This window comes from Spinacia oleracea, chromosome 1 (genome assembly GCF_020520425.1).
Source record: "Spinacia oleracea cultivar Varoflay chromosome 1, BTI_SOV_V1, whole genome shotgun sequence".
In the NCBI taxonomy this organism is placed as follows: Eukaryota; Viridiplantae; Streptophyta; class Magnoliopsida; order Caryophyllales; family Amaranthaceae; genus Spinacia; species Spinacia oleracea.
Genome location: NC_079487.1, coordinates 127,044,425 through 127,108,228, shown reverse-complemented (window position 1 = coordinate 127,108,228; position 63,804 = coordinate 127,044,425). Strand labels below are relative to the sequence as shown.

Genomic DNA, 63,804 nt, shown 5'->3' with positions numbered 1-63,804 from the left:
TTTAAGATCTTAGAAATAAAAGTGGGACCTTAGATAAGTGAGAGAAATAATATAAAATTAGTAAAATATGTCATTTATAAAAACAATGCAAGTATTCTGGGACGACTTTATAAGGAAAGCGCTACTAGTATTAGTTACGACTTACGAGTATTATAGTATGAGGCTACACAAATATGGATCATTTAATTTATTATATAATTTTTTTATTTATTTCTTTTGTTAAAAAAATTCTTTCGTTCTTTCAAACACTAATCTCTTCAATTGCGGATAAGAAAAAATTATAAAAAGTTGATATTTAAAAAATATTTATTGAAACGAATCTAATAAGACATTAAGATCCCACTCCACCAGACATTTATGTGTTTTCGTAAGTATAAATCACAAAATATAGTCAAAGTAGGTTGTATGAATAGTTTCCACAACCCAATTGTGTCATGTAAATAGGAACACAGGAAGTACAATATACTGAATTTATAATATTACATTCTTATTTACGAGCTGATCGTGGTGTATATAAAATATAGTACAACAGAGTAAAAATTAAATCAAAATGTTTAATTAACATTTTATATATGTACAAGTTATCTATTTCTTAATGATAAAAATTTCCGTTTTAGCAAAAAAAATATTTTTTCAAAATCACTAATATAGTGTATAAAATTATCATTTAACCGTTTACCCTGTTTATCTATCAATTTTCTTTTTATATATACTTCCTCCGTTCCTAAAGAAAAGTAATAAAGAAATGGAGAGAGAGGATATTTTTAATAAAGTAATAAAAAATCATAAAAGTGGGGTTGGGTGGTTGAATAGGGAAATGTGAATGAATTAAATAAGGGATGCTGGAGAATTTTATGCTAAAAAGGTATGTCCAAAAAGGAAATAGGAAGAAAATATAGGAACGCCCGAAATAGAAACAGGAAGAACTAAAAGGAATGGAGGGAGTATTACGTAGTTGGGAACAACAACAAAAAAACGAATGCATTCCGAATTACAAACTACCTAGTGAGACTTGGGGTGCAACGCATGACACACACTACGTTTTATATGCAAAGAAGTGATCGAATGAAACAATGAAGTATGACATAAATGGTTCAAGTTGAGATTCAGGTTTTGCGCTATGTGTTGCATACATGTAGTTTATGAAAACTGATTCAACACACCGATCAGCTTATATACACAGCATGGAAAGATGTGTCTTACAATAACATGTCATAATCAAAATTTTAATACAAATATCTCTAAAACTTCCAGGATTATGGTCAATAAAGGCAGGAAGGGATTCGAGATACAAAAGGTCTTGCGTGCGCAAGGTGTACAATAAATTTATCGTACACCAAGATAACTTTTACCCATTTATAAGTAACTTTAACCTAGTTTGATTAACTTTTATATTAGTAAAAAAAATTTATAGATAAACATTTTAAAGGGTTAAATGATTAATTTTATACATTATTAGTGATTTAGAAGAAATAAATTTTACTAAAATGAAAAAATATCACTAAAAAATAGATAACTTTTACATATAAAAGAGCGTAACTTTTAAACATTTTGAGTTAACTTTTACTTCGGTGTACAATATTTATTGTACACCCATTGTAAATAAGAATTTGTGTTCGCGATAACCATTCCTACATGCTTTAATCCAAGCTAAGGGTGCTCTACCAAGGGCAGACGGATACTCTTTCAAGACAGCTTGTATAAACCAAGTAGCACCAACACCAGACGCTACATCCAAAGGACTCGCAGAATGCACGATATTCAAATTCGCACATGTATAATTGAATTGTAAATCAATATGGACCAGCTAGACCAGCTGTATACTAAAAACTACTCCGTAAAAAGAAATCAATTGTTTTTTGTTTGTGTCTTTTTTTGCATAATACATTGGATTTAAAATATCTATATGGATTATTCGACAATGAATAGCCATTTCCACGTGATATTGAGAAAATGATTAAAAATATTTTTGTTTCATATATATTACACCATCTTGTTTTTTACATTACTAGTTGTTGGACTGTGCGCTAGCGCGCACAGTCCCCCAAGGTATACAAAATCATCTCGTAAAAATGTTACATAAAACATAAGCACTTGTTAATTTATGTAAATTCTCCTATATAAATTATGTTTAGCAAAAGTATTGCTTGTATAAAAATCTAATTGTATCGCAAATCTACGCAATAGAGCCACTTGAAATGAGATATAAAGCTTTATAAAAGATGTTTGAGTAGCTCATCAAGTATATGTGCTTGAGTGTTTTTATATTCCTCTACAATGTCCTTAACTCATGAGTTGTAAATTTAGTACCTAAATATCTAAATAGCCGCATAAAATGCACTCTTTGCAAAAAGCATAAGGACATTTTTGCTAGGAAAATATAGCCATTGATACTTGTTATTTTCAAAAGCCATAATATTTTACAAATAATGGTTTAGAGAACAATTATCATTCAAAAAATTGATGGTACAATTTTATAAAAACAAAAGGGGGTTGAATAACTACTGCAAAGGCATGTTAGTGATTTATGTCAATCTTCTCCTTTAAATATTGTAGTGTTTCCCATATCAATCCTTCTCCTTTAACTGTTATCATCTTGAATAGAATAGCCAATAAGTTGACAGAATTTTGATGAATACGATTTATATTAGATCATTGATCATCTTTTATGATTCGTACATAAGGAAAATTGTAGTCATGCGGCATCTTGTTAGATTTGTACAGATACTTCCTCCGTCCCTTAATAATCGACCCGGTTTGACATTTTGCGCTATTCACAAATTCACTTTAACCCTATTTTATTTCTAGTATATGAAAATAAATGTTAGTATAAAATATATTGTTGGCTTCATCTTAATATATATTTTAAAAATATTAATATTTTTATGAGTTTTTATAATATGTAGTTAAAGAAATTGGTGGTCAAAGTTATGCATTGACAAACGTATCCTGTCAAAACAGGTTGAGTATTAAGGAACGAAGGGAGTATATATATTTTCTAAATATCAGTTTTTTATAATTTTTATTTATACATAATTCGATTATATTAAAATCAACTATAGTGCAATATTTAGGGAACCTAAGAAAATGTGGGATTAGCGGTAAGAAAACAATGATGGCCGATTACAAAACTTTGAATTTTCCTCTTTTCATTTGCCGTAGCTCATTATTTTGCAACCTTTGTATATTATAAATACCGTTTAAGGTTTACACAATACTCCCACCTCAACAACAAATATCTTAACCCTCTAGCTAGTAGCTAGTTGCAAAATGGCAACTCTCTCTTCTCCGACCATTATCACCACTACTTCCATCCTCCTCAACAACCCTTTTCTCCCCAAAACACCCCAACTTTCCGCTCATCACCACCGTGGTGTTCGATCTGTAAACGGAAAAGTCTCGTGCCAAACAAAAAACAACAATGGTAACGATGACAATAACCAATTTCAACTCATTCAAAACCCTAACACAAACACACCGTATTTATTAGATAGGAGAAATATACTCCTTGGTTTAGGTGGCATGTATGCTGCCTTAGGGAGTGAGGGAGCTAATTACTATAATACCCTAGCTGCCCCCATTCTCCCTGACGTGGAAAAATGTACCCTGAGTGACGCCCTATGGGACGGGTCAGTTGGTGATCATTGCTGCCCTCCACCCTTCGATCTCAACATAACGAAAGATTTCGAGTTTAAGAACTATCATAACCACGTGAAGAAGGTTCGGCGTCCAGCACACAAAGCCTACGAGGACCAAGAATGGCTAAATGATTATAAAAGAGCAATTGCCATAATGAAGTCACTCCCAATGAGCGACCCTCGCAGCCACATGCAACAAGCTAGGGTACATTGTGCTTATTGTGATGGATCTTATCCGGTACTCGGTCACAATGATACTCGACTTGAGGTCCACGCTAGTTGGTTATTCCCTTCTTTCCATAGATGGTATCTCTATTTCTACGAGAGGATCCTTGGGAAGTTGATCAACAAACCTGATTTCGCCTTGCCTTACTGGAATTGGGATCATCGTGATGGGATGCGTATCCCTGAGATATTCAAAGAAATGGATTCTCCCCTCTTTGATCCTAACCGGAATACAAACCACCTTGACAAGATGATGAATTTGTCGTTTGTATCCGACGAGGAAGGTTCCGATGTCAATGAAGATGATCAATACGAAGAAAACATATTGCTTATGCGTAAGGCGATGGTGTACCCGAGTGTTTCCGACGATCCAAACAAGGCTGAGCTCTTCTTAGGGAGTCCGTACCGTGCAGGAGACAAAATGGAGGGGGATGTAAGTGGTGCTGGGATTCTTGAGCGTATGCCTCACAACTCGGTCCATGTATGGACCGGAAGTAATACTATTAAGGGTAATCAAGACATGGGTGCCTTCTGGTCTGCTGGACGTGACCCTTTGTTTTATTGTCATCACTCTAATGTAGATAGAATGTGGAGTCTTTGGACTGACGTTCTCCATGGGGGTAACTTCCCTAAGACGCCTGAATACGATGATTATCGAAATGCGTATTTCTACTTCTACGATGAAAACGCTAACCCTGTAAGGGTTTATGTCAGGGATAGTTTCGACACGGAGAGACTCGGGTACAAGTACGAAGATCAGGAACTGCCATGGATGTCAATTACTCAACAACAACAACAACAACAACGACAACAACAACGACAACCGCTGCTGGGGGGACGACTCAAGACGAGAACGTTTTCTCTAGTTAAAAAGGTTTTAACGGAATTAAAGGTGATGCTCCCTTTGCCCTTAAAGTACTCGGTCATAAAAACGAAGGTCGATAGGCCTAAAAAGTCTAGAACAAAGGAAGACAAGCTGGAACATGAGGAGGTTCTTGTTATAAATTTCAAATTAGGAAAGTCAAAGGATTTTATCAAGTTTGATGTTTATATCAATGATGGAACTGATTATAAACCCGAGGATAAGACTAAAATCAATCTTGAGTATGCTGGAAGTTTCACCAGCTTAACCCATGGTGGAGGTGGAGGTGGAGGTGACATGAGCCACATGGCAGAGGAGGATATGGGTAAGAACACTGTCCTCAAGTTGGCATTGAACCAGCTCCTTGAAGACCTTGATGCCACCGACGACGACTCTATTCAGGTCACTATTGTCCCTAAATCAGGAACGGACTCCATAGTTATCACTGGTATCGACATCGAGTGAAGTATTTTATTTCTTAATTGGGTCAACGTATTAATAATACTACTTCCGTAATACGGATCGAGTATTAGCAAGTAATGTGCTTCATTTTATGTGTATGGTTTTCTTGCATTATTTATGATCAACATGTTACAAATTTCCCTTTTATATTACTGATTGATTTCATAAATAACTACTTGAATTGTACCTTTTAAGTATTATCTTTATTTTTAATGAGGGAACATTCAATCGATGAAGCTACACTTTGAATTTTTCATTGAATTCATCCTCCAATTACAAACCTGCTTGATATCCTTGTGTGTGTAGTCATACTCATGGAGTCATGGTCCAAAAGTGGGACCCAAAATTTTGGCCATGTCTCTTCTTATTACTATTCTTATATTTATATGCATACGATGCGTGCGAATATAAGAAATATATTTGTGTTATTATATTTAACCTGAAATAACATGTAAAAAATATTATATAAATGTGATGAGTGTAAATATAAGAAACATACTGTATAAGTTAGATAGAGCTGAACGCATATAAACATATTGATTAAAATGATAAGAATTTATTTAAGGTGTTAGATTGATTAAAATGCTTCTTTGGGCTTTTTCTGTTAGGTAGATTGTCATTATATTCTCTATTCTATTCTATAAGTGTGGAGGGCATTTTAGTAATTCAAGGAGGACACCAAAAGTGGATTTAATAAAATAATCTCACATATTCACTTATATAATACTCATTCCATCCCAGATTATTTGTTACACTTTCCTTTTTCGCCCGTTCCAGATTTGTTGTTACACTTTTAAATTAGGAATGACCACACAATTATTATATTGTCTATCTCTTCCCACTAAATATTTTTTTGTCCCCACCCCATCTCTCATTCTATTTAAAAAATATCTCACTAACTCCCATCACATCTACTTTTTCAATAAAATAACAATTGATAACCAAACAACCACTATCATCTAAAATTATATGCATAGGTAAGTTTAAAGAGTAATTTAGGATGGTGAGAGTAGAGATTAATAACAACAAGTACAAAGTAATAAGATGAGCATTCAATAATGTGGGGGATGATATTGATCATCGATGTCTTTTTCTTAATTTCCTTTTCATTTTATATATGTTATTTGATTTGTTGATATATATAACAAATGTGGCAAATGGCAATTTAATCAACCATAGACTTATTCCTTAGTCTCAAATCTTTGTGCGATATCCGTATATTACCCTATACATATTGATAATGACATAAATATGATTATATTTCATATGAAAGTCTTTTATCTTCTGATCTAGTGATCGTAGTGCAATCATATCATGGCCGTTCGAATTATTAAACTTTAATTATCCATATTATGTCATGTATTATTCGTTTTTGTGGTCAATTTATATCATTGATCGAAGGGAAACAACCACTCATGTATATATGAGTGGTTTGACTAAGCGGTCAAAATACTAAGTTACTGATCGAAGCTTGATAACCCTAGTATAGGGTATGCCTTTAGAGTTTGTTGCTATACAATGGTCAGTGGTATTATAGGTATTAAAATATTTGATCAAGTGGATAACAAGGGTTATACTTTGTACGTAGTATATATTTCAGTAAGTTATTGACTTATTGTGTTGAAACTTAAGATATCACACGAATTATTAATCAAACGGAATTATATCGATCTGTATAAGAGAATCGTGGTCTCATACAATAATTGGTACAAGTATATAAAGTGAAACTCTTTTAAAAACTAAAGGAAAGTGAGGAATTTGGATTGCAATGTTAAGAAGCCCATGTCAACATACCTAATAAATAAAGGAAATTTTGTGAAACACTATCTTTGAATTGCTACCTTATAGAAACTTATTAAATTTTAACTACCTTATAAGTTTATTTGACGTTCTTCGTCAATGTTTTCCGTCGTATATTTATTCTATTCTTTTAAATATCTCTGTTCATTTGTTGTTTTTTCTCATTTGCCATATTAAATAACCGTTGTAGTGGAGTTCAAAGACGGAAAACATTAACGAAAAACTTGAAATGGTAGTGTTAGTCAAACAAACCAAACTTATAAGGTAGTTAAAATTTAAAATGTTTTTATAAGATAGAAATTCACAAAATCACTAAACTTAAAAATAGTGTTTCACCAAATTTCCATAAATAAATGAATGAAAACTTTCTTAGATTTTCTTAAAGCTTTAATTTATATACATAATAGATTGGTGATTAAAGTCACTATCTATCTGTCACAAAATGTCACCCAAATTTCATGAAAACCACCTTTCACGTAAAATTCAGTAATTCAACCCACAAATACTCCCTTGTATAGTTGTATCATCTTATGATTTTGGCGCAATTTAAAAAGGTAGATCATGGTACATAGCTAGTGAACATAACACACCTTAAAGAATACAAGTACATGCATAGCTAAAAGAACATTACCTTATCGTCCTTATGTAAAAAGAACATGAATTAATATACTTATATTTATAATTATAAATTTAATAAAAAGTAAAATAATATATTATTTTATAACAAAAAAATGTAAAAAATGTATCGCATGTTCTTTTGTCGCAAGGTCGTGTTTTTTTTGCTTGTACACATAATTCTTTTTACACTATACTTATTGTGCACTATTGTCCACAATCCACTAATAAATGTAGTACCTTGACAATGGTCCACGAATTACTGGAGTAGTGGACAGTGGCGGTGCCAGAAAATCTGTATTAAGGGTTCGAAAAATTTAAAAACATGTCATATTTTGGTGCAAAACGTACATTAGCAAATTTTACTGATTTATTGTGTACAAATAACAGGTTTTATACGTACTGTAGTACTCCGTACATAAGATAAATAATTTTTTTAAAAAAAAATCAAAGAAAATGAATAAAACAAAAGCCATTTATAATTTTCAAAGTTTGAAAGAAGTATAGTAATAGGAATTTATAAAAATATGTATTTGTAAAAGTTTAAAACTATTGCTAAAGGGGTGAGAAACAAAGTAAACAAGAAAGGAAGAAAAATAAATAAAATAAATCAAAAAGTCCATCTCACTGGAATCGAACCTGCGTCCATTCTCTGTGAGTTTGCTTCTCTAACCAATGATTCAGAATTAATTTTTTGAGTAATACTAGCGCTAAAATATAGATAACATATTTCCTAGTTTCAGAAACTAGTTAATATTTTTTTTTCCAGTATGGGTTCAGTTGAACCCACTGAACCCATACTGGAGCCGCCACTGGTAGTGGAGTACCTTCAAAAAAAAAAAAAAAAATCCTGGAGCAGTGGAGTACTCCATCTCTATTTATTTAAGGGATGCACTTGCCTTTTTCGGCCGTATTTATTTAAGAGATACACTCTCTCCACCATTTAGACGGTACGTTTTGGTGTATACTCCCTCCGTTCCGGAATACTTAAAACGGTTTGACCGGCACAGAGTTTAATGCAGAGTAATTGACTTATTATTTAATTACATGGTACTCCCCCCGTCTCTTTTTGTTTTTTACGTTTGGTATTTTTCACGCGTTTTAACGAATAACTAATCTGCATTGAAATTCCTCAATTTTTTTTATTTAAACGAGATAAATTACGTTTATTTATAATGTTTTCACTTTTATCAAAATTCTGATGTTGGGAAATGAGAAAAATTTAATGTCAAAATGGAAAAGTGTGAGAAATTAAATGACCCAATGAATTTGATTGGTTAAAATAATAATTGGACACAAATTTTGATAGAATACTAAGTTATTTATGTGATGGTATAAAAAGAAATGTAAAGAACATTTTGAAATACCCAAAAAGGAAAACGTAAAAAACAAAAAGAGACGGAGGGAGTAGTTGATAGTGAGTTATTTTTAAATATAGATAGAGATACGTATAAACTTTTTAAAGGGGGTAAGGGAGTAGGGGAGGGTGCATGAGACCACAAAATGACATGTGAAGGGGTAGTTGGAGTAATATTTACTCCGTATAAAAATTTACCATTTATATAAGAGCATCTTTAACGGTAAGCTAATTTCTAAATTAGCTGTCATGCCACATAATATTTCAAGCTAATTCCCTTTCTAGCTATTTAGTATTTTAGTGGTTAGCTACTAGCTTGATATTTATACTCATATTTGTCAATCAATATTTAAATTTAATTTAAGTTAATATCATTTCATTGGCCAAGTTTTTTCAAGCAAATTAGCTTATTTAAGCTAATTTGCTTGGCCAATCTATTTTATCATTTCAACTCCAATGATCAAGCTAGTAGCTTGGAATTTCTATAAATTGCAAGACTTTATAAGAAAGGCAGTGAAATTATTCCGGGATGGAGGGAGTATTTCAGTAATTGTGTCACAATTGTTTTTTTTTTTTTTTTGTGTTAGCATCCGGTTCACCGTTAGGGCTAATCCGGATTCGTGACGAGTTTTGGGTGGTTAGGTTCCAATCCCCTCCCAATTATTATTACGGAGGACCGAACACGGTTCTCCTTACTAAGTTCAGCCCCAATCACACAAGCAATTGGTTGTGTTACAATTGTTTAACACTCGTTCCTTTATCCGTAGACGTGCAAGTACATATTATCTCCGGCGACCCAGTGTTTCTAATGCTAAATTAAATTTCCCTCTGCTAGATTTTCCCCTCAATCAAATTACACTATTACAGTGTTCGGAGACAATTTGGGGAAACTCATCATTCAATTGAAGATTGTCTCTCTTGTCTTGCAAATTGGGGAAAATAATCATTCAATTGAAAATTATCTATCTTGTCTTGCAAATTGGGGGAAATCATCATTTATCGGTCTGATGCGTTGCCAAATTTACTGAATAACATAAGAAACAATGAGCGGAAACGAGTTCAGATTCTTCCTGTCTTGCGATATCAACCTCCCTGTTACTTTCCGAATTGATCGTTTGGAGGGCACTTTGCCCCATCTCAAATCTCCTATTTCAGGTACGAGTAACCTTGCCATTTGTCTTAGTTGTTAATTTGTTTTTTTTTTTTGTTAATTTTCGGAAATCAGTTGCTCAATTTTAGTCAAACGAGTCCATTTTCTAGTTTTCTGATGGAAATTAGTTTACAAGTCGATGGGAACTAGCTTAGTTGGGTAAAAGTCTTAGGTGGTCGAACAAGAACTTGGATTGAATTCCATGTACATCAGTGCCTTATGATATCTAAAAAATCATTGGAGGGGACCTAAAAAATCATCATAAATTTGATATTTCAAAGTCTTAATTTCCTCCTGCTGCTAAGTTGCAAGACAATTTTGTTAATTATGATACAATTTTGAACTTAGATTTGTGATAAGAGTTAGGGAATTTTTTCTGAAGCAAGTAGAATTTGTTTGATAAGAGATTTTGCTGAAGTTATAATAATCGCCACTATTATTTGCGTGTTTGTGATCAAAGCTGCTGTAGACACTGGTTATGCTGCAGATGAGAGGAGGGGGGAACTTTATGTTGAATGCGCCTTGTACGTCGATGGTGCTTCTTTTGGACTACCTATGAGAACCAGGTCTTACTGTCTTATACTCTCTCAGTCTCCCTGATACTAAGTCTAAATATTTTTAGTCATTTTCATACGCATTACAAATTCGGTCTATTTCAAAAAAGAATTGCATTGGGATCGTGAAGCTCTACTTGATGTTGTATTGAATACTATGAAACGCTTTGTAATGTTATATTGATGTTGAAAGAGGTATTCGTCTATTCGATGCTGCATTGATATTTTAGAATGGCCGATAATGTTGTACGCACTAATTCATATTGATATTGTACAGCAACATTGGTTAGCCAGTATACCCCTAATTAAAAGCTCCAACCTTCTTACTGATTATTGCCAACAAATCTAGTCTTCTTTGGAATTCACTAGGATACTCTCTTAGGAGACTTTGATCCAATTAAAAAAAATCCTCTTCCGTAGTTACACACTATTTTTCCTGATTACAGTTATTTTTCAAGTTATGTCCCGTATAGTGTCTGAAAGACTGGTGCTAAAGTTTGTAAAACCAAGCTGGAAATTTATTTTGAAACAAGTCAAAAGTGTGAAATTGCTCCAGTACATGGCACACACCTGCGGCCATGCAATTCTTGGAAGCAGCCACATAGGCCCACATTATACTATGCAGGGAGCTGGCAGTGCAGCTGTATTCCAAATGACCCATGCATTGCTCATTTGTCCTAACTATCAGAGTCCACTTACGTGTTGGGCTTTCTACCCGGATATTTTTTGTATCTTTTCTTGAGAAAAGACAGTAAGCCTTCTGATCTGTGATTGATATGGATTATTTGGTGGATCATTCCATTAGTGTTTTAGTAGGAAAATTTCCTTTAGCAATGATCTTGCTGTAATTTTATTGGCATGGACAACCTACATGTAGTCCTGTGTATGGTTTTGTTGTTAGTCTCTGTCATTGAAAAGCTTCTTTGTTTGCTGCTGTGACTGTAAGTCTCTGTATCTTTGGATAAAAACTACGGAGTAATTGCTTTTTAAGTGGTGAAATTCTTTTTGGTTTCGGGCAAAGATACAAGATGAGAGTTTGAAATTTTGATTGCTCCCTGTATTCCTGTGTTATATTCAGATTTTATTGATGTATAGTATGATTCCATTTAGTCTCCGTTCAATTCGACTAATTTTGTCTGAACTTATATTATCTGAACTTATTTTATCCGGAAAAAACTTATTGTGTGTGAAAATGTCTCAAAAAACTTATTTTTGCTAACTTATATTATCTAAACTTATCTGAACTTAATTGGACTTAATTGAACTTACCTTGGCTTAATTGAACTTTACTGAACTTATCTGAACTTACTTTGTCTGAAATAAGTCAAAATAAGTCGAACAAAACAGAGCCTTTGTTTTCAGCAAATCTCCAAACATTTTTTGACAGCTTATTACTAATTGGTTGCAAAACAATATTGCATTTTTTTGTCCCCTTCCCTTCTTTCTAAGCTTAAGTTCTTAACTGTTGTGATGTAAAACATTCTTGTAGGCTGGAATCTGGTCAGTCTTTTTGCTGGAGTGAGCTTATTACACTGAGTACCAAATATCGGGATCTCACTGCACACTCACAACTTTCTTTTACGGTAACCAGTACCTTCCAGTTTGTACCTTCTAGTTTCTTCTATTTCTTTTAATGGAAATTGTTACGTGGTATGTTGTACCAAGTTATTTCTTACCTTTTCTCCTGTTAAATGCTTAGGTGCATGTGTCTTATTTTCTGTGTATGTTTTGTCTTTTAAGGAACCATAAATGAGACTGTAGCTTTACACTATATACTCCCTAGTTTGCACCTTTCTGCCTTATCAGTCAAAATGCAACAAGGATATGTTTTCTTTTGTGTTCTGACATAATACTTTGTTTGAGATCAACCCCCAGCATGCTGTTTTGAATAATATGGACCATGAGTTTGCTTCGTGATGCTACTAAGTTTCAGTATCCTTCTGTAGATCAGTCAGTATAGTTGCCACTTGCAAGTTGTTGATTTCTGGTTGTCTGAAATCTGAATGAATTGCTTTCATTTCCATTAGGCTAGTTTTCTTTGTTGCACTTACTCTTTTGTGGTTCCCTGTCTTTTCCCTTCGGTTCTTGGAAGAAGTATGCCTTCAATTATAATTTTCCCAGGTTGGTCTTATCCTGTGTCTGAGATCTGTTTGTTGGTTGCCTTTTCTCAAAATTTAGGTATGGGATGTTTCCTGCTGCAAAGAGGAAGGGCTTATTGGTGGAGCAACAATTCTTCTTTTTAACAGCAAGAAGCAACTTAGAACGGGAAAGCAAAAACTTAGGCTGTGGCTGGGGAAAGAAGCTGATGGAGCATTTCCTTCTTCCACACCTGGAAAGGTAATCAATTTCTTTCTGATGTAGACAGGTCACATATTGTATGGTTATTTCTGTTAGAAGTTCACAACCTACAGAGTTTTGAATATTAGTGGAACATCCTATGTTATCTAGGTCCCTAGGCATGAACGGGGGGAGTTGGAGCGTCTAGAGAAGCTTATGAATAAATACGAAAGAGGACAAATTCCACGCGTTGATTGGCTAGATCGGCTCACATTTAAAGCAATGGAGAAGATTAAAGATCGTGAAAGTTGTGGTACCAGGAGTTCCCAATTATATGTTGTTGTTGATTTTTGCAGTTTCGAGCATCAGGTTGTCTTCCAGGTAACTACTTGTTTTTCCTTGATTATATTTACTGAATTGTATTATGCCAACTTTTGTTTTCACCCCTTTTGTTATTACTACGCCATATTGTCTACAGTTATATTATTTTCTTTATAAACTCTGTAAAGTCCTGTTCCATTTAACCTTAAATAAATAAGATTCTGTAAAACAAGTTTTAAATAGTAAAATTAATAACTCCATTGAGAAAATACAACAGGGAATCAGGAAAATAGTAAAACAAGTTTTAAATAGTAAAAATTAATAACTCCATTAAGAAAATACAACAGGGAATCAGGAAAATAAGTTCAAATCAGTAAAAACCATTTTAATTCAGTAAAATAAAGTTTTATTGTGTTAAATTCAGTTTTAGATCAGTAAAAGTAATTCCAGTTCAGCAAAAATCAGGTGAGGAGAACCTGGCCTAAGTCTTCTTCCTAACCGGCAACTGTCTTTTATTGTCTAAATGTTTGTGAGAACTAATGTTATGTGATTTCTTTGCGGGGATTGAATGTTGCTATCATTACTTGCCGTTTGCCAACCTAAGACTTGATTGGATAAATTGTGTTTCTCTATCAAGAAATCAACTAATATATTTGCAGATGGCAATTGTGGTTTTGATTATTTTACTGCATTGTCTGTTTCTTGTTGATTTTGTCTTGTTTTAAGCTTTTCTGAAATGGGTATAATGTGTTCCTTGTTATTCTGGCCTAAATCCTGTCTTTTACCACGACAAATATACTCCTATCAGTTTCATAATATACATTGTTTGTTGATCTCTCTCAAAATATATTGACAAGAGTTATAAGAAAATAATATTTTCAAGTATATTTAAATTTTAATCTTTTGTATTAATTTTATTACTATTTCTCAAAAGAAATTATCACTCACAGTTTGACCTCAAAAACTGTGAGATTTTGTTTATTCATGAAATGCCTATTGCCCATCATTGCTTTATTGGGTTTCTCTTGCTGGGTTGCGCTATTGATAATTTAAGGGTGCGGAATTCCGGTCAAGCTGTGCAGTGAAATCTGCTGTACTTCTGGACTGCTAAAGGTGAACTAGTAGTCTAACATGTTACTGTTATGTAGCTTTTGGGCTCTGAGGTCACTTCAATCTTGATATTTCCCACTCCATAATCAGCTGACAGAAGTTCGTACATCTTTTGGCCTTCTCTTTATGCACACCTTGTTGTTTTCATTGACAATGATGTTGAGTTATGAGTTAATTATTCATTCTTACATAAGGATTATGACTATGTACCCTCGAATAATGGTGGGCTTGGTTGGTGATTTCTTTTAATCTTATTGCAGGAATCTGGGCCAAACGTTTTCTTACCATCTCCAATTGGTGCAAATGAACTTGTTACTGTGTGGGATCCAGAAGTTGGGAAGATAAATCCTTCAGAGCACAAACAAATAAAACTTGCTAGGAGCTTAACTCGTGGAATCATTGATCGAGATCTGAAACCAAGTTCCAATGAAAGGAAGTAAGCTTCGATTTCAGACAATTTTTGAGTAGTAATTTATTCTTTTATGTTATACCTGTCGTTCTGAAAAGAGGATATTTCAATGCATGTCATGTTTCATTGCTTAGATTATCTGTCCTTCCTCTTCAAGGCAGGATATTTCTTTATACACCCTCACTGCGATAACTGTTAACCTATCTGATCTAACATGTAGCTAAAGAACCTAAAGATTTAGTAGCATTGTAGCTTGTAAATAAAGTCCTCTGTATCTCCAATGATAACTCTGTGGTACTTGTCCATGATGTATTATCATTTAATTCTGTGTGCAACTGCAACAATGTGTTGTGTTTCAATGTCTTTTCGCTGTCAACACACCTGGTTTACTTGTGGTGTTCATAGGAATTACTTGTTCGTATTTTTTCATATTGGATATCCCCTTTTTCTTTCTTACTATAGCTCGTTTAATATATCTTCACAACAAAAGCTCAAGGTTTTAAAACAATTTTTTTTTTCTTAATGTTAAGAGCGATACAAAGGATATTAAAGCACCCACCAACAAGGACTTTAAGTGGAGATGAAAAGCAGCTTCTGTGGAAATTTCGATTCTCATTGATGTCCGAGAAGAAAGCTCTCACCAAGTTTCTTCGGTGTGTTGAATGGAGTGATGTACAGGTCAGGACACTCAGATTTTTTGTCTTCTGATAACCTGATATTCCTTATTTGGATTGCCACATTCTACAACAGTACTTCAAGAATCTTCTGTGACAGAATACTTTATTAGTCAGTCTCAGTGTTGACGTGGTTGATGCATCTTCAGGAAGCGAAGCAGACAACTGAACTGATGGGAAGATGGGAGACCATTGATGTTTGTGATGCACTGGAGCTGTTATCTCCTGTATTTGAAAGTGAAGAGGTCTGTGTTGCCAATGGTTATTTATTGAACGATATAGTTTCAGTTGAAACAATTATTTTCCTTTTTTTTTGGATCTACTTTGTAAGGCTATTGCTCTCTCTTGCTATTCATGCATTCTTGTGGTACTACACACATAGGTTCCTTTATTTTATCATTTTATCATTTCACTACCTTTTCCCTTTCTTTTGGGTGGTGGAGGTAGGTGGATGGGGCACTTATGCTTCTCTTTTTGCATCTCTTTCTAATCTCATGCCTGAGCTACATTACATTTAATACAATTGATGTTTTTCAACAGGTTCGTGCATATGCTGTAAGTGTTCTTGAAAGAGCTGATGATGATGAACTACAGTGTTATCTTCTTCAGTTAGTCCAGGCCCTTCGATTTGAGCGCTCTGATAGATCGCGCCTTTCTCATTTCCTTGTGCAGCGCTGTACTTTCTTGTCTTCATCTTTCTTTAATGGTTATAATTTCTGGTATATTGGGGTTGATTGATTTGAATACCTATTTGCAGCCTTGCGAAATATTGAATTGGCCAGTTTTCTTCGTTGGTATGTCGCTGTGGAACTTCACGATCCTGCGTATGCAAAGCGCTTTTATTGTACTTACGAAATGCTGGAAGAGAATATGTTGAAGGTAGGCACACTTCAACTTTCATGCTCTGACTAGAGGAAAATCGGAAATTGCTTCTTAGTCATGTAGTTCTTGCACAATTAGTCATATGAAATATGAATTGTCTTTATATGATTTACTACGAGTTTACAAAAAAAGGTGATTGGAAAGAATACCTTGCAATGATTTTAATGAAGTCGCCCTCGTGAAAAGGCTTACTTAACAGTTTACGCTGCAGTATTTTTTGGAGTATAAACTCGACCATCCAAATTATGTGTCTTTGGTAAAAGTCTACACTTGCGGTACTTGAAAAACACGTGTACAGTGTACTATTTGATTGTATACTGTGCTTTACGTATAGCTGAAAGAATTGCTTGTTCTGTGACTGACATACTATATGTAAGTTGGCTGTACTTTTCTTGTGCAAGCCTGTAAGATTTTGAAGGTCAAAATGTTGATTTCCTGGGGAAAGTAAATTTGTTGCGGGAATCATGTTAAAGCGTTATTAAACATATTACTTAATGTTTCTGCAAATGAGTTCATTTCCTAGGTGAATATGTAACTGGTAAACATGTTTGCTTATTCCTCTGATTAGTTGTTATTACATTTATAATCAACGTGCTGGCAGCTATCAGCTGATGACACTGGAGATGAGGATGGATTCAAGTTATGGCAAAGTTTAGTTCGTGAAACCGAACTGACAGCTCAGTTGTGTTCTATAATGAGGGATGTTCGTAACGTGCGTGGTAGTACGCAAAAGAAAATGCAAAAGCTTAGACAACTTCTTTCAGGTCTTCTTAGTGAGCTTACCTATTTTGAGGAGGTATGACCGTATGACTATATATCTTGGATAGACCTTGTTTCTTTTACTTTGTATTTTGTAAATATTTATGATTTATTTACTCTTGTCAAATCAAGCAGTTCCTTGTTTTCTGTAATACTGACATGTTAATGTTTTCTGATGAAGCCAATACGATCCCCGTTGCATCCAAAAGTGCTCATTACTGGGATTGTTCCAAATGAGTGTGGATTATTTAAAAGCGCGTTGCACCCTTTACGCCTGACTTTCCGTACTTCTAGTGGAGAAAGTTGTAAGATTATATTTAAGAAGGGAGATGATATGCGGCAAGACCAATTGGTACAGTATACTTCTTTTTATTCACTCGTACACCTTCAGCTGATATTTGAAGTTCATAATGTAGTTAATGTTGGAGGGAACACTTTTTCCTATTTCATCCTAATATGGTAATAATACTATCTTGTAGGTAATTCAAATGGTCTCTCTGATGGATCGGTTGCTTAAGTTGGAGAATCTTGACCTCCATCTTACTCCATACAGAGTCTTGGCAACTGGGCAAGATGAAGGCATGATGGAATTTATACCATCGCGTTCTTTAGCTCAGGTGTTGAATCTTACCCTACTTCTTCCCTTGCAGCCAAATTGCGGAGCAGGGCAATATGATTATACTTTATATCTTTGTATTTGTTGTGTCTTTCCTGCCTTCCATGAGGTGCAGAGGTCTCTTTTGTTTCTGGAAAGTTGAACTCTATATTCTGTTTGATCTCCAGATTCTTTCAGAACATCGCACTATCATTGGTTTTCTTCAGAAATTCCACCCTGACGAGGATGGACCATTTGGAATAACTGCTACCTGTCTTGAAACATTTATTAAGAGCTGTGCTGGTTATTCGGTTATCACATACATCCTGGGTGTCGGAGATAGGTAATCCGTTAGCATTTAAAATGATGTCATAACAGTTGAGCTTTTTATTGTCCGTTTCCAGTTGATTTTCATGTAGTATGGCTGGTTCATATCTACTTTCTTTTAGCTTTTTTGGCTGTTTTGAAAAGTTTCGTTACGCCTAGAAACTATTGAACATAGATTATGAAACTATTCCTTCCTGAAGTTGTTTGTTCTTGTTTCCATGTTGAACATAGAAGCCTTACACCCTAATCTGCGGGGCTCTGTAATTTTTCAGGATGTGCAGCTTTTGTGCTGTACATTCAGTGCCTTGTACTTTCTGTTGATTGTTCTCTTTCGTTTCTTTCTTGTTTGCTGGATAGTCTTTTTCTTTGCATTTTGGAACAATATATGGGCTATAATTCATTAATCTTCATGTTTTGTAGGCATCTAGACAACCTTCTCTTGAGGGATGATGGACGATTGTTTCATGTAGATTTTGGCTTCATATTGGGTCGAGACCCTAAACCATTTCCACCACCAATGAAACTTTGTAAAGAGATGGTTGAGGCTATGGGTGGAGCTGAAAGGTATTAATTACTTTCCAGATTTTGTTTGATATCTCATGTTGGTATCCTTGTCATTGCATCAGGAGTTACAATTTATACCTACCACTTCTTTTGTTTGTTTTCTTTTTTGTTTATTCTTGCAGCCAATATTACACAAGATTCAAGCAATATTGTTGTGAAGCGTACAATATTCTTCGCAAATCCAGCAACTTAATTTTAAATTTGTTCCATTTGATGGCGGGTTCTAACATTCCTGACATTGCTTCAGATCCTGAAAAGGGTATTTTGAAGGTAACATTTGTTTCCGCTTGCTAAGTTTTTATGATCTGCGATTCTGCGTAGATCAGTCACTGCAAGCCTGGTTACAATTTCATCACTAAGTTCTGTAAGTTTGAAATTGGTGTTGTCTAGCTGCAAGAGAAGTTCCGGTTGGACCTGGATGATGAAGCCAGCATACACTTTTTTCAAGATCTCATCAATGACAGTGTTAGTGCCTTGTTCCCACAAATGGTTGAGACGATTCATAGATGGGCTCAGTATTGGCGTTGATCTGTATATTAACGGGGCCCTAACAACATCGATGCAGAGTCTAGGTAAGATTCCTCTAGCTCGGCTCATATATGTAAATGCGAGTAAGATTCCTTGAGCTGGGCGCGAAAGTGGAATATGGGCCAAATCAGGTGTAGTGAAATAAGCCTATTAAATGAGATAAATACTTCCTATATCCTTTTAGCATTAGCATATCAAATGCTGAAATGTATATCTTAGGTACATATAATCAAGCTCGGATGTGGATCAAGGCAAAGCAACGGAAGCGATATAGTAAAGCAAATCAACGGAATTTGATATGCTAATGCTGAAATGTAATATTTACCTGGGAAGTATTTCTGTTGTTGAATATGGGCCAAATCAGGTGTAGTGAAATAAGCCTATTAAATGAGATAAATACTTCCTATATCCTTTTAGCATTAGCATATCAAATGCTGAAATGTATATCTTAGGTACATATAATCAAGCTCGGATGTGGACCAAGGCAAAGCAACGGAAGCGATATAGTAAAGCAAATCAACGGAATTTGATATGCTAATGCTGAAATGTAATATTTACCTGGGAAGTATTTCTGTTGTTGAAGATGTCAGGTTTTTGAGAATATTGTCTCACATTTCCTTTTTGGAAAAATTGACAAAGGCAGTCCAAACTATAAGCGTTCGTCATCAAAAGAAGGGTCTAACTATGGATTATTACTGGCAGGTCCCAACTTTGAGGGGTGTTTAAACGGGCTTTTTGACTTATAACCTGCTAAACAAGTTTTTTTTTTTTTTCCTAGCCACATGGCACAACATCATTGGGTGTTTGATTTTAAATAAATAATAATTGAAATTTTTATTTTACCTCCTCCCTCCCTCAACCGACAACAACCTTCTACCACCCTAACTGTCAACCCCAACCCCAGCCGTCGACCCCAACCTAGCCGCCAACCCTAACCCCAACAATGCCGACAGAATCACCCCCCGACTGTCAATTGCCTCCCCTCGTTGTCTGGCCGCAGCTGGAAAACACCCGAACCCCCACCTAACTTAATCGCTTGTTTTTTTCTAGGCAGGGGATGGGGGTCGGTGGAGGGGTTTTATGATGGCGTGGCGTGGCAGTAGTGGTGGTGGTGCAGCAGCGAACTAGGGGGAGGGGAAGAGAGAGTGTTGCGTGGGAAGAGGGGAAATGAGGGACACGAGAGAGGGAGGAGGCAGGCAGGACGGAGGCCGGGCTCCGGCGAGCCGGCGGCAGGGAGGCAAGAAGTGGCGGTTTCAGGGGCGGGGAGGGGTGGCCGGGAGCGAGAGGAGGCAACGAGGGTGGGGGAGGGGGTGACGGACCAGGGGATGAGGTTTCTAGGGCTGGGAGGGGGTGGCAGTGCAGGGGAGAGGGTGGCGAGGGTGGCAAGGGTGGTGGTTTTAGTGGTTTACCTGTTGTAGCAGGTTAGGTGACCTGCTAGGACCGTTTTTGTAAAACACACCCCCAAAGTTGGGACCTGCCAGTAATAATCCATAGTTTGACCCTTTTAAAAACGAACGTTCATTGTTAGGACCGCCCTTATCAATTTTTCCTTTCCTTTTTTTCATCAAAGAGGGAGTTGGGTGGTGAGGGAAGATAGACGACAGTGGATGCACCCCGTACCGCGGTGGCTGTATTATGTTCTGGTACTTGTGGCGGGTGGTGCTGGTTTGTTCAATATAACAACTGGGGATGCCATTTTTTATATTATTATTATTCTCTTTATTATTGTTATGACTTCCATCCAAAATGAGGGACCTAATTAACTCCAACTTTAGCAACGGTTTAGAGACTGGTTGTGGCCTCTTAACTCTACTGTTAGTACTACACCTCCCATTCCCCTTTGGTAATATCATCGGCATACTTTTCTGTAGGTGTCCCTGCATTTCTTGCAGATTGGTACTTTCTACAATCTCCATGTTCAACCGCTGGCGTGAGTTTTTCATGCCTTTATAGACATCAGAAACATTGCGAGATCTTTATATGTTCCTCTTACAGAGTACTTCATATGGTAGATGGGATGCAGAATTGTTGAGGCAATGAAGGGAGGCAAAGTTGTACATAATTGTGTATTACAGCAGGTGTTTTAATTCTCATTTTTTTTTTTGCACTCCCTTTTCCTTTGCTTGTTCAACATTGTACAGTGTAGCATAGCTGATTAGTTTGCTAATGAGTACTTTTTAGGTGTAAAAAATAGATCTTTGGTCACTTCCTTGTAAAGCTAATGAAAGTACCATTTCAATTTTTTTTGTCTTATGTACATGTACCAGATCTTTTTGGTGCTAATTCTGTACTTCTCACACTTGTGCTATATAAAGATTATAAACGAGTCCAAATTCAAATCTTAAGAAATCTTAGAAGTAACCATTTGCGTTTCTGTATTCTCTCTTTTTTTTTTTGGACAGCATACTATCTCTATTACTTGAACTATGTGACCGACAAAGTTGTCGATGTTACACACATTTTACGCGTATACGGAGTACTTTTTACAGTAGCTCCAAGTTTATGGTCGGAGAAATGTCCAATTTATAGAACAATATGAATCTTCTGCCAATGTATCCTTATTCCTTTCCATTTAAAAAAAGAGTCACTACACAAAAGTATGATCGGTTACACGACACAATCCAATATCGTCTTTAATAGACTTGCTAACTCATCCACGCTACTAATCCAATATCATCTTTAATAGTCTGGTTAACTCATCAACACCCCCTCACAATACATGTCATCTTTATTACTCCGTATACACTCCATCATTCGTACGATTATACAAATCCTCATTAGGAATAGTCAATACTACGAGTGTAGGCATTCACCTTATGAGTTGTGACTGCGAGGTCAAAAGGTTTCATAAGTTGATTGTTTTTGGGTTAACCACAATAGATATTTTATATTATTAAAAAAGTTATTATAATAATACATAATTAAAGATATTAATAATCAAAGTTATATAAAAATAATATAAAAAATTAAGCGATTCATCTGTACAAAGGAATAATCTGTATTAAGAAACATACTCCGTAATAAGGAATTAAGGAGTAAGGCCCTGTTCTTTAGAGCTGAATTGAACTGAACTGAACTGAACTGAACTGAACTGAATGCTCCTGAACTGAACTGAACTGAACTGAACTGAACTGAACTGAACTTAACTTAACTTAACTTAACTTAACTTAACTTAACAGAATATATTACCGAAATAAATAATTAATAATTAATAATAAAAAATGTTAAATAATAACTAAATAATAATTATTAATTAATAACTAAATAACTATATAATAAATTATAATAATAATAATCTGTAATTGATTACTCAATAATTACAATAAATGATAAATATTAATAATAATAATATTTCATATTTAATAACTAATAACTAAATAATTAATAACTAATAATCCGTAACTAATTAATAAATAATATTAATAAATAATTAGTTATAAATATAATAATAATAATAATAATAATAATAAGTAATATAATAATATAAATATAAATATAAATATAAATAATAAGTAATATAATAATATAATAATATAAATATAAATAATTATATAAGTAATATTAATAATAATATAGTAATAATAATAATTATTATTATTATAATAATAATAATTATTATAAAACGTTACAAGCTTAACAAGCTACAAAGATCAAATGAACTACAAGAAGTTGGAGGGGAGCCGAGATACAATCTGGGCCCCCACTCCTCTAGCTATGGCGAACCCGATCCTGCTGAAAATGTGGGCAGCTGCCCGTGCCCCAATGTCTTGAGCCCTGGAGTACGCCTGGACCCGCTTCAGCAAAGAAACAGCCCCTTTCTCTAATTCCCCAAAAGAAGAGAAGGAAAAAGGGAAGAAACCGTAACCCAAAGCCCTACAACGTGCCCCATACTTATTCTGCTTCCGCTGCGCTGCAACCGCCACAACCCGACCCGGAACGAAGCCTGACAACCCAGATTGCGTCATAGGGGAAGACCCAGTCAAGTCAACACACACATCCAGACCACCATCCCATGAGTAAAGCAGTATATCTGCAGGACGAAGAGCTCCATCACTCTCACTAGTCAGCCCAACATCAACCTCCTTGCGAGCAGAAATCCCCGACCGATAGCAAATATCCAAAAGGGTATCACGAACAACATTATGCCGATGTTTGATACCCACAATCCCAGCACAAGACACGGCATGATCCCCATAAATGTCCCCGTCGAAAACCCGAGAGCAAGCAGAACACGGCGTCGAATAAGAGAACAACGGAATACCCAACCGATAGCAAAGAACCGAACGATAAGTCTTACCGTTCATAGTCTGGCCTAACCCCGAGATGGGGACTGCCCGCAACCAAGCCGAGGAGTGATCCCCCTGCTGTGATTTCCATAGGGCAACAAGACGCGAAGATAAGGAGAAGGCGGATTCCGCATCAGCAGTAACCTTCGTGAAATATATGTCTGCCAATTTCTTCATGAGTCTGGGGGCAGCGATCTCACTAGGGCTACGCATAAGGTCGGTCTCCACGGTCCTATTGAAAAGACCAAGAGCATCGTCAAAGGCCGGTCCCGGACCATCAACACCTGAAAGCCGAAGAAGCGAATCCTGCAAACCAGAAGACTGCAAACGGGATGCAAGAAAAGCATAATGCCGAACATCACCAGCTGAATAAACACCCAATCCTCCATAAGAATAAGGCAAGGTGGAAAGGCGCCATTGCCAGTCACCGAAACCAGGTCCCGAAGCAGTCACGATGCGCTCTAAAGAAGCCCGCAAAGCCACATCAAAGGATAATTGGGCCGCTTCGAAAAGATGAGGCGGACAAGTGCGCATAGCAAAGTAGAGTTTAGAAACTCCAGTACACGCACGAAGAAGCAACAACTCACACTGGGGATCATTAAGCTTGGCTACAGCATCCATCAACACAACAGCCTTCGACACACGCTGCGAAACCAACTCCTTACAAAAAGAGGAATCCGTACTGACTGGGCCACCAAGCAACTTAACACCAAGCGCAGGACGAGCAATATCCGTAGGAAAGACACCCTCTAGACGACTGCGGGGGTCCTCCGAAGGCCAGAAAACCTCCGTCTTCTCAACATTAACATGGAGACCTAAATGAGGACCCTCCTCCAAAATCAACTCCAAGACCTGTCCAACCACCAAAGTGTCACCAACGATAGTGCCATCGTCCAAGTACCAAGCCTGAAGAGATAGATCAAATGAGTCTCTGATTCGACACACCAATGGATGTAGAACCAGAGAAAAAAGCAAAGGGCCGAGAGGATCCCCTTGCTGTACACCCTGACAAGACCACAAGGTATGCTCCCCATAATACAGCCGCGCTGGAGAAGAGTAGCAGAATTCAACCCAACGCGAAAGAGCAGGACAATGAAGCCGTACCTCACGCAACAAAGCCGAACGATCAACTAAATTGAACGCATTCCGAAAATCCACCAATAACATAGAGAGGCCAACATCAGCCCCACGAGCCTCAACCAACCGATTGACAGCATGGAGACTGGCCTCACCACCAGCTGGAACCCCAACTCCAAACTGAAGACCTCCAAAGTAGTTTCCTAAACGCGGACCAATCAAAGCTGCCCCGACCTTAGAAACAAGGCGCCTCCAAATAGTGCCCACGGCAATAGGCCGAATACCCCCACCAGGCTTAATAAGTGGCGTAAGAGGAGCACTAGCAATGTATCCTCCAAGCTCAGCGGGACACTTTCCAGCAAGAAAGAGATTAACAACCTGAGTGATAGCATCCACCAACTCATCAGAAACAGCTACAGCAGCACCACCCAAGCAATCCAAAAGGTGTTGAGCACGCAAGCCATCTCTACCGCACGAAGTACCACGCGGAAAGCCCATAATCTGAGGAAGAAAGAACCCTAACGGCAGCAGTGTAGTGACCGTCAGAAATCTTTCTCTTGCATTGCTTAATATTACGCTCCGCCAAACCATGGTCGTCGTCAACATCCAATAGAGGGGGAGACACACTAGCCAATGTGTCTATGACAAGTTGCTCAGAACCACCAGGCACACCCCAAGAACGAATAGCAGAGGTGATACTCTCTTCCTGTTGCCGCCGCCTAACGCCGGAGGAACACTCACGATTACTTCGTGGAGAAAAAGTCTTGAGGGCACAAAGAGGTAACACGAGCAACTGAACCCAACAAGCGATGTCATCTGGCCTGCAAATCACCTTATCAAGCGCCCCTTTCAGAACTCGCGAAAAACCCAAACGACATTTGGGAGGGATGGATTTCACAGAACGCAGCCGCTTGGACCATAAAGTGTTTAGAAGAGCAACATCAAAAGAAAAATGATGTTCTCGAGGCGCAACAGAAGTAGACAGCTCGGAAGCAGGAGCTTGCGGTTTTTGAATACCGTAGAGAGTAAAACGAATAGTACCATCCCCAGAATCAGGTGGGTCCACAAAAACCGTACTAGAACCACTTCCATGACGACACCTAATACGATGAGTATGCGTCTTGAAACAATCTCCACATAACCAAATTCCCATACGACGAAAGGTCACCTCAGCCGTAGTAAAAACCTGCAAATTGGTAGTAAGGGAATGACGGGTTACATCCCGCACACCAGTGCAACAATGTCGATCACGTAAGTGAGTGATCAGAGAACTCCTCACCAAACCACGCCCACCTCCATCCTGGCACCCGCTAAGACCCACAAAAGGGCAATGAAACTTCTCTACGGAAGCCGCCATAAAAAAGCACTTCAACCAAAAAGTAACTTCAACCAACGAACACCAACGAACACCACACAGCAAACCCAAGAGGACAAATCACCCAAGAGAACACACTCACGGTTGTTGCACACTCACGATCAAAACACCCAAGTGAACAAAACACTCACGAACAACAATCACGGTTGTTGCACACAAGAGAAGATCGAAACGCCCAAGAGAACCCCAAAATGAAGCTGAGCACCAAACTGAAACCCACGACTGAAACAGAACCCCAAAGTGATCTCCAAATTGCCGGGAAATGATCGAAACACAAACTGCAACACCAAAAACATAAACTGCAACACCAAAACCAAAACGCAACACCAACCTGCGAACCAGACTGAAACGGAACAACCCACGAACTTACGAACAAACGCACTTGAAACTCTCGAACGGAACTGAAACCCAGACTGAAACCCAAACCACCGAACAACTGAAAAGCCACCGGAAATGTTTGAAAACCCAAAATGAAACCCAAACTGAAACTGCCGAACTGCCGAACTGACGAACCCACGAACCTGAAACTGAAGCCGCGCTAAACCACCGGAAATGCCTGAAAACCGCCGACACATAAGCCCCCTGAAAACCACCGGAAATGCCTGCTTAACCACCGGAAAAGGCTGCGAAAATCGTTGCTAACAACCTGCGAAAACCCCCACGAAACCGCCTGGAAACCGCTTGAACGCCGTCGCCTGACACCTGACCGCCCTCGCCTGACCCCGGCACACCGACGCCGACGCCGGAGATCCCTGGATGATCGACGAGGAGGGAGCCTTAAACGCACGTAAACATCGTGCCCTAATCGCCTGTTTTTGAGAGGATTATTATTATTATTATTATTAAATTAAATTAAACTGAACTGAACTGAACTGAACTGAATGCTCCTGAACTGAACTGAACTGAACTGAACTGAATTGACAAATAAATCCTGAAACTAAAATTAAGAAAAAAAAAAAAAAAAAGAACAGGCCTAATCTGTACAAAGGAGTAAAATTCAAAGGTCAAATAATGGAAGCATCATTTGGATTCAGTTTCCAATACGAATCAAACTTCCATTGACCAATTGAGCACCAATGCAGCTGACCCTCCATTTGTCGTTCTACAAATCAAACGTGGCACCATGTTAATGGCTAAACAACCCCAAGATTCACCTCCCTTCACATTTTCTTCAATCACATCTCAAGGGGTATTTCCGTAATCACAATTAAACCACGCAATTTTTTCCGGTACCCCTCTGTCAAAGAACACCCCCTCTTATATCCCACCTCCCTCTCTTCTTCTTCTCCCCCTCACTGATATTCTACGCTACCTCTCTCTCCTCTTTCTCTCTCTAGTCTCTACGCGCTTCACAGGTGCGTTTCGAAACTTGCACTCTGCAAATCTTTGTTTCATTTTTCGATCTCGTCTGCATTTTTTTGCGTTTAAATTTGAATTTTTATGTAGCTTTTGATCGACGCATTGAATTTTGTGATTCCTCATTGCTGATTATTAGAGAATCTTTTAGGTTATTAAGTGATTTTACTTTCATGTGATTATTTGATCTAATTAGCAGTATTTTCAGTGAATTATGCATTCTCATTGTTGATTTAGATTTGATAATTGTCATTTAGATGTTTGATTCTTATTACTGCTGGTTTTAGAAACTTTTTTCGATGATCTGAAGATTTTTTGGTGTAAATCGTATAGATCTGTAGAATTATTTTTAGATGGAATTTGAATTTTGAAAATGACGATTTGGTTCAGTCGTTTGCGAATTAGATAGTAACATGATATTATGATGCGATTTGGTGGTTGTTGAATAATGTTGTCATTTATAAGATCTTTATGTAATGCGCAAATGTTAGAAGTTCCAAAGCTTGATTGTGTTTGAATTACGGATTTTCATAGTTTAATCAGCTTTTTTGATCTGATTTTTAGCGCCTGCGAATCATTTGTTGTGGCGATCTGAGAATTCAGTTGCCTAAATCATATGGATCCAAGCGTATCGTTTGATTTTGAAATTCAAATGCCGATTTTAGTTTGGTGTTGTGAATTTACCAAATATGTGGCAATGTGCTAAGAATTCTAGATGATCTAGTGCTTGCTTCATTTCTTCTTACGTTAATTCGTTATATTCTGCTTAATTGTGCATCTCGTATTATAAATGAGCCTGAATTATTATTGCATTTTTGGTGCCGGATGTTGATGCATGAATTTTTACTGAATGTAGAAGTTAGTGACTTATTTAAGGGGGAAATATGGGGCTTACATTCACAAAGCTGTTTAGCCGCCTCTTCGCGAAGAAGGAGATGAGAATTCTTATGGTGGGTCTCGATGCAGCTGGTAAGACCACCATTCTTTATAAGCTCAAGCTTGGTGAGATCGTCACAACCATCCCCACTATTGGTAAGTCATGATCCTTCAGTCTCCCTAATTGCTTGATCTGTGTTTAATTTAACTGTGATCTCGGGTTGTTAGAGTTCTGATAGTTAGTTTGCAAGTCTTGTACTCATATCTGTAGTTTTGAACGGTGGATCTTGTACAATTTGCATCCATCGGTCATGAGTGACTTTTTTTATGTAATGACTGATGGGAGCATGTGTTTCTGCTGGTGCGACTTGACTATATGTTGCTCAGACCTTAGAGATGCAACTTGACTATTATATTATGTGGGGTAGCCATATCAATTGGTTCTTTTCCAAGCAGCTTGACTTTGTGTTTGTGATATGAATGTGGCGTAATTAATCTTTCTGGGACCTATTACACAATGTTTCCATGGTCAAGGGTCTCCATGCACGGCACAAATCTTGCCAGTAATGGCATTTTTAATTCCTTGAAGTATAAATCTGCTAGCTTCTTTTTCAAAAACAAAAATTGTGTGAAATATTTCCATATCTGAAATCCTGACTGTGCAATTTGTCACACAATTCAATAAGAAGTGAGCATGCATGATAATATATTTTGAAGGTGGGACCGGGGGAGACTATCTTTGTCGAAGTAATCTACAGATACCTAGAAGCTATGCAAGGCTCTGAGTCTCTTGAAATCAAGAAGGTTTTTTTTGGTTCCCTTCCATGGTAGAAGAATACACAAATCCTGCAGGATTAATACCTAGAGGACAATGTGACCATAGACTGCATCTTGTGGACATTGTGTAACATATCGGCCTTATCTATAGCGTATTGAAATGAGTATTATTTATAAACCATGACTTTAGTGATGTGTGCATCAAAATGCTATTAACTGTAGTATGATCCTTTCCTTATGAGCAATGAGACTGTGATTTTGTCAGTCAAGTAAACATGTCACTATGTAAACATGCTATGTTATTACGTATATAGATGGAAAGATGTCTACACTTGTATGAAGCTAATATTTATTTTACATGAGATAATAGTTTCATAAATTGCTTTGATTATTGGTACTTTAAATGTGATGTAATATGAGCAGGGTGTTGTTGCACATTAGTCAATCATTTCATCTTTTACATTTTACAAGACCTGCTAGTTTACAAGTATATCAGTATAACATGTGCTTTCACCATATACTTCTTTTATAAAACCCTTTGGTGGCTTGTATCTTGATGGAAGTGGTCTATTTTTTCAGGATTCAATGTGGAAACTGTTGAATACAAAAACATCAGCTTCACTGTATGGGATGTCGGGGGTCAAGACAAGGTTTGCATACTGCCTTTCACTTAAAGCAGTGTATTAATCAATGGTGCATTTAGTATCCATATATGTTAATGTAATGGCTTGCTTATCTTCTAAAGTAAATGTTTATCCTTTTTTCTCCATGGCCTATGTACAATGTTTCTGATGCATTTTATTTTGCTAAAATGGGGATAAGAAAAATTCCATCCATTATCCTTCAAATAAAATAACTCCTATGAGACACTTATGCTAAAACCCATGTGTTTGCAGATCCGTCCATTGTGGAGGCATTATTTCCAAAATACACAGGGGCTCATCTTCGTGGTTGACAGTAATGATAGAGACCGTGTTGTTGAGGCAAGGGATGAGTTGCACAGGATGTTGAATGAGGTACTTGAATTCTTGTTGACTGATTGATTCAATAGTAGTGTCATAGGTACATAGTGTAATTATGGTCAAAGGTACATTCTTTCAGGTCAGTTTTTTGTATGATATTGAAAGATGATTTCTAAATTTATGCATGTCCGTTGAAACTTGGAAATATGCCCTTTTTTTTTTATTTTGATCGATGAAACTTGAATTAGACCTGAGTTGTGCCAATTTATTTTGCTCAGGATGAGCTACGCGAAGCAGTGTTGCTTGTCTTCGCTAACAAACAGGATCTTCCTAATGCGATGAATGCTGCTGAAATTACTGATAAGCTCGGCCTTCACTCTCTCCGACAGCGTCACTGGTAAAACTCATACTTGACTGACTTTTTCTATTCAAAAGATTTTTTGTTGTTTTTTTTGTTTAAACTGCTTTTCTGTATTTTCAGGTATATTCAGAGCACTTGTGCAACCTCTGGGGAGGGACTTTATGAAGGTTTGGATTGGCTTTCGAACAACATTGCAAACAAGGTAAATACCATTTCAATCTATATCTGATTGTTTATGCTATTCTCGATGCTCCCTAATGATTTAGCAATTTTCTATGGATCATATATCTTCTCAGTCTTTGCGAAAGTAACAGATACTTTTGTGTTAATTTCTTTTTTCTTGAATAATAATTGTTGATGATGCAAGGTTAGACTAATAATATCTACTTGTTGTGATTTCAGGCTTAAGGAATTGGAATTTTGTCATGGCCTGTTGGTCCTGGATGCAGGGGTGAAGATTATCTAAGTCGCGTTTGTTTTTGTTAACCATTTTTACCGTAGAAAACTCAGTTTGTGGTTGTAATTTTGTGGACCGGAGCGATAAGTTTTTGGCTTAGAGCTTTGCATATGGATATATGTTACTAAATAGCGGTTGAGCGTTGTTTGTAAACACAAGATTCTTTGGGTTCCCATTTGTGTAATTGCAATAGATGTAACTGAAAGTTAAATACTAGCCGTCTTTGTGAGGCTCCTGATAGTGGTGATTCAGTTTAGTGATTTTGTATTACTATCCTTAAGTTACTTTCACATTATTCGTTTACCAGTAGTTTATATGGCCTTGTGAGCTTGGATAATGCAATCTGTATTAGCTGCAGGACATCCAAGACCAGTTAGCCAATGGAGTTATTCAGTTGTTTCATTACATTGACCAGTTTATGGATCTTTTACTTGTGTTCGGCAGTTTTACGTTGTCTGAAAGAAATTGGTATAAAATATAAAATAATTTTCTTATTAGACAACTAGATCAAACAAAACGCAATGCACCACTAACGATTTTGTCAGTTGTAGCCTGTAGGCTCGCTTGGTTGCAGTCGCACATGTGCTCTGGGTCAAGGTTGGTAGCAAAATAAATCAATAAACCCAAGGATAACAGGATTCTTTATCTAAGTAACAATATCCAAACAATCAAATTCAACTACAAGCCTTGTATATATATCCCGTTTTCCGGGATGTTTTCAGCTGTCGTTGCAAGTTTTTGTTAGACATCAAATTACCAAACATGCAGTGCTGATTTTAGCGGGGGTCTTTGTATAAACTAAGAAATAATATGAACATAGTAATTAGTTTGATCCTGGTAATAGCAAAGTGAATGAGGTAACCAACACATTTTCGGAGCCTTTTTGGATCCTTCAACTTCACAGTTTATGTCTGAAGTTGATTTTGCTTAATCTGGCTCACACATCGGCCATCCATCCAGAATACTACACTAGGCTACAGCTCTTCCTTTGACAAAAACGTAGAGTGCTTAAGTCATTCATCTGAAAACTATTCCAAGTAAGCTTTCAACTTTGAACCATATCCCAGAAACAAAGGCATAACGGTTCAACTAGCGGAATTCCCGTTATTTAACACATGATTTCACACAAAATCCCTCCACATAAACAAAACAGTTGAAATATATCAGATTATCTGGTTTCCCTTTCTGATATCTTTTCCGAAATCTCACAGGCATGAGCCCTAAATTACTGCTATATTTAATACAAAAATATATGAAATGTGTTGTATATCACACCATAGCTATATTGTGCGGAAACAACATAAAAGCAAAACACCTTTAATTGAACTAGCATAATGAGTAGTAAAGGAGAAGACATGCTTGCAGTTCATCTAATCTACATAAAGATGAGAGCCTTTTCCTTCAAGCATGGTAATCAATACCATTGGAGTTTGTATGCTGCACTATGTATATACTAACCGAGAATCCGGGAAAATTATATATCTGAATGTAGTAATAAAATAGATATACATTATTAGAAATCCATCAAATTGCAGCTGTCTTCCTCACCTTCATCATATTCATCCATGTATTCTGGTTCTTGGAAATGATCATCTCCGAAAAGAAATGGCACAGCTGCTTTGCATCCCAAGCCTGGAGGCTTCCTGTCATTCATGTCTATTGCCGAGATAATCTTACCTTTTATGCACTTCTCTAAGAGTTCTCCTTCAACATTGCCTATTTGCATGCCAAGGAGACTGAAACATTCATCTCGAAAATTAGGATCATTTGAAGACAGAATCAGACCAGAGATGCTTCTTGCAAGATCAGGGGCATAATTATGGATCTGATAAGAGTGATAACCAAAACAGAAGACTAAATGTTAGATTTGTGTACAAGTAGAGGCATGTGGTTCAATATGCTACTCGATTTTTTTTAGCTTTGCTTGTGGTCTAGGGAAATAGGAATGTTTGATGCTAAATTTCACTGTTTTTAAGCCAGTATTTTATCAAAATATTTAGTCGTACAATAACGTCTTTAGAGTTTCCCTCAGATATTGTGGTTTTGTCCCAGGTTCAAGGCGTATCAATCCCTCCTTCTAACCTTTAAAATAGGGGCCTATCTGCCATTCCGCCTATGTAAGTTTACCTTTAATAATATTATTTATCAGAAGGAAGTAAAAACATGGCTGAAGTATTTAAACAGAGAGGTACCTTCAAAGCGTGATCACTAAGAAGAGCTCCAGTGTACCTTTCTTTCAAATCATCCAGAGCAAGACTGATGGCTTCCTTCACAAGCTTCGTCTCGAGTTGAATTCCTTGCCTTAGTGGTGGTACAGTCACCTTGAAAATAAGTCAAGAAATAACTGTATACAGCAGAATATAGCACAAACGAGATGCATGTAGCTTCTGAATACTATTGCCAACTATAACTACAAAAATGCAACTAAAATTGGATATTGCTTGTCGTAAGAATGAAGGGCAATGTCAATATGGGTGTTTGGTGGCAAGTTCTCCCATTCAAATACAAGAGAATTCTCTTCATCGGAAATACTTCTTGGAGTCAACCCATACTTATTCCACTTGATGCTTCCTAATGCTTTGACAGCCGACTGGTGGACTGAACAGGGCGAGAATTCTCTGTAATATAGAACCTGAAAGTTAAAATAGTCACAGTCCACGCATGTTAGGTAAGTGTTGCTGTAGACTCTCTTATCATGTATTCATCTCAGAAGCTTTTTATTTGGCAATAATGGGTTACCTACAGACTGAATCATAAAGATCCATTTGATTTTTAGAAGTTTTGAAACAATTCTCAATTGTCTTACTATAAAATATAAATACATTTGTATTTCCTTGTTCATACAATTCCGAATCTGCTTTCTTTAATGCATGAAAATATATGCATCAGAATGTTTCAGAGACGCACATTTTTCATGCAGCCGAGCCTATATAAATTGGATTAAAGATTATTTTCTCATACATCTGGTACTACTAAACAATAAGCAGTTCTTTCAGGAAACAACAGCAAACTTTGAATGCAAATATAGGAAAGTGATAATCAGTTCAAAGCTTTTGAGGTTTTCACTCAGGACCGCGAACGATTTTATCAGCTTATTGTCAGAACAGTAAGCATATTAAGAGCACATCATTCACCAGAGAGAACGGACCTCTGTTTTTGACTCAAAAGCCTTCAAGCATGACGGGCTTGAATTTGATGGACCCAATAACTCATTGTCACTGATGATAATTACAACTTCCACGGTCAATGCATCATTTCCGTGCTTCTGTCTGCATGCTTGCCCATTCCCTACCTTCAGGTTGTCTCTGAGGGAAGGAGAAAAGCAAAATGCCTCATTACAGATAAACAGAGCAAAATACATAACCATTTTCTCATTACTTGTTTTCGACTTTGCCATTTCTTTCCCCTTCTGCTAAAAGAAGGGAAAACCTGGCTCATACTTCATCCTATTAAAGCTACAATAGCATGCAATGTTTACCTGCTTGAAAAGCAAGACTGGCACTTTTCATTAAAGTTTCTATGTTTACAAACATAATCCTCAAGTCCTGATGCTAGCTGTAGTACGTTTGATGATTTTGGGGAAGGTAATGTCAACTCAGTAGCCAGAACGACCTTTTCATGTTGTAATCCATGTTCATCACGTGATTCAGCCACCAGCTCAATTGCAATGTTCTGTGGATTCACAGATATAAGCAGTTAATTTTGCTCCTAAAGGGAATGCTTGGATTGAGCGTAATGCATTAAGGGGTCATAAAAGTCAAACTAAGAAAAAATAAGGTGATTGAAGGTGATGATAAGGGGATAAAGTGGTGGTAAAGAGAATAAGCGAGTGTTGGTAAGGAAAAAAAGAAAAAGGGGGAAATAGTTATCCTCGTCATGGGGTTAATTGTTAGTTTGTTATCCACCATCCCACTAGGATGATTAACACTCATTTGGGGGTAATAAAATTCCCCCTTCCTCCCTTCTCCTCACAACACCACCACTTCACATCATAAAACCACCACATCACCCTCCTTGCAGAAATTTAGAAATGGGGGTCCAAAATTTTTTGAATGGAGTATTTAGGAATTTTGGTTTGTGAGTATAGAATTTCAACATCTTAGCCCAAAGTAGAACCACAATTTGGGGCTATTTCCGTTTAAAAGGAAAAAATTACGAGTGTGTACGACAAACTTTATGCTTTTAAAGAAAATTTTCTTTGGTACAATTATTGTCTTTGAACTAATAAAAAAGAGACTAGTAATAAAATTAAGTTCACATCTTTTTCAACACTTATGGGCATTGGGGTATTATGTAATTCATGAGAAAAAGTAAGAAACTAAGAAACCCTGAAAGATAAAAGAAGGATTGCTAAGTAAAACAGGAAAAAAAAGAAAGAATAAAAAGCACTATTGTTCGGATTCGAACACGACACTATTCCTGCATACCAAATGTTTTCAGCAGACTGCAAAAGCCACTGAGCTACGCTAAGTTTTAGTAGATTTTAGCAGACATAAACAATAAATATATAGTTTATCAGTTGTTTTCTTCCAAAAATAATGGGGGTCCCTTTGGTCCCCTCGAGGACTATGTAGGTCCGCCCCTGCCTCCTTGGAACCACCTTAATTTACCCTCATTTTCCTTTTACTAAGGTGGTTTGACTTTTATTACCCCATAATCTATTACCTCAAACCAAGCATGCCCTAAGTCAGTATGCAACAACATAGCTTTCTGTGGCAATACAGAAACTAATATAGGAAGCAGAACTTACATGCATCTTCAGAATAATCATCTGTAGAAACAAGTTTAAAAAATAAGTCCTTGTGTGAAGGAGAAAAAGGGCAAGCAAATAAACATGTTCCATACTCACTTAGAGTGAAAGATGAAGCCTGTTTTGCATAAGAATATCAAAAATCTCCAGGAAAAACAACCAATAAACGATGGCATTAATGTAACATAGTACCAGCTCAGATCCGTTTTGACATTGATGATATTAGAGATCATGCTAAGCCATCTAACTTTTGATGTCAATCATTTGGAGATAATTACAATCATGTGAAGCATCTGAAGACTATATACAAAAAGCATGTACCTTTCTGAGAAAGGAAGACATATCTGCCAATAATAATTCCATGTCTTCAGCAGAAGACGTAGACACTTCAGTTCCACTGAGGAAAAGAAGAATCAAAGTAAAATGACTTTACCAAACCATGCATGTAGGTAGTATGTACAGAATAACTAGGAAACTAGACCTTTTAGCTGATAACCAGACCTGAAAACAGCATTTTTCTTTGGGCTTGAAGGGAGCTTAATTAGCCTTTTGTTAGGAGCGTTCTCTTTTAGGTTTACCTTGTAATGGAAAATCTCAGAATCACCTAGGCCTGCAGAATCTGCCTTTAGTGACTACGTAGCACTAGCTGAGAAATAACGAAGTATTTGGCATAGAGTAGTAATCCTGTAGTTAGGCAGCTTAGGCTACATCTTAGTAATGAAACAAAAAAGACTATCCCCACTTAAGATCACCAGCATACACTCTATATAATTTCACACCCTCATTATGTCATTACTCGTACATTGTAATGAGAAGTTAACACAACGTAAGAAAGTCATGCACTATCATGCCAAGTTTGTGTTGCGGAGCCACATAATAAAACAGTTCGACGAAAGTTGATCCAGCTATTTCCACAAGACTCACCACTACCCAGAAACCTTAAGCAAGCACAACCGGAACAACAACCTTGCAACATCAAAGATAACGTTTAGCCACATTAGAGAGACAAAGATATGATTAGAACTTACTCGTTGTTGTGACTGAAAGCATACCATCTGCATTATAACACAAACCCAAACAAACGAGCAAACATAAGTAGACACGAACAATCATCCAACATCAACATCAACATCAACATCAATAATGCTCGACTTGCTCGTGCCCCAAACTTCAAAAAAAATAGTACAGTAAGGTTTATCATGGTACAAACCCCACTCGGCAAAGCCATTATAGCCAATTTTCAATTCCTGGAATTCTTTCAAGCAACTTCCAACTCCAGTATCAGAAACTGTCAACAATCCAAATAGACTTTTTCAGACCCCATAAAACAATCAATGAATTACAGTGAATTTCACTAGAAACTATCCTTTACATTCATCCTCAAATTAGTAGTAGCATCAAACTACTAATCAATCATTGGGGGGAATCAATAATCAAATACTAAAATAACAAATACATTTACATCCAAATTCATTTTCCCTTATTTCACAATTTTAGTCGCATACAATCAAACAATTGGAGCGCATAATAATCACATTATACGAAGTAATATACAGACAAACAAAGAGAAATTATACTTGAGATTTGAGTGAAGACGGAATCGGAAACCGTGATTTGTCGGAGGAAGACGGAAATTCTGCAGGGATCTCCTGATAATCGACATCTTTGGACTGCAAGTGAAATCAACTGACAAAATAATGAACAGCAAGCAAACATTATGAGTAAGGAGAAGTTGAGATTGATTTATTGAGAATATGAGATAAAGTAATTAGTTCGCCATTGATGAAACCGTACTTGTTTGCTGAGGTTCGTCACCTCCATTTCGCAGCTGCAACTCTGCAAAGAATTAATTTGGGGTTTTCGCGCCCCAAAGGGGTGAAATCAACCGGATCGGACCAGACCCACCCGGATCGGACCGAAGACCGAAATTTGATCATTTAAGAGCCGAAGATCGGAACGATTATGTTCGGACCGAACCCGGACCGGATCGGAAAATTTTGTCTAAAACCCGGACTGGACCGGTTAGGACCGGCTAGACCTATTTCTATACCCAAATTCTTATATGAGACTGTCCTCACCATCAACTGATGGTGAGACCAGTTCACACTTGCGAATTTAGATATGTTACTTCTATAGTTTAGACATGTTACTTTTTTTTATACGGATTAGTTTTAGGGGAGGTACCTTTTTAGTTTAGGTATGTTACTTCTATAGTTTAGACATGTTACTTTTTTTTATACGAAATAGTTTTAGGGGAGGTACATTTTTAGCTTAGGTATGTTACTTCTATAATTTAGACATGTTATTTTTTTTATATAATTTTAGAGGAGGTACTTTTTTAGTTTAGGTATGTTACTTCTATAGTTTAGATCTGTTACTTTTTTTATATAGTTTTAGGGGAGGTACGCTGTTGTTTTCGCGCTCGTCACACCATCAAGTTGATTTCTATATATGTTTTATATATGGTGTGACTGGTCTCACAGGAGACGCGCTGATTTCTATATATGTTTTATTTTTTCAAAAAATATGGTAAAAAATATATTAAAAAAAATCAATTGTTTAAGGTTTTTTTTGAAACTAAAATAAAATATATCACAATATAATAATATTTACAACATATTAAAGGAAAAAATTAAATTTTAAAATAGTTTATATTATATTTTATTAAGAAAAAATTGGTCTGGTCTAAAATCGAGTTTTGGACCTGACCTGACCGGACCGGACCGAAGACCGGAACTTAATATTTCTCGATCCGGAGACCGGACCGATTGCCTTCGATCCGATCCGATCCATTTTTTCGATGTGGACCAATTTTTGCTCACCCCTACTACTCAGTACGGTACTCACTAGTCACTAGACTCAAATCGACTCAATATACTACCTTAGAGATGGGCAATGGCGCATGGGGCATGAGCATTTGGGGCAGGTGGGATGTATGAGGCAACCCGATATAAAATAGGTTCGTCACGATATGAGTCCGTCGTATACCCCGATACGGCAAAAAAATCACATCAACCGGCAATGCGCAGGGGTTTTGCACAAGCATGATGGTCCACACCTTTTATTTTTTTAAGTGTTAGTTAACTCAAAAATCTTGAAATTAAGAAAGGGAGATTGGTGGATTTCAAATGCCATCAATTGAGATTAGAATTGAAACTTTTGTGGGTTGATTTGGTAAGTATGAATTTAAGTGAGGTGCAAAGGCAAGTTATTGTACTATGCAATTTCTAAATGGATTGTTTGGGTCAGTTCTGACATTTCAAACGTAAGGTTAATGTCATGCAATACCTGTTACGCGAATTGTTGAAGAACACACTCTAGCTTGTAAATTGTTAATGCTTGGAAAAAAAAAGTAGAATAGAAAATAAGGGTTTTAGTGAAGTCACGTGCCCATCTAATGTCTAGAGAAATGTCAATGAGCAAAATCGACAAGGTACCTTTTTCTTATAGGCAAAATTAGTTAGAACAACACTAACTATGGCAGGGTGCACCAAACAAGACAATCTTGGGGCAATGCACAACACCAGGTGTGGAGGTGTGTACATTCTATGACTTAAATCAAATCCGGCATCTGAAACAAAATGTATTATTATATTATTTATTTGGGAATTTTATGGTTTGTGTGGTTTATTTTCATATGATTTGGGTCAAATTTGTTGGCAATGCATTAGGCTATAGCATATTAGCATGTACATTTGCTATATAATTGCATCATGGAGGAAGTTGGAATCCAAAGTAGAATTATGCGGGCGTTAAAATAAAGCGAAAAATTAAAACATTAAGATTATTTGGAATACTTGACGCCGGATTTTAGTTATGTCACAAAATGCACTCGCTCTTTTAAGTAGTGAGTTGATGTGCATTGCTCCACTTAAATGTTGTGTTGTTGAGCATACTCAACCAATACTTGACAATGGTCCAGATATTTTCTATTTCTTATAATTTTATAAGTAATTTTGGTGCGATTTCTTATACAAATAAACGTTTCATGTATAAAGTTAGGTGATACTCGTGAATTTGTAATATATATATTTTTTAATGTTATTCTAAATACGATTTCCAAAACTTTTAAACCAAACAATGTAGACATAAATTCCCTATCCAAACAATCTTGTTATTCTTATCTGATTAATTTGCTAAATTTACGAGTGCAAGGATAATAATGTTGACGAGATTAATGAAAAAAAAAAAACAGATTTCCACGTGGGCCACGAGACATGCAACTGTGCAATCATACAACTCCCTCCTCCCAATCCATCTCATAGTCAATCCCTCTTTTCAAAATTACCAGTCTCTAAATTCTACTCGAATTACAAAATTTCCAACACTATACATTCCAATTTCTAGATTTATAATATTAATAAATTAATAAAGTAACTTAATTTAATTCTGGGTTAGGTAAGAATCATATAATAAGAGTTGAAATCTCCCAAAATCAATCAACCAATCTTCTGCAGTTCATCAATTTGATTGAGCACGAGGAGAGAGAAAGAAAGAGGAGGAAATTTTCGACACTTCAATGGAGGATCAAAGTTGCAGCAGCGTCGAAATTGATGATTTTGATTCATATGATCACAATTCTCCTTGGGCTCTTGATATTGGAGGTTTTTAATTTCTCTCTATTTTTGTTTCAAATTTTCTTTTGTGAAGTTGGGAATATAATTGTTGAATTTTGATGCGTTTTCTAGCTCGAATTTGATATATTTTGGTAATTTGTAGTTTTTTTTTTTGCTAGAGCCCATTTGTAAAGGGCAGTTATGTAGTCTGATTCGATCCTAGGTCGAATTTACCAACTAAACTGGGTAGCACCTACCAAGAGTACAACTAAGGGTAGTCAACTCAATACTCTTTTGTTTCTTTGTGGTGTATAATGAATGAATGAGTACTTGAGTAGTGATGTAGACGAGATTCGATGATTTCAATCCCCGAATTTACCATCTAAGCTAGATATGATAATTTTTGGTGTTAGCACCGGTTCACCCTTAGGGCTAATCCGGATTCGGGGTGAGTTCTGGGTGGATATGATAATGCTTAACCTCTTGATTAAGGTTGAAAAGGCCATATTTTGTTTGACCTTTGAATTAACAATGAATTAATTCTCTTCACGTTATTCTTGTTAAAATCAGCCTAGACCAAATCAGACATAACATAGAAAAATGAGATCAGAGCATAAGACTAAGTAGTTTGAGACTGAAGAGAGACGTTTGATTTGAGTTGTTATAAGCCGAAGTTGAAATTATTGCCTTTACGACTTCTAGTGATTACAAGTCTTTATGAATTTATGATCATGCTTACAAGTAACTATTGTGTTAGTTTAGGTGTTTATATCCTTGTAATGTTTTTCTATTGGCAGACCTTGGACATTTTTACGAGGGGGGCAGTAGAAGAATTAAGCAAATATAGTATGAAATTTATACAATTATATACAAATTTTAGGGGCCGTAGCTAAAAATACACTACGAAATAGAACATCTTCAACGAAATTGGTAGACTTTGTAATAGGCAATGTTTCGACTTTGGTTGTAGTTGACTTTTTCATTTCTCATTGAACTGTTCTTTGCTACTTCTCTTTTTCAGCGAAGTAGTGGGGGAGTGAGTTGGTTTTTTACTATTCGGATCAAGGGTCTAACCATTTAACAGAAATAGTCTCCTTGCAATTGCAGGGGCAAGGCTAGAGGAGACCTTTTGCATGTAACTCTTTCCAATTAGAAACTTAAAACAATGGATCATAATTACTCACATTATTTTGAATGTTCATTATTAGAAAATTGCATCATTATTACTTGCATTTTGTCAATAATACCTGTAAGAAAATTGATATATACTAATTTTTCTTACATTGGACTGACTTTCCATTCATTGATATTATTTCTCCTCTTGAAGGAGCATTTGTTTTTTAAGATGATTTCGCTTTATTAGGAGATCTGTATCATTGCTTCTCATTAAAAGGCATGTATGTGGCTTTAATGCAGTTATTTGCAATGCTTGTCTTCTATCTGTAGGTACTCTTATCAAGTTGGTATATTTTTCAAGAGAAGATGGTTGTTTAGAGAACAGTTTTGGAAACAGTGTCCGACTTGAGGAGGTTGGACTTGAAACTAGTTCCAAGAATTATCCTATTCTCGATGGCAAGCTCCATTTTAAAAAGTTTCAGACCAGCAAAATAAATGAGTGCTTGGACTTTATTGAATCCAAGTTACTCCAGGGAAGCTGTATGACACTATCTCCTCTACCAACCCTTGTCTATATTTTTTATTCCCCCTGACCTTCAATTTGTTACGCGTGCATGCTTCTACGGTTCTACCTTGTCAAACATTCAATAGAAGCTGGTGACTAGCCTAGATCTTCTGTGTGTTGAATAAATTAGATGTTTCATGATGTTCCTAAAGGCAGACCTGGCTTAACTGAGTTAATGTCTTAAGATCTAGCTCAATCGAGCTGTAAAGTTAAATTTGACCTAGACATGGTTATGAAATAATGAGTCTGAGCCAAGCTTGATCTCGGATCACTTGCAGGAAATTTCTTTTCCCCTTTTCCCCCCCAAGTAATTCAAATAGAAATAATTTGAAATTAGAAGTGTGTTACCTTTCAAGTTGAACACAATCGAGTTCGAGTTTTCAGAAATGGCTCTTTTAACATAAGTAAGGTTGCTAGAGATTCAAAGCTTTAGCTAGTTTGTTTATTATACATGCTGAACCGGTGGCCTGTAGTCTGTCCTAAAGTTTCTTATCTCCCATCATGGAGGTCATATTGTACTAATCATTATGGACTTTTTCTTGCATTTAGTTAAGACAAAGATAACATGCAGGCATGGCTTATAGAATTCAGTTCACATACAGTTCAACATTAATAGCTAGATTCTATTCTTACACTCACCAGATATTTATGAAACTTTTGGACCTCAGAAAAGGTGCTTTAAAAGCACTAAATAAAGATTGGCCAGTAATTGTAACATTAGGTCTATCTAATCCATGTTATCCTAAATGGTACACTCGTGAGTTGTTCCTTTTTAAGGATTCTACTGAATACGTATGCCGGTACACACTTTAGCAAAGGATATCCTGTTCTACAGGATATTGCTCTTACTCCTTGGGAAAAAAAAAGCTCTAGTCCATAACATAGTTTGAAAATTAGTTTAGTGATCTGCTTTGCAGCTACCCATTTGTGGTGTCTTCTCTAAACAACTTAAATATATGACCACACACTGTTTTACACTTTTACCAGTTTACAGGACAGCCTTTTCGCTAGGTTCTTCTTTATGTGTGCTTCAGATTACTAATAGCTTGATCAATATGATATACTTGTATTTGACCAAAGTTCTAACATATCTAGGTGAATCTAGGTTGCAGGCATCAAGAGGTTTCAGGCAAAAAAAAATTGATAATCAAGGTAATGATGTTTTTCTTCACCTCTCTCTCTCTCTCTCTCTCTCTCTCTCTCTCTCTCTCTCTCTCTCTCTCTCTCTTTTCTAATCAAGTTTTAGAAGCAAAAGAAGCTCTTCGAATTCTTCAAAATGCTTATACAACAATAAGAATAAAATTGAAGCCCTACTTCAAATTTCTTATCCTCTTCATTATTTCTCAATTTTCTCCCGATAATTGTTTCTGCACATCATACTTTGCTTCTACGTGAAGAATAGGAAGGTAGTGACCCGTTAGATACAATACATAGTTGTGACTAGAACATAGCAGTTAATGTCTTATTTGTTAGTTATCGTAAGAACATAGCCTTCTTTCTGCTTGCTTCTTATTTATTCTTAGTGCGTTGTGCCCCCAGAATGAAGTTGCTGGCTTGTGAGAATAGTCAGAAGACCTAGACTAAAGTACATGAAACTTTTGGAACTAAGCTAGATGAAGTATATACAATAATGTATAACTACGTTGGATCACGTCGAGACTGAGCAGACTTTGCTTGATAAACTGCTTGCTGGTTTTACTTGAAGTGAAGCAGTAAAATTTATTGCAGCAGCTTCTAAAAGAGCATTTAAATCTACTGGCTGAAATCTAGTCTGTTGAATTATTTACGAAGTTCTACTGGTGTAACTACATAAAAAGTCTTACTAGCGGTTGATGCAAAGTCAGGAAGGTCATTACCTACCAAAATGAGTCTGTGTGTTGATTATACACTTTCTTACGTGGAAGTTTGAGTATTGGGTTGCATAATACCTATCTAAACTAATCTTGCGGATTTGGTGACCAAAGATGTAAATTAAGGTTTTCTTTTCAATTGTTGGACCCGGGGTGGCAGTGTGGCACAAGCCGCACAACCATAATATTGGATAATCTCTTTAATGATTCCTCTTTTAAGATGTTAACAGTTTGGTCACCAATGACCTGCAGGGAAATAATTTTTATGAGCCCCTCACAATCTCACATATATTTTTCTATGAATTTGACATTGAGGCTTGGTTTCCCATTTGTATCTCCCTCCTTGATTCCATTCCCTCTAAATAATTTTTTCTCTGTTTCGCTGTGGAACTCTGCTAACTGTTTATTGTTGGTTGTAGGCTACTGGCGGTGGAGCCTATAAATATGCTGATCTCTTTAAAGAGAAATTTGGGGTTACGTTTGACAAGGAGGATGAGATGAACTCCCTTGTGTCTGGTGCTAATTTTTTGCTAAAGGTGAGGATTTGTGAACGTGATAACACTTGTGGTATACAGCGTTTCAACAAGGACTGTTTATGGCGTTTCCCTATTCTTCTTCTGTTTGGCTGTGGTGATAGGGTAAAGCCCTGAGATTAGGTTTTACTACCTATTAAGATGAGACTAAAGCCTCAAGGGTTTTTCCCAATGAGAGAAATTTAAGGTTGAAATTAGAGTGTGTACTAGAGTAAGATACTGAATATTGGCTGGCAGGCTTTTATGTTTTTTGGTAAGCAAGTAAGAATTTCTCAATAAAAGCATCTAAAGAAACCAACAATATGAATCACCAAGTCAACAAACAAAAGAAACAAATGAAGGTGAACAAGACTTCTCTTCAAACCTAGGCTTTCAGCTAGCAAAAACATCAACTAGTCTCCTTTAAGGTACTAAACTATACAACATCAGTGCTCCTCCATTTCTCAGACAGAAGAGAGAAAAGATCTTTACAACTATTCTGGGATAGGAATTCACTGCTTACTAAAAGACTTATTTCTTTATCTCTAGATGTGATAGGCAGAAGCAGTGAAAGCTGTTAAGCATATCTTCTTATTAACCTTTGAATTAGCATATCTTCTGTTCCACTGTTTCTGTGAGCATATCTAAAGAAGAGGTGCCAAGTATTCTCTGCTAATTGCCCACATAACAAGTACATCTCATTATCACTCGCTTCCACCTGCTTCAGCTTCACCTTTGTTCTGATCTTATCAAGAGCCACAAACCAGGTTGTTCCATATCCATCAACTCCTAGTTTTGTTTTTATATATGAACTCCATGTGTAAATCATGTGGGGAAATGGCGCAAGATGGCAAAAAAATTGTTTGCCAAAAATAGAATAAACTAGAAGTGGTAGAACATTATGAAACACCCCAAAATATAAAGTAACAAATATTTATGTATATGTACTTGTAAGTTATCCTAGATTATAGATATGATACTACTGAAAGTAACATGTATTTTGTTTATCTTGTGATGTTTGTCAATTTGACTTATAGTGGACATCATATAGATTATCTCACGTGAGCCTTAGGTCTATTTAAGCTAAACATTTGTTCTTTCTTATATTTTTTAATTTAAACCACTGTCTTAAGGGCATTGTAACTTTACTTTGAGTAGGCAGTCCCTTGTGAAGCTTTCACGTACATGGAAGGTCGGAAAGATTTTGTGCAGATTAATTCCAGTGATTTATTTCCTTATCTCCTAGTCAACATTGGATCTGGAATTAGCATGATTAAGGTAATAATCATATACTGTAGTTTAGATTCCTATGCTGAGTTTTTCTTTATTAATTTTTGCATTAATAAAATGGAAAGCAGTTTTCAGTGTCTCCAATGTTTCTTCTCATTTTTCTGTTAGTAACTTGTTAACAATTAGCATCTCTTTTCAGTTTTTGTTTTTAATTGTCAGTATCATTTCTCTTCTGTAGGTTGTTGGAGATGGAAAGTTTGAGCGAGTTAGTGGGACAAGTTTAGGTGGTGGCACCCTCTTGGGTCTTGGAATGCTTTTAACAAAATGCCAAAGGTAATCATGTCATTGAGTAATTGGTTATAAATACCTGAGCTCAGGTTAATGTTTTAGGAGCTTGCTGTTGAGAAAAACTCTCCTAGAAGGTGTATTACTCGGCTGGTGTCCTTAGGATGTACTTGTTCTGTGGTATAGAAATAAAATTTTCATTTATTTTTAGTTAATTACCACACAAAAAATCATGATATCAACATTGTTACATTCTTCCTCTTTTTTCTAATTGTACTATTTCACTTTTTTGGTAGTTGCATACTTATTGGCTAATTGCACCTTTTTCTACTTTTGGTATGCTTTCATACACTTTTTTATACACGTGCACCGTTCCACGTACCAAATACCCATCCTACCCTTGCACACATTTAGTATTTTCCATTGTTACCTCACTTTTTCTCTCTCTCCTTTCTTTATAACCACATGAACAATTTTAATATTTACTCCCTTGCTTAATCTTCGTCCGAATCCAATTAGTGCAATAAGAAAAACATGAAGGAAGTATATTTTTTTTTATCATTTCTTTTGGTTGTTTCATTTATCATGTTTGTTAGAGGATTCTTCTGTACTGAATGTGCACAGTGAAATGTTAATATCCTTGGGTTCATGGTGAGAAACTGAGATGTTTGAGATTTTTTTGGTCAGATAATTAAATGCTTTGGTTTTGGTTCTGTTTTTTCTTTTTATGTTTGGGTGTATTTTATTAGCTGAATACAATTTTCTACTTCCAGCTTTGATGACTTGCTGGAGATGAGTCACAAGGGAGATAATAGAAATATTGATATGCTTGTCAGCGACATTTATGGAAGTGACTATTCTAAGGTCTGTTTTTCTAGTACTTGAGATGCATGTAATTCCATTTTCCAGTAAAGGTGTTCCAGTTACTTCAAAGCGTGATATAATTTGTTCTACCGAATACACCCATTTTGATTAGCTGCTATGTGGACTCTGCATTAGTATCAGAAAGCTTCTACTCCCCTTTTTTCCCCCTGTAGGTGGGTGGGGGAGCCGAAGAGAAGGATGTTAACTGCTAAGTATGGGAGTGACAACTTCATAGTCAATATTTGCGGAAACCATACATGCCAGGGACACTTGTTTGGCACTTGTTTTGAACCTACTAATTAGAATTAGCACCCTTAATCAACTTACATTCACCAATTACTACTTTTGGGAAAAAAATTAGATACAACTGCCTGTAACACGTGCAAGGTACAACCAAGGCTATTTCTTTGCCGATGTGCTTGTGCCTTGTGAGCACATGGGCTAAAAAATATCCTTGGTTGTACCTTGCAAGGTACAACCGGTTGTAGAGTGAGGATACCCCTACTTTTTCCATTGATCATATTTTTTCCTGACCCGCTTGGCCCGATGCCAGAATGATATCTATATCTGGGAAGTTCTCTGATATCTGTGTATTCTACTAGCAAGTAGTCATCGATGGCATTATAGGAATACCTTTTAAGATGAGAGCTCACATTTTCATACAAGGGAGGGAGGTTAGACATGTACCACTGACTTGTTTTTAGTGATAGTTGTGGATTGTTTAAAACTCTATACCCAGTGATAAATGGTGAAATGAGAATAAATCCAAGTGTTATTCGGTATGAAAAATAACATCACAATGTCCATGGCAATGAAACCTTATCTCAAACTTGGTGTTTTTCTTCATAAATTTGCACTCCCACCTAATACCACTCTCCAGATGGTAATGGATGATAATGAAAATTTATGAAGAAAAAATAAATAATTTTGAGTGAACTAGCATTACCGTAGGAATGAATATTGATTTTTCTTACAAATTTACATACAAATTCATTCCCATTAACACCATTTATGACCGGCTACTAAACTGGTCGTAAATGCAACTTGTGAAATCTCTTTAACAAAAATTGTAGTATCACAATGTTAAAAAATAGCCTTCAGTGTACCTTTCGTGGCATTTTATTGTTGGGTACTTGAGTGTTAGGGTTGAGACTTGAGAGTGATGTGGTTATTCCTCTGTTGATCAAGAGAATGCATAGGTTAAATCCTTATAACCACATTTATACTTTTAAGGGGGAGTGTGTAATTTGCAAATGCTTCATTATGCTCATATTTCTTTTGGAAAATGTTTAAATTAGGAGTTTCCTGGTTACCAAGTAGAGAGGATGAATAATATTAGTAAAAAAATTAAATAATCTTCCTATATGTGAAATTACTCAAGCGTGGAGGTGTTACTCTAGTTTCCCTATATGTAATAGGCCTCTTGATTGCCGTGGTTTAAATGGGTTATTGGTTAAACAAGCAAAAGGCATGACTTAAATTTCAGACAACTACTTTTTTTTGTTTTTTTTTGTTTGCTTAAGCTTTCTACTTCTGTCTGTTCCTTTTTTTTGGTTACACTTTGGCTATTTTCCTATTAAGATAACTTTTTTTTCTTAAAATCATGTATACTCTTATAGTACTCTTTTTCACTTTTTCTTACAAATACCAACTTACAACACTATTTCTCCTACCTCCTTGGTGTAGCCATCATTTATATATTATCTTTTTGTTGGCTAAACAAATGTAAACCTAACAATGACAGATTGGCCTGTCGGCAAGAACAATAGCGTCTAGTTTTGGCAAGGTAATTTTTGATAATAAAGAACTGAAGGACTACAAGAAAGAGGATATTGCCCGATCCTTATTGCGGATGATCTCAAACAACCTTGCACAGGTAAACTTCTCTAGGAGCATGCAATTTTGTTTATATGTTGTTCTTTACATCTCATTTCCCCATTATCTCCCAAATCCCTACCACACCCTACTAAAACTCTTAATATGTGTGCCCAAACATAAGAGGAAGATTTTTTGTGAACGGGGGAGTGTAAATTATAACGTTAAAGGTCTTGATGTTAAAAATGATCATGTTAACATCTTTTTTAATTTAGCTTACTGATGCAAATTTTATTTGGATTAAGGCTTGTAGTTTTCTTTTTTTTTGGCTTGTAGTTCATTTCCGATGGAGCAAAAGACTCATTTGTTCTTTTGGCCGTGAGATGTAATGGACTAAATCAAAATGGCTCTTAAAACTTCTTCGCTTCCTTTCCATGAAGTAGAAGATGTTCGTCCCGTTGTCGTCCCGTTATCACTTTTGGGTCATTTGGAAACAACCTCTCTGCAATTGCAGGGGTATGGTTGCGTACGTCCGACCTCCCCCCCCCCCCTTACCCCGCTTCTTGCGGGAGCCTCTTTGAGGCAATGGGGTAATGATAATGATAATGTAGTTCATTTCATTATTAGCTCAAAAATAGAAATTCACTTTTACACCATTATTAGCTCATTGCTTTCTTTGGTCATTATGATTGATATAAGTTCTTATTTTTGTTTAGTTAATTCTATTTGACTTTACTTCTTTTTCTGTCTAGATTGCTTACTTGATTGCGATGTGGCATGGGAAATTAAAACGGATAATCTTTGGAGGATCGTTTACCCGCAGCCATGAATATATTATGGAAACAATATCCGATGGAGTTGAATACTGGTAAGTGTTGAGATTCTTCTCTTTAATACGGAGTGTTGGAGTATGTCGTTTCAAGGTGAAGAGAATGTAGCCTTTATGAGTGATGATTAGCTATGTTACTTGACCAACCTTGGCCTTAAAGGTATCCTTAGTTACAAAAGTAAAAGCCACACTTTACAACTACCAATCTACCAGAGTACCACCTATATCTTTATAAGTGCAATCTAGAAGGCCTATTTTTAGAAGCCCCTTGGTCCATCTCCACAAGTAGCTAGATCCTTTTTAACTCATTGTGACATGCAGGACTATAATTTGCAATACTTTCGTGGCCTAAATTGACCGGGTTTTGTACCATTTAGCTCCATTCGGTTCTCTCCTCGAGATTTTCAGATTGGGCTAACTATATGGGAATTGTTGGTCTTAGTGTAGCAAAGTGCATCCCATGGGAAATTGTATAAGATAGTGTGTGTAGGCACTCGGTGGTCAAGGAGGTGAATCATGACATGCTGAACTTCAATGACTAGATTTTTTTGACAACAACTAATATATTAATATAGCTAATTGTAGGAAAACAACCTTAGAAATCCAAGAAAGGAATGTTAAGTATGGCAAGCCCAAAAGACCAACACGGTTAGTGGGGCCCAAGTCACGAGGTGGATTTGGGTTCAGATTTGGAAGGAGCGTCGTAGGTGAGTAAAGAAGTTCGGCAGTATTGAAGGTTGCATGTTTGTGCAGGGCTATGTCTGGGCCTATAGGAGCTTCCGGCCATTTTAGCTTCCCAAACACAGCTTTCCTTGCAATTTGCGAGGCTGTTTGCCTGTTACGAAGTTCTAAGTTGAGGACTCTAGTATTTAGTTATTTAAATTCCTAATTAGTTGTATTTAGTTTAGGAAAATAAAATTTCCATTATCACAAATTCACAACCCTAGGTAACAGATGATATGTCTGCATTTAAAAACTGTGATTTAACGTTACAGTTGGTTCTGATTGTGCAGACTGCAGAAGCCTTGGTGGCTTGATTAAACCTTAAACTGCTGCTATTTTCTGCTGTGGTTATGATTTCTGAATATTCTTTACAGGTCGAAAGGTGAAACGAAGGCCATGTTTCTGAGACATGAAGGGTTTTTGGGAGCATTGGGTGCATTCAAGAGTTATGAGAAGCACGGCCTTGGTAGTTTAATGGGCCACCATTTATCTGAACAATCGCCTGTAGCATCACCTCGCCCTCAGCTTGAACAAAAGTCAAATGGCCCCTTGCTTGTTGAGTCAACAGATGCTGAAAGCGTTGGTTGCTGCATTCTTGGCAGTGATACCATGAAAAGAACCTAAACCTGGTTTTTTGGGGGGTTTTGTGGCAAATTTTTGTTTGCCTTGTTGTCTAATTATAGTCGTGTATTATACCATTAGCAGTATTCTTCATTTCAACATTCAATATGGTAATGTGTCATTATTGAAAATCTTATTTGTACATAAAAAAGTTACCCGATATTGTGACATATAATTCGACAAGGTAATATATTGGGTTTTGAAATTCTTGGAAAATCATCTACTTATTACTCTTTCAGTCTCTTTTTATTCTTTACATTTGGTATCACGTACGCGATTTAACAACTAATTAATGTTGATACAAATTTCTCCTTTTTTTATTTAAACAATGCAAATTACGTTTATTGATAATGTTTTCACTTTTATCCAAAATATGACATTGGGAAAATGTGAGAGATTTATTGTCTCAATGGGAAAATGCGAAAGTTTTAATGTCCCGGTGATTTTAACTAATTAAAATAATCATTTGTACGATTTTTGACAGAATATTAAGGACATTTATAATACAATATAAAAGGAAACATTCAAAATGTAAAGATTAAAATAGGACATTAGAAACAGATATAGTAAAGAATATAAAAGGACAAATGGAGTACAAGTAAATTTTCTCATCAATGGATCATGGAGGATGCTGCAAAACTCTACAATTACATTCTGGCAAAACAGAAGTTTACAACACATTAGCAGTTTGGCACTACTGTCAAATCCATCTAACAATGAGAAATGACATAAAATCACAGGATCTTGGCTTAACTTAATTGAACTTCACATCTCTGCCTAAGTCAATAAAGTGAATCACTTCCACAAATCCACAGAACAATACTTGTATATCCTTCTATCTATCTTCAACAAAAGCAAACATTGCACCTACTTCTTTCTGTAATGCAAAGCATGTCTTCTCCGTAAAGCCCATCTTTTCTTAATGTCACGTACTTCATCTATATCCGGTTCATTAGTAATTTCTGAAACCGACTTCTCATCTCCATTTGAACCTGCTACTTGAGAAATGCCTTTAATCCGTGCAACCTCTTCAAGCAAATAGTTCATCAGCGTTTCTGAGGTCTTTGAGGTGATTCCCCTAAGATACCATGAAATAGGAGGGGGAGGAACGATAGCTGGTTGAAGCAGTTGCTCTAGGCTAACCCTTGATCCTATCCTTCCTTTTCCTCCTGTACATGAACGATAATCTGACAAGGTTTTGGGTTTAAAGGGGGAGCACATTTTCTCATCAACAAATACCGGTTCTACTCTCCAGCAACCTTCAAACTTCTTCATAAATCCCGTGTTAACCTGCTTGAACCTCATCTAAGAAACCAGAAAAAGAAGGAATCGAGATCACAAGACTTGTGATAGTAAAAGAAACACTATACGGGAACAGAAGTTAAAATCAAGAGCCTAAACCAAAAAGGGAAGGAATCGAGATTATGTTTTGAGACTTGTGGCAGTAAATGAAAATTCAAAAGGTACGCACAAGGTGTACATAATTTATTATACACCAAGATAACTTTTACCCAGTTTTTTGTAATTTTTACCTATTTTTTATAAATTTTAATATGTTTTTATTAACTATTCCGTATAATATTAAAAAAAAAAGTTAATAGATAAACATTTTAAAGAGTTAAATGATTAATTTTATACCATATTAGTGATTTTGAAGAAATACTTTTTATTAAATTGAAAAATGTTATCACTAAAAATTAGATAACTTTTAACTAGGGTAACTTTTAAGCATTTTAGGTTAACTTTTACTCCGGTGAACAATATTTTCACCACTTGTAAATAAGAATTTGTGAAGAAAATAATATGGCAACAAATGTTAAGACCACGAGACAGAACACAATCTTACAGTGTGATCCTCTCTGTTTTGATCTACTAAGACGTGGACTGAGATTGTTCCTGACAACCAAAGGAAATTCCAGATAGCTGCTTGCTCCACCTCAACCACCTGTCTAGACCCCTCATCAACCAACACCTTCCTCGAAATCACCTCCTGAAATGCCAATTCACTTACATCAGCAACGTTTGCAGGTCAAACCATAGTTCATTTCATTACATAAAGAATTCTCAAATTAGTAACCAAGTCTGAGAAGCCTAAGCAAAATTATCATCTTCTTCTGGAAAATGAGCAGTAGTTCTTAATCAGTTATATCCTGTTACCACTGACCTTGATATTTCTGAAGACCCTCTTACTATCTGGGTCAATGACAATGTTGTACACAGCATCTGGTGGCAACCCAACATCAAATTCCACGTTCAGATTGCAAAGTGATCCTTTAGGTACAGTAACCTGTAAGAAAATAGCTAATTCGTTATGATTTACTTGCTTATTATTAGCTCACAACTCTGAAGAAACGTAAGCTGGCCATATTTGCAACATATTTCAAGTGCAGAAGTTTGAGGCAAATATTAACCTGTAAGTCCTGGTAAAGACCGAAACACATTGTGCTGACATTGACAGCAACTAAGAAGGCCAATCTTAACACTATGTGTTCATTTATTTAGCATATTTTGGCTCATTGCACACACAAGAGGATTTGATTCTCTTATTTTGTTTAGCATTCTCTTATTTACACACCCATCAACGAAAAACAAAGAAAATGATGTGAACATATTTGATTTGATTCTCACATTAATTTCAGGTGGTGGACTACCCCAATGAGGATTTGCTCGCCAAAGTTGCAGCTGCTTCTGCAGATCAGCTTCCAAATCAGTCGAAGATTTCTGTTCCTTTCTGATATCCTGCTGCAGTTCATGTACATCTTTTCTCTGCCCTGCTTTCCTTAGTCCTGTAAGATGTGACTGTCAAGCAACATTCAGTGTTACACATGAATTTTAAAAAAAAATCCCAGCAAAATTCATTACAAAATGTTACATGTAATAGTTTTAATAACACCGAACAACACATGATTTTGCACAAACTCTCAACTGACTACCATTTTAGGAAATTTAGATTATCACAACCTGATAAACAAATCACAAACCTAACATGAACACCATAAATAAATCACAAACTAACCTTGAAAAAATTCTGCAGTCTTTGAGGGGCTTGTGTGAAGAACTTAGGAAATGCAGGATCAATTAGCTGACGTCGTTGATGATTTATATCAGTAGATTGGCTTGTTGAACTCATCTTTGTCTCTCTCATTATCGCCTGAATTTCATCAATTATATACAATTTCTTTAAAATGTTGAGCCATAATATTAAAATCTTACTACTTTTCTTTTCATATGGAATCACTTATTCTCCAAGCAAAGAATTCCCCATTCCATTTCAATAGAATCTCCTTCAAGGATTACATCAATTAGCTTCAAATTCCACCTAAATTTTCGTTTGGGTACCAAAAATTTCCCTAAAACTATCATAATTCAATCAAATTCCACCATTTCTACAAAACCCAGTTACTATTTATACCCAAAAACACAAAATTATAGATTCCCAGATACTGAAATTTGGATTAGAACAGCTGTAAAAGCTTCAATTATATAGTCACTCATTAGTAGTAGAAAACAAACAGAAAATGTAAAATTAGATAGGAGAGAGAAAATGAAGATAAGGAGATTATAAGTTACTTACTGAATGGATCTATGTTGATGGCAGAATATACTTGGAAATTAGAACAGGTAGATTCTGGGGCGTAGATTCTGGTAGAATCCCAATTTAAAGGATTTGAGATTGTGTAAAGGCAAAATTTAACCAGATTTTCTGGAGAAAAAAAATCCTATTTTGATGTTATTTACACGGAGGAGTATGATTTTAGTCACCAATTTGACAAAAAAAAAACTGTTTTCTTGGAAGATAAATTGGCACGTGATATATATTTTGATTAGTTGATTTTGCCGGCAATTTGTTGGTTTGCCTCCCTTGTTGGAATATGGACGGTTCCTCAACTTTTCTGCTTCACCAAACAATATGTGAAGTTGGACTTGGAACAATCAAATTGCATTTTAGTCGTACACCAATTTGCCTCCCTTTTTGCATAAAAATGCACTTAAAAAATTGAAAAATTTGCCAAATACAACCTCATAACGTTCTTTATTTGTAAGTTATTTTCCGGCAAAAATCACCGAAAGATTATGTCATAATGTTATTAAAAAAATTACATAATTTCTATAAAAAAATTAAATCGATAAATAAGAATTAAAACAAAACAAAAACTGAAAAAATATTTTTTTTATAGATATTATGTACTTCGTAAGTTTTTTTAATAACGTTATTACATCATCTTCCGGTGATTTTTTCCGGAAAATGATTTTGGGTTGTAATTTAAAACAGATGTACAAGTTTAAGGTTGTAATTGACAAAATTAGAAATATGAGGTTGTAATTGACAAATAGTGAACTTTATTAGGTTGTATTTGACAAATTTGCCTAAAAAATTTGACATCTTCTAGCATTTTTATCGGATATCAATTTTAATCATAAATTTAGTAATTTATACAGTTTTCTAATCTTTACTCATTTTGTCCCTAAATATTTTTTTTCTCATTTCCTTATAAGGTGTCCCAAAATGATATTCTCGTTTATTCTTTTTCCTTCTTAACCTTGTAATTCTATTGATTTATCAACAAAAGACCTTGCAATTTCATTAGTGGTTTAATTTTCTATGGATTAACGAGTTGGACATTTTTTATTTTTATTTTCTGAAATTCTATTGGATCACAATACTTACAACTATTTTGTTTTTTTGTGAACAATATCCCCATAGAAGTACAACCATGATTGCTAATGTTTATTTCTCTTTAATAACCACGTAAAATAGCAAACAGAAAAAACGTTTCGGGGCGTATAGAGTATTACGCATCCGTCTGCAATTAATCCTTCAGATCAACCGAGGGCATTTCAAAAAATTGACGTTTCCCCTTCTGTCCAAATTGTTCAATTCACTACTCCGTATTATTTAAGAAAATATTTAACGACTCACAAAGCACCCCCCGCTCCTCGGCAGGAAAAATGTCATGATTTGTCAAAACGCTGGGTTACCATTCTCATTCATAAAATGGCATACATTAATTATTCTGGATAAAGTATGTCTGAATCGAAATACAGCTTACATATCATGATATCAAGAAGGTGATTTCATAAAAAAGCGAATGAACTCCCTGCAGTAATCGTAATCGTACAAACCCAAGTCCACATGATTTACACAACAAGCAGCACTATTATATCACACAGGAAAGGGAAAAGCCGAACAGCCTGATACTCCAAAGACTGACAGTTATTTTGCAAGATTTGTCTGTCTCTAGATTTTACGACAAACATCACCTTCACAGACATATCCTTCTTTGGTCTCAACATCGTCTTCAACCTTTACCCCGTTCTTCAAGGCACATTTCGGATCAAGATCAAAGTCACATTCCTTGCAGTGAAAAGACCAACTATTCCCTGGGTTATTACATTCATCACAATAATAACCATCTCGGCGAACCTTTACCAGTATGTGTTCATGAAGCTCGTGTTTCAGCTTCTCAGGCCACCCCTCTGCAATCTTCTCTATTTCCTCTTTCAAATTCTTTATGTGATCTTCAGTGAACGGAAATGCATCTGCCCCGTGAGCTGAAGTGAGTTGTCTGGCTTCAGTAGTAATTGTCCTACCTTCAGGTCCAATAGCCACAAGACATGGGATACCTCGAACTTTGAACTTGCGAGACAAAGAAGTCTTCCTATCGTCCCCAAATGGAAGGGCTAACCAAGGCATGTCTGAGTAATACTCATCAAAGGAAGATTGATCGCGATCACTGGAAACAAATATGATCTCAAATGCATTTTCCTTCGCCTTGATTTCATGGTATACCTCGATAAGCTTTGGTGTGAAAGCACGGCATGGAGGGCACCAGTGTGCAGAAAAGTAAATGAGTATATGTTTTCCAACAAGCTGCGACACGGGAACCTGAGCAACAAAACATAAAATCAACAAAACAAAACATATGAAAACCACATAGAGTATTTTCAAAAAATTTATTGTCAGTTTTCCACAAAATCGTTTTTTGTTTCCGGTTTTCTGTTTTTTACAAAACTAAAAACCAAAATATGAAAATCACAAAAGGCAATTTTCAGTTTTTTGTTGCCAGTTTCCAAAATCAATATTATTATTATAAGTATGACTATGTTTTAGTTGATGATTCAATCTAAACCATATGACTTTCAAAACCAAAAAACCAAAAACTGGCAACTGAGAGTGATACTGAACGAGTCCTGAGATGCACAGCAGAAACAAGATGAATTACATACATTTTGTGATCCAAGAAGTATGCCCCCTAATGGCCTGCAAAAAATAAGGAACTATTTACCTTAGAGCCACTTTTGTCGATGACATAGTCTAGTTCTCCTGAAACCAGAACGGATTCAAGGGTTTGTGACTCAAGTTTGGCTTTCTCGATCTCAGCAAGCTCAACCAGCTTCTCTGGTGTAAATGGGTAGGCTGCAGCACCGTGCTCATCTATCAGTTCTGCAACATTTGGATTCAGAGTCTTCCCATCTGGTCCAATTATGACCAGCCTGGGAATGGATGTCAGCTCAAAGTAGCGAGCAAGCTTTGCAATCTTCTTATCCTGGAAGGGCAAGGCAACACATGGCAATTGTGCCAAACATTCCTTAAACCCTTCTTCGTCATCATCATCCAAATAGATTAATACAATCTCAAAGTTCTCGCCTTTCTCTTTAAGTACTTTGTGAACCTCTGCTAGCTTCTTGGTGAACTCAGTGCAGGGCTTATAGGAGCCTACACAGAAATAGAGGCCAACCATCTTTCCTTCAAGCTCGCTTATAGAAACCTGACGGGAGATCATAATAAATCAAAGAAAATTAATACCTAGGAGTGGTAACAAACAGGCTGGATATACCAGTGTCCATGTTGAGAGAATGTGAAACAAAACTGAAACATTTCCCAAGTTCTGGAAAATATGTATGTGTCTTTCGGAAAAGAGGAATTCGGTCACATCTTTTCAACAATTGTCAAAATCTCACGTCTTTAACACAACGCTAATCAACTTCAGGACAAAGCAACAATGGTTTCAGCGTATCTAAACTCTAAAATCATTTGAACATACAATCCAAAAGAAATTTACCATGGTTTATCAATTATAGTGCCACAGGAGTCAGAAAAAAGGTCTCCTAGTCCAAAAACCTAGACTCCGGAAACAAGCAAATATCCGCCACTCCTAATACTGCCAAAGGTCTTCAACATCAAAGGTCCAAAAAAAAAACAGACAAACTAAATTCAACACCCAGATGCATTAAACTAGGCATAAGGAAAATACATTACCTTCTTCCCATCACTTGAAATCACATGATTCCGGGAACCAGATTCCAAAAGAGTTTTCAAGTTTTGGTTTCTCTTTGCATCCTCTTCCTCCTCTTTCAATTGATTTACTCTTTCTGGAGTGAACGGATATGCTTGGGCTCCATATTCCGTGACCAATCCCACCCCTTCATTGGTTGAGATTTTCCCATCTTTATCAAGGATTACAAGGTGAGGGATCCCCATCACACTGAATTTATCCCCCAAGCTCTCCTTTGTGTCTTTATCAGAAATCGGAACAGCAAGCCATGGCATCTTAGAGAAGTAACCCTGAAAGGATTCTTCATCTCTATCTGATGAAACAAATACAATTTCGAAATCCCCATTTCCAGAGAGTTCTTTGTATGTTTCAATCAAAGTAGGGGTGAAATTGCGGCAAGGTGGGCACCATGATGCAGAGAAATACAGACCCACATTCTTTCCACTCAGATCAGTGATTTTGACCTACAATCATCATCAATTCCGAAAGAAATTTAAATGATAAGTACAAGTTAAATCCAACAAAAAGAACACATGACCCCCTAAACATCAATTTTATCACATCAAAATCATGCTATCCATCAACAATCAAATTAACAGCATCCTAAACAATCCAATCGACCATCTTAAAATGAAAAAATTCAAACAGAAACAATTGCACTGACAAACAATGATAAAATTGACCAAATTTTAACAGAAACCCATAAATCGGATGATGAAAAACCCTAATCCTCATCAAATAAAATCAGCAAAGAAGCTAAATACCCAAAATCAACAATTAATTTCCAATTATGTATGTCAAACCCCAAAACTGGGTGATTAAAAAAAATTCCAACAAACACACAATAGATGAAAATTTGAAAATGACCTATATATTATACAAGTTCAATCCCTAAATTATAGAAGTTCAGTCCCCTAACAAATTGTAAAAAAATCTTGATACCCACAAGATAAATAAGCTAAATTTAATAACTTGACATATTAATCTGTAACATGCACAAAAACAAAAGGTGGATTACCTGATCACCATTGTTGCGGATGAGGAAATCTCTCTCCTCTGTAAAAAGAAGAGAGCTCAGAGCATAACACTCAGTGTTGATTGAGATTTCTTCAGCCATTTCAGTCTTGTAATTGCAGAATTTAAATGAGGATTGAAGAGGTGTTTGATGAGTTTTATAGTGAGAGGAGAAAGAACAAAATTAGCGTGATGAAGAATTATAAAAAGTGACGACTTCAAGTCATGCAGCTTATTCCCTACGGTTTCCCGTTTCTTTCTTACTCCCTCCGTCGCGGAATACTTGACTTGTTTTTCTTATAGGGTCGTCCCTTAATACTTGACCTGTTTCTAAAAATGGAAATATTCTAACAATATTATATTATTTCTCACTCCACCCCTATTAACCCACCTACCCCCTACTCCATACAAAAAACAATTAAAAATTCAACCCCTACTCTCCCCCAACCCCACCCCTTTACGCATTTCCCACTAACTACATTAAAATAATACTCACTATCAACTACTACCTATTAAATTAAATAAGTCAATTCAAGTCCCTTAAATTCTGTGCCGGTCAAACCGGGTCGAGTATTCCGGGACGGAGGGAGTAATCATTAAGATTTAAGATCGCAAATGTTGTATACTTGTAGAGTTTTAGTCTTCCTGGTCGTTCTTGACCCAGCGTTACTAGAGATAACTCAGTTGGTAAGAGTAAGTGGACCGGGTTTGAAAATATATGAAACGTACGGAGTATAATATTAAATTTATCTAAATTTTTGTACTAGTTAACTGAGCTAAATAATGTAACTTATCTCATTCACGATGCTCGCGTGGTCAGATGTTGGAGACTTGTGCCTTCGAGAGTGAGAGTTTCGCCTATTAGGAATATGACGGTTCAATGAAATTTGTTAGTGATAGTACTTTAAACAAACATTTAATTTGTTTTTAATTGGAATTAGTTTTAAAATATATGTATGACAAATTATGTGTCAATCCGTATAATTAATATTAGATTTATTTTAATACTTTTGTTTTATTCTGAGGGAATTTTTCAGTTTCATCCATTTTTTCTTTTATGGTGGTGGATGGTGGTGGTGGCTGCCAGATTTTATGGGAGACAAGTAAGGAAGGAATCAAGGAAGGGAGTGAGTACGTGAGGGTAGGGGAGGTGAATTTCTATTTAAGAGGCAAATATGTACTTTTGTGTATAATGTTAGATTTTTTACTAATTTCAGATAAGTTGAGATAAGATAAGTGCATACAAATAAGGTTTTGTTATGTTCGACTTATTTTGACTTATTTTAGACAAAATATGTTCAGATAAGTTCAGACAATATAAGTTCAACAAAAATAAGTTTTTTCTAGACATTTACCCACACAAATAAGTTTATTTCGGACAAAAGTAAATAAGTTAAGATAATATAAGTTCGGTCAAAATAATTTAATAGAACGGAGCCCAAGTTTTTTCATCATTTCACAAAAAATTAGTTTCTTCAATTATTTAAACACAAAAATAAGTGCGGGCGTCAGTTTACCGTGCCGAAGTACAAGATTTTCACTGGCCGTATTTTGGAACATCGGCCATTCAGCCCCGTTCGACATTTCGACCTTCCCACTCCCAGGCTCCTCCAGTCCTCCTTCTTTCCCAAAACTTCAAAAAAATCACCCTCAAAGCTCGTCAGTTCATCAATTTCGCAGGTTTGCATCTTCAATTCTGCTTTTCTTTTCATCAATAATTCCAAATTGTGTTCTTGATGTTATTGGTACTGGTTTCATGCAAGCTAATTTAGTGTAATTAACTAGGGTTTTGATTTGAAGAAAAATGAATCTGATTCAATCTTCAATTTGCTTTTAATCAATTCAATTAACCTTTTCATTTTGTCGAATTTACTTTATTTCACTTTTATGGTTGGATTTTGTGCAAATTGTTCACTAATAATGGAGAGATTTCCACCAACTTTGGCCCAATTAATCTGTTATAGATTCAATTGTTCCTTCTTCCAAGAACCGTAATAGATGCCGATAAACGATTTTGTTGTCATTATAGTCAATTTGTTGTAAACAACTGATCTTATAGTCAATTACGAGTTCAATTTATTGTAAAATTATCTGATTTTTATATGTCATTTTTCTGCCAATTGGATGATAAAAATGTATACCTGTTGCTATGGTCTAGTTTGTGAGCATTTTAAGTTTTTAACTAGATTTTAACATATTGATGCATTATGGTTTATTCGGCCTTTAGCATTTAATCAACGAGTAGTAATTCAATGACTACTTGGTCTTAAGAGCTGATATATAAGCAGTCTTTTATGCAGGAAGGGTGAGATGAAAAGGGAGAAACAAGTAGAAGAATTGGACATCATTAGTAATTTACCTGACCATGTAATTGCACACATAATTTCTTTCCTTCCAACAGCAGAGGCAATTAGAACTAGTATTTTTTCTTCGAGGTGGAAGTACCTCTGGAAAGGCATTACTAGTATTCGAATAGAGGGTCGTGAATCTAATCCTGATAGATTTGCAAACCTTGTGGAGCATGTACTTGACAATTGTAAATCCACAAACTTTCTTTCAGTTGAGCTTTCATGTCCAGATAAAATAGGCTTATCACGTATTAATGCGTGGATTTCTGCCGCTCTTAGCTGTGAAATCGAAAAGCTAGTCCTCTACTTCCATAAGTATTTTTTAGATAGATCAAAACCTCCCCTGCCAGAATGCGTTCTTGATTGCAGCACGTTAATAGTGCTTAAGCTTGATTCATATTTTGATCTTCGCATACCTGAGTCACTAGTTTGTTTTCCTCATCTCAAGTCACTTGATTTCAATGTCATACTTCCTAGTCAGGATAGGGTTATGCATCAGCTTTTTTCGTACTGTTCAGTGTTGGAAGAACTGTCCCTCTCTGGCCTCCTAGATTCTGGCAAGGTTCGAAAAATCAATATATGCATTCCCACTCTTAAAAAACTAAGGCTGTGTCTAGAGTATAGTAAAGAAGGTGAGTATGATGTTCTCATCGATACACCAAATCTCGAATACCTATACATACAGGATGACTCGTTTTCTCGATTTGTGGTGAAAAATCTATCACGTCTCCATCATGTTGAGATCATGTATGAAGCTGTATGTATTGAATCTGTAGAGCCTAAGCATATAAATAGCCTTCTTGAGCTTTTGAAGGGGATTGCTGCTACTGATGTGATGACATTGCATTTCCCCACTTCATCTGTAAGATTCTTCTTTTCATTCTCTTTTTGCACTTAGTAATCAGTTGTATATTAAACTTATCTCAGCTTGTTTGAATGTTTGGTTCAACTGGTTATTTAGTTTTTGATTACATTTCATATGTCAAAATTTTATTTATTTTGTGTGAAGGTTCTCGGATTAGCTCTCAGCCATACCTGGCCCACATTTTCAAATTTGAGGATGTTAGAAATAAATTTAACTGATGAGACGGGTTGGACCTGTTTCCCAAGAGTGCTCCATTCTGCCCCGAATTTGAAAGTTCTTATTGTGGATTTGGTGAGTATAAGCTTAATCAATCATTACGCTTACTTGTTGCTATTGTTCTTTAAAGACTTTGAAGTTGAAATGAAGCTAATTCTTAACCTTCCAGACAACGATGAATTGGGACCTTGATGAGCGTGAACCATGCATGTGGACTCCACCAGATAGCGTTCCTATTTGTTTGTTAGAAAACCTCCAGATAATTGGAGTCAAAAGGTATGTAGGATTCGATGATGAATTCCATGCACTAGAATACTTATTGGAAAATGCTCAAGTGTTGGAACGTATGATGATTGATCCATATCCCCCTGAAGAATCGGTGAATGAGTTATTGATGTGTCCAAGAGCTCCAGGGACTTGTAATGTTGAGTTCTATAAGAAAATCTTCTTTAAGACTTCGCCAAAGATCACCGTATGGGGCATTTAAGCCTAATAATTGCTGCTAAGCAGACGCAGTCACTGAATGAGCGCTTGCTGAGAACTCTACTATGTTGAGGAATTGTTACAGAAATTGGAAGCTTACTATAGAGGATTCATCAAAGACAAGATTTAGTTGGGATTACTTGGGATGCTTTTGTTCACTTTGTGCTCTATATTTTTCTGGAACTTGCGGGTGAATGGTTGATTAGTTGCATGTCCATTGATCAATCAGATAACCCTTCCATTATTTATTCGTATTTCCATTGAACTATCCCAGAATTCCAGCTGAGAATGTCTTAGTTTATTAAAACACTGGGTTATGTTAGGGACATTACGGTTGTCATTCACAACAGGACAACGGTAAAGATTGCTTTAGCTCCTTTCTGGGTTGTGGCTTGTTTGACAATTAGTTGTTAGCTGTTTTGACTCGCTGATTGCTATTTGTATTAGCAGGTTGAAGAAGTTCTTGAATTGGAACTTCTGATTGAGAGAAGAAGAGAAGAGATTTTTTATTGATTGAGAATCAGAATGATTCTTGTTACAGATTACAAGTAGAAGCACATCAGCTTATATACTAGTGTGTTAGTTTACTAGGCTTACAAACACAACTGAAAGAGTTAGTTATAACTAACTATTACATCATGTAACAACTTGTGCCATGTCACTAATCTGTGTACTATAGTGCCATGTCATTAATCTGTGCATCATGATCTTCAAATGTGAGACAGTAATGCAGTGATCAACACAGCTCTTGTAGTGGACTGATCTGTGCTGCTGTCTTGCTTCTGATCATATTGTGTGCTGTTGTCTTGCTTCTGATCATATACTCCAATAGCCCCCCTCAAGCTAGGTGGGGATAGCATACCTAGCTTGGATAACAAGTCAGAGTGTTGAGGATAGGACAACACCTTTGTTAGCACATCAGCAAATTGATCAGAAGTAGGAACAAAAGTGAGATCAATCAAACCTTCTAACACTTTATCCTTAGTGAAGTGACAATCTAGCTCAATGTGTTTAGTTCTTTCATGATGAACTGGATTCTTTGCAATGTGGATTGCAGACTAGTTATCACATTTAAGCTGAACTGGACTTAGGTTAGAAATACCCATTTCTTGCAATAATCGAACCAACCAAGTAATTTCTGAAGCTGCAGCTGCCATGGCTCTATACTCAGCTTCAGAAGATGATCTGGATATGGTACCTTGCTTTTTGGATTTCCAGGATATAGGGCTTGTACCAAGAAGCATGACAT

At 36.2% G+C, this 63,804-nt stretch overlaps 7 protein-coding genes across 13 annotated transcripts; 5 read left to right on the top strand and 2 right to left on the bottom strand.

Moving 5' to 3' along the window:
* Positions 1-3,226: 3,226 nt before the first annotated feature.
* On the top strand, positions 3,227-5,359 carry LOC110782963 (polyphenol oxidase, chloroplastic). The gene is given in 1 exon segment (NM_001405341.1): positions 3,227-5,359. A coding segment is annotated over 1 exon segment (1,920 nt). The 5' UTR covers positions 3,227-3,270; the 3' UTR covers positions 5,191-5,359.
* Positions 5,360-9,712: 4,353 nt separating this feature from the next.
* Positions 9,713-21,352, top strand: LOC110782962 (phosphatidylinositol 3-kinase, root isoform). Of its 3 annotated transcripts, none has more exons than XM_021987251.2 (18): positions 9,713-10,114; positions 10,579-10,675; positions 12,153-12,246; positions 12,842-13,000; positions 13,112-13,321; positions 14,632-14,807; positions 15,311-15,458; positions 15,604-15,699; positions 15,995-16,130; positions 16,212-16,333; positions 16,938-17,132; positions 17,277-17,447; positions 17,575-17,712; positions 17,879-18,033; positions 18,438-18,581; positions 18,704-18,851; positions 18,972-19,153; positions 20,981-21,352. In XM_021987251.2, exons 1-17 carry the CDS (start codon positions 10,003-10,005, stop codon positions 19,107-19,109), a joined length of 2,439 nt encoding a protein of 812 aa, XP_021842943.1. In that variant the 5' UTR covers positions 9,713-10,002; the 3' UTR covers positions 19,110-19,153; positions 20,981-21,352. The 3 variants fall into 3 exon arrangements, with proteins under 3 accessions (XP_021842943.1, XP_056683121.1, XP_021842940.1); XM_056827143.1 differs by having other exon boundaries at positions 10,570-10,675; positions 19,329-21,352; XM_021987248.2 differs by having other exon boundaries at positions 9,714-10,114; positions 10,570-10,675.
* A 5,691-nt stretch (positions 21,353-27,043) lies between these two features.
* LOC110782961 (ADP-ribosylation factor 2) lies at positions 27,044-30,926 on the top strand. Of its 2 annotated transcripts, XM_021987247.2 has the most exons (7): positions 27,044-27,202; positions 28,060-28,235; positions 29,436-29,506; positions 29,753-29,872; positions 30,097-30,215; positions 30,300-30,381; positions 30,582-30,926. In XM_021987247.2, exons 2-7 carry the CDS (start codon positions 28,088-28,090, stop codon positions 30,585-30,587), a joined length of 546 nt encoding a protein of 181 aa, XP_021842939.1. In that variant the 5' UTR covers positions 27,044-27,202; positions 28,060-28,087; the 3' UTR covers positions 30,588-30,926. The 2 variants fall into 2 exon arrangements, with proteins under 2 accessions (XP_021842939.1, XP_021842938.1); XM_021987246.2 differs by lacking the exon at positions 30,582-30,926 and having other exon boundaries at positions 30,300-30,423.
* Positions 30,927-31,937: 1,011 nt separating this feature from the next.
* On the bottom strand, positions 31,938-37,319 carry LOC110782959 (type 2 DNA topoisomerase 6 subunit B-like). 2 transcript variants are annotated; one of them, XM_056827133.1, is made up of 12 exons: positions 37,181-37,319; positions 36,964-37,072; positions 36,597-36,674; positions 36,415-36,441; positions 35,888-35,996; positions 35,708-35,783; positions 35,387-35,407; positions 34,115-34,308; positions 33,785-33,941; positions 33,076-33,268; positions 32,829-32,959; positions 31,938-32,461 (listed from the first exon to the last, which is right to left on the bottom strand). In XM_056827133.1, the coding sequence occupies exons 1-12, from the start codon at positions 37,205-37,207 to the stop codon at positions 32,150-32,152; spliced, it is 1,434 nt and encodes a 477-aa protein (XP_056683111.1). In that variant the 5' UTR covers positions 37,208-37,319; the 3' UTR covers positions 31,938-32,149. The 2 variants fall into 2 exon arrangements, with proteins under 2 accessions (XP_056683111.1, XP_056683114.1); XM_056827136.1 differs by lacking the exon at positions 35,387-35,407.
* A 2,265-nt stretch (positions 37,320-39,584) lies between these two features.
* LOC110782958 (pantothenate kinase 1) lies at positions 39,585-50,568 on the top strand. 2 transcript variants are annotated; one of them, XM_021987242.2, is made up of 10 exons: positions 39,585-39,990; positions 41,389-41,598; positions 42,729-42,775; positions 43,893-44,009; positions 45,144-45,263; positions 45,454-45,548; positions 46,274-46,364; positions 48,109-48,240; positions 48,932-49,047; positions 50,106-50,568. In XM_021987242.2, exons 1-10 carry the CDS (start codon positions 39,906-39,908, stop codon positions 50,353-50,355), a joined length of 1,263 nt encoding a protein of 420 aa, XP_021842934.2. In that variant the 5' UTR covers positions 39,585-39,905; the 3' UTR covers positions 50,356-50,568. The 2 variants fall into 2 exon arrangements, with proteins under 2 accessions (XP_021842934.2, XP_021842935.2); XM_021987243.2 differs by lacking the exon at positions 39,585-39,990 and having other exon boundaries at positions 41,401-41,598; positions 42,719-42,775.
* A 348-nt stretch (positions 50,569-50,916) lies between these two features.
* LOC110782859 (probable nucleoredoxin 1) lies at positions 50,917-58,862 on the bottom strand. The gene is made up of 10 exons (XM_056834520.1): positions 58,648-58,862; positions 57,614-58,093; positions 56,640-57,122; positions 55,598-56,239; positions 53,927-53,935; positions 53,369-53,503; positions 52,981-53,151; positions 52,517-52,639; positions 52,199-52,342; positions 50,917-51,657 (listed from the first exon to the last, which is right to left on the bottom strand). Exons 1-10 carry the CDS (start codon positions 58,744-58,746, stop codon positions 51,220-51,222), a joined length of 2,724 nt encoding a protein of 907 aa, XP_056690498.1. The 5' UTR covers positions 58,747-58,862; the 3' UTR covers positions 50,917-51,219.
* A 1,258-nt stretch (positions 58,863-60,120) lies between these two features.
* LOC110782957 (FBD-associated F-box protein At4g10400) lies at positions 60,121-62,986 on the top strand. Of its 2 annotated transcripts, none has more exons than XM_021987241.2 (4): positions 60,121-60,323; positions 60,944-61,853; positions 62,001-62,147; positions 62,242-62,986. In XM_021987241.2, exons 2-4 carry the CDS (start codon positions 60,954-60,956, stop codon positions 62,557-62,559), a joined length of 1,365 nt encoding a protein of 454 aa, XP_021842933.2. In that variant the 5' UTR covers positions 60,121-60,323; positions 60,944-60,953; the 3' UTR covers positions 62,560-62,986. The 2 variants fall into 2 exon arrangements, with proteins under 2 accessions (XP_021842933.2, XP_021842932.2); XM_021987240.2 differs by having other exon boundaries at positions 60,932-61,853.
* Positions 62,987-63,804: the final 818 nt, after the last annotated feature.

Coding starts and splice junctions, on each gene's coding strand:
- LOC110782962 (XM_056827143.1), top strand. CDS start 10,003: ATGAGCGGAAACGAGTTCAGATTCTTCCTGTCTTGCGATATCAACCTC. Junction 15,459..15,603: donor TTGAATGGAGTGATGTACAG/GTCAGGACACTC, acceptor ATGCATCTTCAG/GAAGCGAAGCAGACAACTGA. Junction 17,713..17,878: donor CATCGCGTTCTTTAGCTCAG/GTGTTGAATCTT, acceptor TTTGATCTCCAG/ATTCTTTCAGAACATCGCAC.
- LOC110782957 (XM_021987241.2), top strand. CDS start 60,954: ATGAAAAGGGAGAAACAAGTAGAAGAATTGGACATCATTAGTAATTTA. Junction 61,854..62,000: donor TGCATTTCCCCACTTCATCT/GTAAGATTCTTC, acceptor TTTTGTGTGAAG/GTTCTCGGATTAGCTCTCAG. Junction 62,148..62,241: donor AAGTTCTTATTGTGGATTTG/GTGAGTATAAGC, acceptor TTAACCTTCCAG/ACAACGATGAATTGGGACCT.
- LOC110782859 (XM_056834520.1), bottom strand. CDS start 58,746: ATGGCTGAAGAAATCTCAATCAACACTGAGTGTTATGCTCTGAGCTCT. Junction 58,094..58,647: donor TCCGCAACAATGGTGATCAG/GTAATCCACCTT, acceptor TGATGATTGTAG/GTCAAAATCACTGATCTGAG. Junction 56,240..56,639: donor TCGACAAAAGTGGCTCTAAG/GTAAATAGTTCC, acceptor TTTGTTGCTCAG/GTTCCCGTGTCGCAGCTTGT.
- LOC110782958 (XM_021987242.2), top strand. CDS start 39,906: ATGGAGGATCAAAGTTGCAGCAGCGTCGAAATTGATGATTTTGATTCA. Junction 39,991..41,388: donor TTGGGCTCTTGATATTGGAG/GTTTTTAATTTC, acceptor TTCTATCTGTAG/GTACTCTTATCAAGTTGGTA. Junction 45,549..46,273: donor CTTTTAACAAAATGCCAAAG/GTAATCATGTCA, acceptor TTCTACTTCCAG/CTTTGATGACTTGCTGGAGA.
- LOC110782961 (XM_021987246.2), top strand. CDS start 28,088: ATGGGGCTTACATTCACAAAGCTGTTTAGCCGCCTCTTCGCGAAGAAG. Junction 29,507..29,752: donor ATGTCGGGGGTCAAGACAAG/GTTTGCATACTG, acceptor ATGTGTTTGCAG/ATCCGTCCATTGTGGAGGCA. Junction 30,216..30,299: donor TCTCTCCGACAGCGTCACTG/GTAAAACTCATA, acceptor CTGTATTTTCAG/GTATATTCAGAGCACTTGTG.
- LOC110782959 (XM_056827133.1), bottom strand. CDS start 37,207: ATGGAGGTGACGAACCTCAGCAAACAA. Junction 35,784..35,887: donor AAGAAAAATGCTGTTTTCAG/GTCTGGTTATCA, acceptor TCTTTTCCTCAG/TGGAACTGAAGTGTCTACGT. Junction 33,269..33,784: donor CTTTTGAGTCAAAAACAGAG/GTCCGTTCTCTC, acceptor TTTAACTTTCAG/GTTCTATATTACAGAGAATT.